A 72,089-nucleotide genomic window follows, 5' to 3' on the forward strand; every position below is an offset into this window, starting at 1 on the left:
TTGGTATACCAGATTTGCCACATTTTTAGTATCGCAAGGTTTTCTCAGCAGCACGTGCGACAATTCTTTGTTCATTTTTTCAAGGGGATCTCAAACCGCCTATCTTCTTTTGTATGTTGATGATATTGTGTTAACTGCCTCGACCAATGACCTACTACAGGATATCATTCGTATGCTATCACGGGAATTCTCGATGACCCATTTGGGTCCGCTATCTCATTTTTTGGGGATCAGGGTCACACAACAATCTGACGGGTTCTTCTTGGATCAATCGCAATATGTGAAGGACATTCTCTCTCGTGCATCTATGTCTTCTTGTAAACCATGTACCACCCCTGTTGACTTGTCTTCCAAGCTTAGTGCTTCGGATGGGTTACTATTTGCTAATCCTACTTTATATCGAAGTCTTGCAGGCGCTTTACAATATTTGACGTTTACTCGTCCCGACATTTCTTATGCGGTTCAGCAACTTTGCTTGTTTATGCACGAACCTCGTGATCCCCATTTTGCGTTCTTAAAACGCATCTTGCGGTATCTACAAGGCACTGTTGACTATGGTATTCGATTACGTAAATCTACCATCACTTCTTTGGTTGCTTACTCAGATGCTGATTGGGGAGGTTGTCCAGACTCCCGTCGTTCTACTAGTGGGTACTGTGTTTTCCTTGGGGATAATTTAATCTCTTGGTCCTCCAAGCGCCAACCTACAATATCACGTTCTAGTGCAGAGGCGGAATATAGGGGTGTTGCTAATGCGGTTGCGGAGGCGACTTGGTTACGCAACTTGTTGCTGGAATTACATCTCCCGCTCCGTCGGGCTACGGTGGTCTACTGCGACAACGTTTCAGCTGTTTACATGTCCGATAACCCGGTTCAACATCAACGAACGAAGCACATAGAAATTGACATTCACTTTGTTCGGGAAAAAGTTCATGTTGGGGATATTCGCGTTCTTCATGTCCCCTCTCCATTGCAATATGCGGATATTTTCACCAAGGGCTTGTCACGCCAATTGTTTCAGTTTTTTCGTTCCAGCTTGAACGTCTGTCCTACGCCCGTTCAAACTGCGGGGGAGTCTTAGCCGATATTATTAGAATATATTTAGAAGATATATTATTTGTATTATTGATATTTATCTTATGTAATTATAGGGTGATTATGTTTCCTCATTAGAGATAGGTATCATTGTATTCTCTCCCTATATAAAGGGATTATTGTTATCAATGAAAGGCAATCAATCTATTCTCCATAAACGCTTTTAAGTACTTCATACCCCATTTTCCATCTTTTATTTTGGGGGTGACATTTCATACTTATTCAACAAAATGCTTTATATTTGAATCTTAAACCACAAACGTAGTTGTATACTTTACCTAAATAATTGCTCGATTTGGTGTTCTATGCTTATATGCCTATGTATTTATCGCTTTTGGTTGGTGGAACTATAAAATCCTAGACTATTTGGCATCTCCTTATAGCAAGGTGTCGTTAACGTAATGCAATTAACGATAACTATAAAATCCTAGACTATTTGGCATCCCCTTATAGCTAGGTGTCGCTAATGTGTTTAGCGATATCTATTTATCCAAATTACCACTTTTATTTATCGTTTCGTATGCAAGTTTTGTGGCCATCTTTATTATATGCTAATATGATCAAACTTATGAATTGCTCACCGACCTTTGTGTTGACAAACTTTATTTTATGAAATGTTGCAGGTTTGCATCTTGGTTGATTTATGATTGTGAAGAAAACGACATCAAAGACCTTAAGATATTAGTAAAAATGAACAATATCAATTTGCCATATTTTGTGATATCTTGTTTATGGTTATTTTATGGATAATTGTTATGTGACATTTTCGATGTTGTGAAATGAAATGAGTTTATTAAATACTGTCACTTTAATTAGTGTCATGTGCTTATGGACAATCGTTACACCTCGGCATGTTCCGCCGCCTTTGGTCGGGGTGTGACATTCGAAGAAATCGAAGAGCCATATTTGAGATGTCGATAACGAAAGTAGCTAAGAAATTGAAAGTTCGTTTGGAAATGCCAGTTTTCCCAAGTAAGCCACTGTAACTGATTGAAGATGCCCATAACGAAAGTAGCCAATAATTTAAAAGTTCGTTTCGCACAGTCAATTTTCCCAAATAAGTCCTGCTACTAAACGCCCTTTATCGAATTTCCAATAATAATATGTTATTGATAATTAAATATTATTAATATTAATAATAATCATAAATAACATTAATAATAACAAAAGAAAAGAAAAGAAATAAAAAAAGGAAAGAAAACAATAATAAGACAACACTTGTGAGCTTTTCTAGAAAAACTCACTAACATAAATATAACATAATACAATATAACATAATATAATATAATATTATAATAATATTGTTATATTATATTATATTATATTATATTATATTATATTATATTATTGTTATATTATAATATAACTAATATTGTTATATTATATTATATTATATTATATTATACAATACGCTATACAAACGTACCTCCGAAAGTCTTGCGTCGTCGCCTAACCCCGACATCTGACTCTCAAGCGTACATCAGGTACCTAATAATAATAATATTTTAGTACTAATAATAATAGAAAACTAAATGCTTTAATACTAATAATTATATGTTTAGAATAAAAACAATAATAATATAATAATTAATATTTTAATAGTATTTTACTATAATTATTTTAATAATATTTTAATAATAATAATAAAAATATAATAATTTATACTTAAATATTATTATTTTAATAATAATAATACTATTTTAATAAATACAATAATAGTATTTTATTTTACTAACAATAATATTTTCATAACAATAATATCTTAATAATAATATTAATATTTTAATAGTAATAATATAATAAAAATTTTAGCGCTAACGGTAACAATACGGGAAATCTATTTTAAGTTTAAGAGGCCCGACGAACTAGGGTTACCGTCAAACGGTCGGTGCCTAGACAAATCTCTAAAGTAAACCATTCACCAAATCTCTGTCCTAACATCTACAACTATATCCTAACATGTAAAAAATAAAGATAAAACGAAACCTGGTTTAACTCCGACTGACCGTTAGCGCCGTCCGGCATCTCCTCGTCCGACTCCGGAAACATACATGGTTTAACTCCGACTGACCGTTACCCGTCCGGCATCTCCTCGTCCGACTCCGGAATCATATATGGTTGTTGGTGTTGGTTGAATGAAGAGGGTGAGGGTTAAGAAAAAAAAATAAAGGAAAAAAGAAAAAGAAATGGTGGAGAGGGAGGGGAGGGAGCCAGGCTCCAAAAATATACAAAAGACAATACGCCACGTATAGGTCTATACGCGGCGTATAGCCCGTATGATCCGACAACCCTATGACAAGCCAGGTTAGGACGTCAAATTGTACCATAAAACGCCGCGTATAGACCTATACGCGGTGCCTAAGGTGGTGGTGGGGCGGTGTCCCTAGCAGGGCCCTTTAAGAAATGGTCAGTGTAGTTCGGTCAAAAGGTGCAACTTTAAAAAATGGTCAATTTAGTTCGGTCAAAACACGCAGCTTTTAAAATGACAGCAACAATCAAATGAAACCATAACAAAAGCCAAATGTCAAAACCAGCAGATTCAAATCTCAAGATCAAGGGTCATATCTTTAGCCGAACCAACAAGAGCCGAACTCGTCCTTTTCATCGTTATCGATCACTTAAACCAACAAGAATTAGTAAACAGCTAATGCAAATATGTTTATACTTTGCAAAAATTTAAACTTAAACCAATAGTAACGACATGTTTGATTCGCCTTTTGGCCACGAGTTGATTACATCACCCATCCTGACCCGTTTATATAAAATGCCCAAGTCAACTTAACTTAAACCACATGGATCATGACTATCAAACACAATATTTCGAATCTGATTTTCTAGCATAATCCACAACGAACCTGCTTCACGACATTTTTGATACTCGTGACCCTAACATTCTGACGACGTTTTTCCAAGTCTCGGTTAATAAACTGTAAAGACCTATATTGGCCAAAAAAAAATTAAGAATCATATTCATAGGAGACATACATCCAAATCCAATTCAACCAATCAAACAACTATACAATCTCCTAATGACTCGTGCTGCGCTTCCCTCTTTCCCATTACTACAACCACACTCCTTCCATTAGAACACATATATAACACTCATACATCCCGTTTACTAATCCTCTTCACTAGAAATACTTTCCAGCATATTTACAGTTTCTTCCACCACCGGAATCCTATTCCATCCCGATGGGCTTCTCAACGACAGCATCTTTGACCGGTCAGCGTTGCCTCCTCGGAATCCCGTCATCTTTGATGACACCATAGGCATTGCAAGAACTGATGATGCATGCATCGTATCATCTCCCATACCCAACAACAGCGTGCAAGTACTCTGCAAACAAAAAGGTCAAACAAATAAAAAATTAAATTCCAATTCCGTCTTTTGATTCTATTCCGTCTGGAATTACCGAATTAGAATTTGCATAACCTTTGCCCTGATGACTGCAGCTGTGGCTTTTGCTGCCAATGCTCTTCCAAACGACTTCATATCCTTGATTTGCGAGTCTTCAATCAACCTTTAAAAAAACACTCAGTTAGCCAACCGTCTGTACTTGTAAAAGTCAACACCAGAGGATTTCATATTTACATTCTTTTTGTAGCCAAACTAACCTTTCTACTTCAATGTTGACTTTTAATGAGGGACTTTCCTTGGCCTCTCCTGCTGTGAATCAAAGAAACAAAACAAACAAGTTTCCAATGCTGAACTGAGAAGGGGCAGTTTGTAATTCTGACACGTTTTTACGTCTGTATAAATATATATATATATATACCTTTCGAGTCATCAGGTGCCAACAATGAAATTCCTATGAATACTGAAAGCATTCCCAAAATAAACATCACCGTCCTCAAGGCATCAAAGACCTGATATAGAAGATACATGCAATGTTGTATAATATATACAAAGACTCTCTCTCTCTCTCTCTCTCTCACACACACACACACACAGTACCTGGTATTCCTGGAAATATACAAATCCAGTACAAATAGAGAAAAACGTCCAAGCGATTTGAAACATGGGGACTATCAGTATAGCATCAAACTGTGATAATCCTTCATTCAACCTTGCCATCTGTGAAAAGATAAATCAATATTAACCAAATTTGAATATTAATTATGCATCCATTAAAACAAACCAGTAAATCTTGAAACTACTAATCATTACCCAAAATCCAGCAGTTAATAGGAACAATAAAAGAATTGAATACGTGAACCAGCTATCCAGGCGATATGAACTTGACATGGACAATCTTAAAAGATTTGAACTGAAAAAGAAAAATCGATTGTCAAAGTTGAAGTAACACGAATTAGAACATTCTAGAAGATTATATTATTAATCAACTACTCACAGTGACTTTGCAAACAGAACCGAACACGATCCAACGGCTCCTGAAACTACTGCAAATGAAAAGGGAAGCAGTAGTTTCCAGTAGGGTGCAAGTTCTTTTCCTGGAATAGCAAGCAGCGATTCTCCTCTCCTGATTATCAAGATTTATAAAAGCAATTTAACGAAAGTAAAACTAATATAATCAATTTATTGATAACAATGTTTAATGTCATATGCTTCTAAGTTCTAACCTGTATACATAGTGATGCATGACAACCACCACCACCAGAAGTAGACAATAAAACAGGAAAACAATGTGACTGTACTTCTCTGCCAATTGCTCCTGTGTGTAAACTGTAAAAATCCAAAAATAATTATTTCAAAAGAAGAAGATCATAATTTAAGATATAACCCAACTTTTTTTTTGGTATACCAGGTGATTGGTGATTTCCAAATGCAACTAGAAAGGTGTTTCCAAGGACGATAAAAGTTGTGGCAACTAATACTCTACATAATTATAAATATACAGATGTTAATTTTCAAATCATATAATTAGAAGAAAAAAGAATATGCTGCAAATTTAAGAACATACTTGACAGTTACTGTTTTGTTCAAGACAAAGTAAGAAAACACGATGTTTGACACAAATTGTACAGATCCCAATGCAGCAAGAAGTGACTGTTCAAACAGAAAATTTGTATTAAATTGGAGTAAATAAATAAATTGCATCCAATTTATTTTGTATTAAATTGAAGTCATTAAGTATATTCATACGGACCTGGGCAGCATATCCAAATGAAATAAAGTTAAGAGCGTTTCCAAAAGTGAAAAATAGAATACCTGTGAACATATCGAAATAAAAACATCGTGAAGCATAACTTAACAGTAACAAATAGAAATAATAATAATAATAAGAGTACGAGTGATTTTAGGGTTACCTATTCTCCAAGATTGGAAGCTTATAATAGGCCTCAATATTGTCTTTCCATCTATACCATCACCTAGCATTGCATGTCTGTCTCTCTAGAATAGTTTTACAACACCCGATAAAACTTATGATTAATAACAAATATGATAATGCGAGAGGGAATCTATGACAGAAATAGGCTAAATCTTTCACACTGAACAATATACAAATTGAATGATATAGAATGAATTTTACAGTTCTCCCGATTTTAGCAATCAACTTTAAATGAGGCGTAAAGCAGACATCAACCTACAGTTTGTTACCAACTTTAGCAACCATGTTTGATTTTGTTACTGATTGTAGCAAGGAACTACCATTATTATTGCTGATTTTTAAAAAATCGTTAAAATGGCGCCTTATTTGTCATTTTAGCGTATTTATGTATACAATATGTTTGCATTTTTGCAAACTTAACATATAAGCTTATTTTTTAATTTCTTTTTCACGTAAGCTTTTCTTTGCATATGTGCAATCTGATGTGGTGGATAGCATACACTTTACGCGTAACATCAGTTAAAGAATTGGCTTCTATTTTGCAGCTAGTTGAAGAAGGTTGCCAAAATGGGGGGAAAGTGTAATGTTTGTTTCTAATTCGTGCCGTTTGCCCTTACTGGAAACCTCATAATACAAGAAAGAAGCTTTAGGTACCTCATCATGACCCAGTTTAAGAAGATTAGTTCCAAAGTTAATGGCGATGCTGCCAAAAAGATTGATGAAAGCTCCAATCACCCACTCGCCCATAGATTAAAAATCACTATGTGACAATGGTGATTCTAGATTATGTAAGCAAGATGGTGCTTGAACAATAAACCAGTAGTTAAGAGACACTTTCTTCAAATCCCATTAGTAAGTCCACTTTGTGTTGATAGATTTGGGAATTAATTGCCTGCAATCTTTTATATCACATAGAATATATTAGGTTTCAACCAATTAAAGTCACATGCATCCAATGAGCACTAACAATTGCAGAACTAAACGACTAATTATCATAGAAAGCAAGCCCAAAAACCGTTCCGAAACCAAATAAACTGAAAAAACCAAACCCGAAAAACCAAACCCAAACAAATGTCAATGGTTTGGCTTTATGTTTTTGTAGAAACCAGACTTACGGTTGGGTTTTGGTTTTGTATGCAATAAAAAACGAACCGATGTGAATTTATAGATTATAAGTTTTTATTTTAAGTCACTTACAAGAATTTAATATATATGTAACTCAAATATTTTAGCTCAAATGTATAATAATCTATTACTTAATAATTAACAAAAAGATTTAGGCCCAAATTCATTAATTTGAGCAAAAACAATTTTTCTGCCCGAAATTTTCACGCTAAATAGATTTAGGCCCAAATTCATTATTTTGAGCAAAAACTATTTTTTCTGCCCAAAATTTTCACGCTCAAAGATTTAGGCCCAAATTCATTATTTTGAGCGACAACTATGTTTTCTGCCCGAAATTTTCACTCTAAAAAGATTTAGGCCCAAATTCATTATTTTGAGCAAAAACTATTTTTTCTGCCCAAAATTTTCACGCTCAAAGATTTAGGCCCAAATTCATTATTTTGAGCGACAACTATTTTTTCTGCCCAAAATTTTCACACTCAAAGATTTAGGCCCAAATTCATTATTTTGAGCAAAAACTATTTTTTCTGACCAAAATTTTCACGCTCAAATGGCAAAACCAAAAAAACTGAAACCAAACGGTTTTCAATAATTCAAAAACCGAAGTTTCAATTTTTGGTTCAGTTTCAGCCCAAAAACGGACCCAGACTGAACTGTGCGCACTTCTAACAGAAAGTTACAAATTATAACAGATAATAACAATATTAACTTCATTTTACACATCAGAATAATTGTACAACCAATTGAGGCATACACATTCAATGAGCACAAGTTAATTGCAGAATCAAACAATTAATCAAGTAACAACACTTTTACATCATAACGAAGAAACAGCATAATTAAGGCAAATAGCTAATCAACTGAACAGAAACAGTAATTAAACAAAATAGATGTTAGCAGCATTACTAGATCTCATATTTAATTATAACAATCTAACAGCTCTAGTGATCATATAACTAACAAAATTAAAAAAAATAAAAATAAAAAAGTAGGTAAACATAATAATAATAATAATAATAATAATAATAATCAGTTAATTGCAGAATCAATCAAGTGAAACAGCATAATTAGGGGAAATAGCTAATTAAAACAAAATATATAACAGCATTACTATTATTACTAGATCTCACATTTAATTACAACAAACTAACAGCTCTAGTGACTAGTAATAATAATTATACAATCAACAAAATAAAAAAAAAAGTAGGTAAACACAAACATAATAATAATAATAATAATAACCAGATCGGCTTGAAATCAGATGAAATTAGAGATCTGAGATGAAATAAAAGAAGAACTGGCACCTGGTGCTGACGTCAGGCAGAATGTTGGATGATCTAGGGTTTGGGAGAATGAAATCTGATTCAAATGTGTAGAGAGTAATGAAATGTAGGATCGGAATGCTAATAATATTAATATTATTGGGAGGTGAATTAAACAAGAAGTTGAAATGAGATTGAAATTGAAATGGACCAGGGGTCAGGGTCAGGGGGTGGTGTGGTCCTCGGAACACGGCGCCTTCGGTCGCGGTGGGTGGCGGGTGAATTGAATCAATGTATCCAACGCACCGGGCCGTCGGCGAAATGGATGATGATGCAACAACAATCTTGGCTTTCTTTCTTTCTTTGGCTTAAATTATTATTATCATTGTTATGAAGAAAGAAAAAAAAAACTAATGACTTGTTGAAGCTTTGACTGTTTTAATATTATTTTCTTATGTTGACTTTTTTTGTGTGTGTGTGTGTTTGAAAACACTTGTTTTCTAAGTTTCTAGTCATTAGGCATGTGATGTTACGTTAAGGTGGTTTGTTTTTAGAGATAAAATATCTGCAGTTTTTGAACTAAATCTGTAGAAGAAGAAGAAGAGGTAGGCCAAACCTCTTGTAATATGCAAAAAGAAGACTGTTTGTTTTTTAACGTATGTAAATTGCTAAATAAATTGGTAGTGGTGTATAAACTGTGGTAGTGGATGGTGATAGCGACAGTGGTGGCGGTGGTGGTGGTAGAAGGCAATGGTGGGTGGTGGACATTGGTGGAGGACAATGGTGGTGGGTGGCGGGGGATGGTGGTGAACTGTGGGTGGTGGTGGTGGTGGTGGACGGGGGGTGGGTGATGGATGGTGATGGCGGACGGTGGTGGTGGGTGGTGGATGGTGATGGTGGGCGGTGGTGGTGGGTGGTGGTGGATAGTGGGTGTTGGTAGGGTGTGATGTTTTAACCCTCTGCAGACCTTACAAGATCTTAAAAGTGTCTACATGTAGTCTACGCGACGCAGACAAAATAGCCTGCGCAAACCTTCTTAAAAAAAACAAACACCACCTAAATTTGACCAAACAAGTCCAATATTGGTTATGTTATCATGAATAAAGAATTAGAGGCTCTTCAAGTTTTTTATCTGATATAATAGCAGTACTTTGAAAAGGAAGAAATTATCATTTTAACTTAGTTTATACTCGTTAAGAGTTATTCTAAAAAAAAGTTGGCATTAGGCTGTGATGTCGGAGCCTCTTTTAACATATCATTTTTGATTTTTTGTAGATCTGAACAAGTCTAGGAGACATAAAGCAGAGCTCTATATAGTTACCAGGAACATAATAAGACTTATGTTCAATCGTGCAAATTTTAGCTCAATACACAGACAAATAGTTTAAGATTTAAATAAAAGTGATGCAAAATATAATAAATAGTAATTCAGTAAAAAACATATGAATGAACTAAAATAGTAATTTGGTCATACCATGAGTTGGTTAGGTGATATTTTTAATGAGGTAGTTTATCATTAAATTACTAAAAATGGTCCATTTCAAAAAATTAAAAAGAAAATACATAGAGCTATCAAACTAGATTAACGATTGGGACATACCACAGGCAATATAAATAAAGATCTTATATAATATAAGATGATTTATTAAAAAGTAAAATTTTCTTTTATAATATGTGTTTTTTGAGTTGCTTGTCTTTTACATAATCCAAAAATTAGATCATAATATAAGCCAAAAATATATATTTTACAACAAACCTGTCATATCAAATAACATATTTATAGTTATGAAAAACGTAACAAATTTTATGTAATAAGTTCAACGTTCTTTAAAAAAAAAGATAGTTCTTATACGAAAGCAATGTAGATACATGAAAGTAAAATTGATGTATGAAAGTAAAGTAGATGCATGAAAAGTTCTTTTTTTTTTAATGGTTGCTTTATATAACAAAAAACAAAACAATTACAGATACAAGAATGACAAAAAAAAATTGCCAGTCACAAATAATGAAGAGTTAATACACAAAAAAACAGACTCCATAAAAACTATATGTACGAATAAAAAAGTAAGATTTGTACATAACTATAAAGGTAATAATAATACATCAAATAGTTAGAAATTAAACTTAACTGAAATCATTATAAAAAAATAATTATTTTTATAATTTCCTATATTTATTTCAATATTTTTCACAGCATATTTTTCACTCTAGATTAATTATTATATATACAACAATTATCAAATTTGAATCGTAACAGAAATCTAATGTTCAACAAATAATAAAATATTACAACCTTTAATTGCTCTTTTTTTTAACTGATTTCTTGATTTTTTTTTTGTCACCTACGAATAAACAGTTGGTACATGCTCTTTTATCTATCTTTTGATCTTTATACTTTTCACTCGACTATCATTAATGCAATTACCAACTTACCTTTTTACTTACAACCAGTCATTAAATTTCATTAAAGTAGAAATAATCAACAATATTTTGCATATTTTTTAAGGATTTTGATCATTATTTAGAGTTTACATAAACTGCTGTAGTCTTGGCTATATTTCGAGAAGTGATCAACTCTAAATAAAGATCAAATCCTATATGTTTTCTATCTAAACCTGTATAGAAATGGATCATAAAAGTTCCATAATAAATAAATAAAAATCTTTGACTAATAATTACATTAAGCCAGTAGTTGAGCCATTTAGCTACATAAATATTCATGTATAATACTCCTATGTGGGTCTACATGAACCATGCTGGTATGTCGGTTGCACCCAACACCCATAGCACGGTCCGGTGGATGAATTGACACTTAACAACAAATGACACAGGCGAGTTCCAAAAATGTGCATGCACCATACAAGTATATGCAGCATCAGCCTGCACCGTTCGTGGTCCCGGTTTAAACCATATGACAAAAAAGGCTAACTAGGCTCGGTTTGGTTAGGTTAGGCTAGGTTGCATATGCAAAAAAATATTTAAAACTTGATCGCTTCTGGCGAGCATACAGTTAAAGGAGTTCCCTTAATATCTGATAAGTGTTGGTAGCGCAGAATGAAGCTCAGCCAACAATTGGAATATCCAAGCAAGAAGCTGATCTTTTGGTAGATCTATAAGTAATTCCGCCTGTGGTGCACAATCATTAGAGATTTGGAACAAAAACAAACAGTAGTGGTAAAATGGGCGCGTGGGTTGACCCGAAACATTTTTTTCCAAATTTTTACACAAGTAACTAGCGTGTTAACGAGTGCAAAAATTATATTAGTATAATAACTATCTAAATGTTAACAAGCTTTTATGAGGTTTAGTATGTTAACAATATACTTTGGAGATTTCAACAAATATCCATTTAAAGCAAACCTTCAATTTTTATAATGCTAATCGCAAGAAATGTAATGTAAATTCGCTTTTTATCGATATGTACAAAGAATCTTTTCAACCGGTTAATACAAAATATTTACCATTTTGAACCAAAGTATGCAATTTGTTTTTTTAAATGGTAAAAAGTATTGTTGAAGAGAGTATGCTGCAATAAATGTTTCAAATTGCATATTTTGGTAAAATATGGTAAATGAGCCGAGCCCAAGCTTGCCTAAGCTTGAGCTCAAGTGCTCCAACCCAGCCCGTTTCAAGCCTCTTTTACTATTTATTACTTATTTAGTTACTTTATTTACATACCTATATAAATATTTTTGTATTTGTCTATAAGTGCATTTTATATTATAACATATTATACTATTTAGTTACTTTTATCATAGTTATATAATAATAATGATGATGATGATGATAATAATAATAATAATAATAATAATAATAATAATAATAATAATTATTATTATTATTATTATTATTATATAATCATATTAATTGTATTACAAAACTATTATATTTTAAATAAGAGGCTCGTTTAAGCTCGTGAGCGTAATCAAGCTCAGTATATAGCTCGTTTTCTAAACGAGCTCCGATATGGGCTCGCGCTCGTTTAAGCTTGGCTCAATTCGAGCTTTTAACGAGCTGGTCTTGAGTAGCTCACAAGTAACTCAACACATTTACACCCCTAGCTTTCCCGTACCTTAATCTGTTCTCCTTCAAAAACAAGCATATTGCGGTGAATATCTGACAGCATGGCGTCTCGTATCATCTTGAAAACTTGCTGACTCATGTTTGTCGTCATTATGATGGTTTTGACCGTCACATAAATTCTGTTGATCCCTATATCAGCTGCCATTCTTTTCACGTATAACTTTTTGAGTAAAACTTCCATGGCATAAGGCTCTTTTCCATACTGTCGCCTTAAATCCACAGTAAATTCAACCAAACTAGTTGTGTCCTTTTCTGCAGCTTTTTCTGCACCGTTTATTATTTCTATGGGATTGTCCAGATAGTTTATGTACTCGGATGAGAGACGCGGGTTTAAATCCAACTCAAGCTGGCATAAAACATGCAGTTAAACGTCAACAACCGACTAAAACTTAAATATATTAAACTTTAAACCCCCTGTGAAAATATACAGTTAGCTGTTCATTTTTTGTAATTTGTAAATAATTTATAACTCAATATGAATACAAAAACCACCTTATAAAGATCTAAAGGTAAGTTGTTGTAAATCAAACGATTCAGGACATTGTAACTTTTAGCTTATAAAAATCTAAGTGTTAGGAGACCGTTGACCCGTTAAATGACCCATTTCAATTTTAGCTATTATTTAACGTTTTGACTCATTGTCAATTAAATTTAACCCAAACCCATTTCCGTATAACTAGGTGGAAAGTGCCACATCTATCGTCTCTTATAAGCCAATCAATATGTTATTAGTTACTAAAATAACATTATGCATAAGACATACCTTGACAGATTGGAAAGGAACTGGTCGGGTCCGATGTAAATCAACCTGGTTTATAACAACAGCAAGATTTTGCAATTAAGTTCACTGTAGCAAAGTTGCACATATAAATGAATAATAATAATAATAATAATAATAAGTAATACGGATAAGCTCTCAAAAAGCATTTCAAAGAACAAATCAATGCCAACATTGCCAACATCCCCGGTTTGTTGGACACCAAAAATATTACCAAAGCCCCTTATAGTCATGTCTCTTTCTGCAAGTTGCAACCCTTGACCAAGATCTCCGCATTCTTCAAGAGCTTCTAGCCTTTTCTGTAGTAGCATTGCAAATGATTTAGTTTTATGATTTATTAGACACTCTATGACTTCTAAGTGTTTTTTTCTTTAATTTGTGTGTAACAAAAGAGGACCCGTACCATTGCTGCTGGAGAAAGCAACTTCTTGTTGGGGTAAAATAAATGAGCATGTGCTTCCTTATTCGACCTTCCCACCCTTCCACGCAACTGCACAGCAAAAATCATTTAACCAAAAAACAATTAGAAATATATGTTCTGTCACATACATAATAAATGTTTTTTAAGCACAACTATAAAAACAATATTATTAGAAACCTGATACAGCTGCGCGAGCCCGAATTGATGAAAGTCTTGGATTATGATGGTGTTAGCATTTTGAATGTCGAGCCCGCTCTCTACTATATTTGTGCAAAGTAGAATTTTAATTTCACCATCCACAAATCTTGCCATGGTTGTTTCCAACCGTTTGGAATATAGCTGCACAAAAGATACACGTAGTGTAACATAAACAGATTTTTGATAAATGCGTAATAAACAAATAACAGCGCATAATAAATAAGGATTTACTTGTCCGTGAGCAAGGGCAATTTCAAGATCTGGGAAAGTTTTCTCAAGAAATGACATCACCTCTTCAAGACCTGTAGAAACAAAAAGTCAAGTAACAGGTTTGACTTTGAATATTCAATGTATAAGTATGAAGTGTCTTCATTTCCAATTGTCTGTAGCGTGTGTAATGGGTCAAAATAATTAATTATTTGCGGGTTCAAACGGCTTGTGTTGGCCCAAAACACTTGTTTGTCCATAAATGAGCATTCTATTATAGACAACTAAAGCACAAAATAATAATATAGAACCATAGTCCATATGATAACAATAATAATATAATTTCTTGAGCAAAACAATTTAAGAGGATGTATACATTAAGAACACATGTCACGCGTGGCAAATCTGCGTCTATAACTTGAAAGAGTGTACAAAACACTCATTTCACAAAAGTTGCCTTGAATACGTGGCAAAACATAGAAAACCTGGCCCCCACGGTCCAACTCATACTTGATTGCTGATATAACTTTTTCCTCACTATACTCTGAAATATAGGTCTTTACAGGAATTCTTTGAGGAGGTGGTGTTGAAATCAAACTGACAAAGAGTTACAACCAAAAAAAGTGTTGTTATTCCACACACAAATTTTGTGTTTAACTGTATCACACAGTATCAATATAAACATGTATTGAAACTTAACTACCAGCATGTATTACCTGCAGTCACGAAATCCAGTTAATGCTAAATAAAGGGTCCTTGGAATAGGTGTTGCAGAAAGACTTAAAACATCAACTGAAGTTTTTAGTGAAGCAATCATCTCCTTTTGTTTGACACCAAATCTCTATAAAGCAAAGAGAACATGTTATTTATATTTGATTTCACATTCGCAGATTTAATATCAAAAGATCAAACGATGATGATAAAAACCTGTTCTTCATCAACTATTAGAAGACCCAATCTGTCATACGTGACTCGGCTACCAAGAAGCGAGTGAGTTCCAATAATAATAGTTAACTAGCCATTTTCGATTAAATGAAAATACTCCTCTCTTTCTGATCTGGTCTGCAAGCTGTGAAATGTTAGGTTCATAACAATGTGTTAGTTGACTATAGTGACTAGATGTAACATTTAATTAATAAAAACTAAGACTATTATCACCTGAAATCTGCTCATAAGTCCAACCCTAATGTTAGGGTAGTTGGAAAATCTCTCTGAAATAACTTCAAAATGCTGTCGAGCCAAAACAATGGTAGGTGCTAACACTATAGCCTGTTTCCCAGATGAAACCACATAAAATAGGGCTCGTTGAGCAACTTCCGTCTTCCCAAATCCAACATCTCCACAAATCAATCGATCCATCGGAGTTTCTCTCTCTGTTAAATCCTTTTCAACGTCGATAAACGCCTGCATGAGCATCAAGATTTGAGGACATAATTTTGGAATAATCACTGAAATCTAGAACAAGGGAAAAGAATTATTGGAACATATAGTATATGTATCAAAAACAACTTTTGCACTTTTCATAAACGGATATCTACCAGCAAACGTTTCATACAACAATGCAACCGTCATATCCGGTGCCAAATCTCCTACAAATATAGATAAATATTTGTAGGAGATTTAAGGAGTGGGCTGGTAATTAAGGTAATACTAATAAACACTAAATATTATATGTTCCAATAGGATTTAGATGGAGAGAAACCTGTTTCTGATCAGGAGTGGGCTCGTAAGGAAATCGGGAAGCAAATTCAGCCATGACAGGATTCTTAGGGTATGTAGACCTTCTTAACCTTAACCTATTTAAATAAACCTCCATCAAATCAAATCAAATCAACAACCATCTTTTGAACTGCAACCTTTCCCATTAGTCTTCCACTTCTCCCAAACACTCGTGTCCTTCAATCTCCCCAATCCTCGAGGCGCTCCGCTCTCATTCGGACTGCAAATAATCATCCAAACACAAATGTAAATCCAACACTAACAGCTAGTGCTGAACAATCACCAAACCGAAACCAACCAAAAACCAATTAACTGAAATTCGGTCATCGGTTTTTTTGTACCCTCGGTTAACCGCACCGAACTGAGCCATTCATATTTTCATGTATTTCTAACTTTTATACCTCCATTTCATGTTTTATGCCTCTATTTCATGTATTTCTAAGCAAAAATTGTAGCCAAGTTTGGTTTTGGTTATTGACCTAATTTAACTGAACCGAACCGAACCGAACCGAAACATTCATATTTTCATATATTCCTAATGGTTTTATACCTCCATTTCATGTAATTCTAAGCAAACATTTTAGCCCAAGTTTTTGGTTATTAACCTAATTTAACAGGACCAGTTAAACAAAAACCGACTGGTTAATAAAACAGATTAACCGACGACTTCAGCTTGAGTTTAGGCTAATAACCGAACCGGACTGAAAATCGGTTATCAGTTCTTTTAGTACTGTTGGTTAACCGAAATCAACCGAACTGAGCCATTCATATTTTTATATATTTGTAACTTTTATACCTGCATTTCATGTTTTATACCTCCATTTCATGTATTTCTAAGCAAAAATTTTAGGAAAATTGGTTTTTATTGGTCCCAACTATTTCATTTTTGTCGGCGCTGGTCCCAACTTTCATTTTGGCCGGCAACGGTCCCAACTTTCACATACGTTTCTTCCACTAGTCCGCAACTAACGGAGTACTAACTCCGTTATGTCATTGCTGACGTGTCCATCCTACTTGTCAAAAAAACGTTACGTGGCAGCCACCGTGGCAACCATCTGAGTTGTCAAAGACCGGAGAATCAAAAACCCCTACCGGACTCCGACCTCCCACCCATCACCGCCATCAAACTCAAACCCACCTCCCCCACACCACCGTTCCACCGCCACTCCCGCCACCCCCACCACCGCATCGGCCACCGTCACGTTCACCATTTCCGGCCACCATCATGCTTGCGGAGTTTTGAATCTGCTCGAGCTGTCTCCTCCATATTCGTTATTCATCTCAGTTCATATCCAATCGCCTCGTCCCGTTTTTCCGGCGACCCACCCCCGTGTTCCGATTCAGGAACCCGATTCATATATGATAAATTGGGGGGTTTGACTCCAAAGGCACACCCAAATAAAAATCCCCAATTTATCTCAAGAACCCTGATTGAATCATCGAATCAATTACAATGTTTGACCGTCATCACCATCATCGTTCAACTTCCTCCGCCGCATCGGCGTTCAACTCCGGTGTCGCCGTCCTCCGCCGCATCGTCGTTCAAATCCGGTGTCGCCGCCCTCCAGTCCAAATGACTTCATTCGTCAGGGCTTTCTCTTCCGAAGAAACGAACGAGGTTACGATTAACGGTGAGAAGGTTGTAAATAAGCCTCCGATACGTACTGCGGATGAGTTGCGATCTTGGAGGATGGCTAGCGATCTCTTTCTCTGGTTGCTGAAAAAGAACCGTCGCCGAAGTTGGTGGAGGAGAGAATTGGGGATTTTGATTATGAATGTAAAATTGTTATATAAAAACTAATATCCACGTAGGTTGCCATGTCATGTTTTTAACAAGTAGGATGGACACGCCAACAATGACATAATGGAGTTAGTACTCCGTTAGTCGCGGACTGGTGGAAGAAACGTATATGAAAGTCGGGACCGTTGCCAGCCAAACTGAAAATTGGGACCAGCGCCGACAAAAATGAAATAGTTGGGACCAATAAAAACCAATTTTCCAAAATTTTATCCGAAGTTTGGTTTTGGTTATTGTCCTAATTTAACCGAACCGAACCGAACCACTCATATTTCATATATTTCTAACTCCATTTCATGTTTTATTATTTTATACCCCCATTTCATGTAGTTATACATCCATTTCATGCAATTCTAAGCAAAAATTTTAGCCCAAGTTTGGCTTTAGTTATTAAATATTAACCTAATTTAACCGAGCCGATTAGCCAAAAACCGATTGGCTAATAAAACAGATTAACCAACGACTTCAGCTTCAGTTCATCCTAATAACCTAACCGAACCGTGCGCACACCTGCTCTGCTAACTAATTCAAACATGAAGAAGTAAACATATAACATAACAATTAATTACGTACAGATTATATCGATAGAGATACTTCGATGCTTGCTTAACCGGGAGCTTAGCAACTCCATCAGCATAGTGAATGTACACATAATCAATAGGCGTAGCATCACCTTCAGGAACGGCCATAAACCGACCTATTCCAACTTTCTTATGAACTACATATTCGCCTTCTTCGAGACTAAACGGATCCACTCTATAACTAAAACTACTACTCCTCCTCCTCCTCCTACTACTATCAGCATTATTATCGAAACCACTCGCAGTGGCATTCGGTCTACTCGAACGAGCTTTTTTAAGCTCACGAAGTCCTCGTTGTTGCTGCTGTTTAACAAGCTGGACGTAGTTATTAATATCTTCATCGGTTAGGTTATAATTGGAGTCCGGATAGTGTCTACTGGAGGTCCGTTTAGTGAAGTGTTGTTTGAGAATTGTGTCGTTGAAAGTTGAAATGATATCGGTTTCGGATGATGATTCGAGAGTGTTTAAACGAGTGGAAGTGGTGGCGGTGGCGCGAAGTGGAGAGAAGGTGAATGTTGTTCGTGTTATGAAGAATGGAGTCCGTAATTGAAGAGGAAGGTGTGGTGGCGTGGTAGAGAAGATGAGAGTGGCAGCCATTGCCGGAGCAGACAACCGCTCTCTTTATTATTAAGGAAGATCGAAGGATAGGCGAGGTAATTTCACAATCAGTGGACATAGCATATTCAATATATTAAATGCCCCCTTTAACTCTCTGGCATCTAAACCCTGCGAAATTGATCAACAATCATTCTCAAGGCTGGCCATTGAAGGCAATTGACGGTTAGGGTTCTTTCGTCTCCCTCAGTTTACTTTGCTGAGTTAAGTCACCATCCATTATAATGATGGATCGATCATTATTTTTCCAATTGCTATACTATATAACCATCCCAATTCTTAGTCAATTAGGGCAAGAAACTCAGCGAATCTACTATTCTCCAATAAGTTTCAGGTTAGTGATTCGTATGAAATCGTCAATTTTGTTCACATGTTCTGTTCAATTCAACTCTAATTTTATCTAATAATAATGATTGACACACCGTAATTTTGTGAGTATCGATCTTAAACAGGTGGTGCGTGAGTTCATGAAGGTCGACTCCTCCAAACACAATCCAGGTATGTCTGTCTTGTTCAATCTCAATTGAATTGTAAGCAGATTCCTAATTTGTTCATGGTTCTCAATTGAACTTTACAGTTTTACCAATCCGGAGGAAGATGACGGATTTACTTTTTGGTTATAAGGTAACTATTGAGTTTTATGCAATGATGATTAATTGCTTTTCCGTTACTTTATGTTACTATTCTTCTCATTCTTGATCGGGTTTATTGTTGATGTGCATGGAGTTGTTGGACTTGTATTTGGGAAAGAAGATTTAAATTCCAATGAAGATGGATGGGTATGTTTCTTTTATCGTTATATTTTTTTAACGGTTCATGATTTATTTGAATGCATGTGTTGTCAAGCAAATAGCTTTTGTCATCACAGGTTTATTTTGTCACAAACAAGTGGTAATCAACCTTTTTTCGGCATTGCTAGGAGAAAGAAAGGACCGCAATGCCAGATTTATGAGATTTCAAGACACTAAACCATAAAATCCTTGGATCAGGTAACATTTTTATCATAAATTTTGATTTGCAAACCATCATTGTAATATAATTATTAGATGTGGAGGTTCATATAAAATATACATGTTATTAGATTGTATGTTTGTGTTCCTGTTTGTGTTATGGTTCGGTTTTAAACCGTGAAATTGTTTTTAAAGGATTTGGTTTAAATACATGTTATCCTCGCTTGCTTTAACACATACTCGAAGAGTATATAGGATAACAATTTCCAAGACTTATATATATATAAATTACACCATAACAGCTAAAATTCAAGTTTATGTTATTTGCAGAATGTCAAGTGATAGCAGAAAACATAATCCGTGCGCTTCTCAACTACCATGTAACGACCAACGAATGGATCCACACCCACTCATCTACCATCCCGTGATGATATCTTCTCTACAACTAATATAAACAACCAATCGTCATCCTCACATAGCCCATACAACCGAAACACACCTACACTTACAAACCAACTGGCTAGCCCCACGAAAACTTCCCCACAACGCCAACAGCCAGTCCGGCCCACAGAGGGTGGCACACAATCCAGTTCCAACATGTCAGATGCAAATAATACAACAAACAACGGTTTGTGCTCGGCCAACCCACACACCACCACCCAACTACCCTTACAAACGAACCAAATTTCACCCGTAGAACGGTGACTCCCGGGACGCCCCCGAAAGCATGGTCAGTCCTCTCCTACTGTGATGTCGTTGCCACAAAGGCGTCGTCAGGGTCGGCCACTAAAGTTTGATGAACAAACCCTACAAAATACTAGTAACACTATCAGCATCCTACACACATCGGTTCAGCACCCCAATCAACACTCCAACTTCGGCACTGACTCCGCACCAAATCTAGATGGTTGGCATTCAACAAAACACCACAATGTATGATAAATTGTCATCTCGTTTACCAAGTTTTATTAAGATCGCCTTTTGCAGGATCTGTTGTAGTTTCATCGGAGCCCCTTCCAAATGTCACTGCTAACGCGTCAGCCACACCAGCTAATGGACCATATTCCAGTACCAGCATCTCATCAACCAACAATACAGCAACTCAATTGTCACCCTCTCACGTACCAAACAACCGTACTCCACCGCTGGTTACAGTCCAGACGTCGGGCCGCCGGCTTCGTCGCACTAACAACCAAATGACAGAAAATGTTAGTCACCTCGCTGTCACCGTTACACCATCGCCACGCCGCCGCCGACCAGGCCGTCAACCAAGGTATAATGACGTAACCATGGAAACTCCTTCTAACCCAACAAGAATGTTACGCCCATCGTTTCAACAACACAACCAATCCACCGACCTACCCACTGGGTCCGCATCAAATCAAGAAGGTTAGTAATAAGTAAAATCCAACAATGTATGGTAACTTATCATTTCATATTTCGATCCCATTTTCATAACATCTCCTTTTATAGGTTATTATTATTATTATGCTGAAGGTTTTGTGGCTTCATCAGGCGACCTCCCAAACGTGACTACTATCACGCCCCTCACGCATCCATCCGAAATTAATGACCCATACGATTTTGTCTACAATGGTGCACCCACGTCACACCGTCAGCTAAGGGAACGCTCACCTTGCCCACATTGCCATGCAAAACGCTTTCAATTTGAGTGCCCTTCTTTTTGTTGTATGATTGGTAAAACCATGTTGGTGGTTCCAGATATTCAAAGTTATTGTATTGTTATTTGATTTATGCCAAACGGTGTATTTGTGATGTAATGATATGAAATAAATATAATTATTGTCGCTTTAATAGCGTTACGAGCTTATGAGTGATCTGTACGTTACACCCGGGCGTATTCCGCTTAAAGCTGGGGTGTTACACCACGTCAGTGGCGAACACCACAACAGGCCGGCGCGAGCGACGGCGCGATGGGACTTCTGTGAGCCGGGGTGAGCCTGGTCGCGGCTGGTGAATGTGGTTTTTATTTTTTTCCTTTTTTTCTAATACATATAAATTCGATTAGGGTGGTTGGTGGTTGTGGTAAAGAATGCTGAAAAGAGAAGAGAAGAATGGAAGAAAAGAAGGAAGGTGAAGAAGGAAAAAGGAAGGGTGGTTGGTGGATTTTTTTTTCTTTTTTTTCTTATTTTATGTTTTTTATAATAAAGATAAAAAATTATATAAATTAAAAAACCCAAACAATACAAATTTTTATGAAAAAAATAGTAAATTAGGAAAAAAAACCCAAAAAATACAAATTTGTATATATTAAAAGATAACTTAAAACAAGAATATATATTATAAGGATAATTTCTATTGTTTAGGGTTTTTTTTATTTATATAAATTTTATCTTTATTATAAAATTATTTTTTAATATATACTCTTGTTTTAAATTAAAAAAATCATAAAATTCGCTAAAGTCACCATTCGCCTGGATCACAACAGGCTCAGGCGTCTTCAACGGTGGCTTTAGCGAGTGTCCAGTCAGCACACAGTCAGCACTGCATGACAAAATATTATTAGATGAATTCGGAACCCAACTTCAACAATAACAAACAAGTCTTAAAAAATTTGAACGATTGATAATGGGAAAATTCCCAAAATAGCCTTTTTTAGAGAGAAGTCCCAAAATATCCCTTTTTTCCTGACAATTTTAAAAAACTTGAACTTGGGAGACATATTGGGGAAAGATAAATATTATGAGTGAGCAGGCCAAAGATTTAAAGAAATGTAAGGAGCAGACCAAATATGGGATAATTTTGAAGGTAAAGTTCAAATTATTTTAAAATATTGAAGAAAAAGTTCAAATTTTTTCTAAACTTTTCTTCTCAAAATACAGTACAGTCTTTAAAGACTGTTTTATTATGTTTCCTACATGGCCCGTACATATTTTCAAATTCTAGGAAAAAGAGCTTTTTAAAATTCGTCTTGGGAGACGCATTTCAGAGGCATTTGTTCTTAGGAAACGAGAAAAATCTTGACTTTTGTTGTGCCATTCAGGCTGCATCAAATCTTTTAGCATGCACCGGGCCTTTATTCTACATGGGAAGTTGGGGGCGTTTCCCAATAGAAAGAAAACGTCTTTATAACATAATATCAAATAGCAAGGTAAATATGTTATTGGATTCTAGAATCTATTTACTTGTAGTTTGACTTAAAAAAGTTGGTTTTTATGCGTAGAGAAATGGAGTTTTCTTCATAAGTAAGATGTGCACTTTGGAAAATAACATGATATGATTCTGGCACCGGGTATCCCATGTATGACATCACCTTGATTGGTCTTACCCAAGCTGTTGAGAAGGTAATTCCTTCATTCTTACATTATGTGCTGAGATTCTTGGCATGGGTGACACTGACTACTATGCGGTTTATCAACAACTGCAAACACACATCATGCACATATGGTATGTTTCCTCCTAATTCTGTTGGCATCGCCTGGCTATCTTATTCTCTTTTTTGGTAGCTGGTATGTTTCTTCATGTCGTAACTCATAATAGTATGTATAAACACAAGCATAGTGAAACTAAAATGGTTATGTTTGTTTGCAGTGGTGATTGTTGTGCAGATAGGTGTTTTTAAATGGTGATTATGCTGTTGGTTAAACTTCTGCGGAAGTGTAAGCTTGATTAGATCGTGCTCGTGATCAGAACAATAGATTTGGTTATTACTATTTTCTTGGCCCGGTATACTTTGTTGTGTGGTTCACCCTGCAATGAGTCAAGAAAACCAATAAAGCTTTCACAAGTGATAGTGGAAGGCCGACTGACTGGCTCAGTTTGTTTCTTTAAGTGATCCTTATAAACAAAACAAACTCTTTGTCATGTCTCTTCCTTCACCTTTTATGAACCAACGCTGCTGATTAGGGGTGTTCATGGTTCGGTTCGAAACCGTCCAAACCGGCCATCGGTTCGGTTTTATGGTTCGGTCGGTCGGTTTCAAAAATTACAAACCATAGCGAACGGTCTGGTTTATGGTTTGTATATAAAACCAACCGTATAAAACCAGGCCGTATAATTTGATTAGTTTTACATTTCTGTATATTTTATATTATATGCAATATTTGTATTTAATACAAAATTTTAATGTGTATAATATATGCATATTAACTAAATACTAATTTAATTTTATTGCGTAACTTTAGTTTATTTTCATATACAGTTTAAAAGGTGAGTTTGGATTACACTTGAAGTTTGGAATTTGGATAGCATTTAAGCAGCAGCCCATACCTTTACTTTTATGCATTTGGCTACTTATGTTGTTTTGTTTTCCTGTTTTTCGGACATCTTGTGTAGTTGTGTTTAAACGTGATTGCGGACGAATGGTATTTAACTATGCTAAAATATTTGCAAATTATTCACACCCCAACAAGCCCAAACCATAAAACCAAACCGTTATTAACGGTTTGGTTCGGTTCGGTTTAAATGTTCAACGGTTTGGTTTTGGTTTAAAAGAATCAAAAATCGTTACTAACACTTTGGTTCACAGTTTAACCCAAAAATCGTGAAAACTGGACCGTGAATACCCCTACCGTTGATGATGACTATTAACTTACATGTTAGATAATAAAATATGATCTGACACAGATTTATAATAAAGATATTTAATTCTTTTCTAATAAACAGTCAACTTAAAACTAGCTCCCAAGGGTTAATACTTTGTCTTCCTAGATGGCCATATTTGTCTTCGTTTAACTTAAACCAATTAAGTAAACAAACACCAATGTATGCAAAAATAATTTCTTGTTTATGTGCATTTAAAAAAAAAAATGAGGTGTTCCTGATGCGCCAAACAAACACAAGTATACATAAACTCAATACCAGACCAAACTTTAATCTTAGTGACTAACAAACAAAAAAGACAAAAAAAAGGGTAGAAGTAAAAAAGAAATAATAATAATAATAATAATAATAATAATAATGATAATAAGAAAGATCCGTTAGCTTTCTTTCATTCTAATTTGCATCGAAGCAAAAACATTCATTTAGCTAGACTTTACGCGTTGTTAAGAAATTATTTTTGACTTGGCGGTTATCAAACGTTTTGATTTGCAGTTTAGACCTAGACCTACCTAAGAAAAGATCTACCATAAAACTCGGTTGTGTCAAAAAGGCATTTGGTTCAATGGCAATGGTAAATTGTCATCAATCAAGTGATAACGGTTCAAATCTCATTGTAGATTTGTAGTTCTGAGAGAAGTCCATTGAGGGAGCTTAAACAAACGCAGGAACTCGAGAACCATTACTTTTACATACAAAAAACTAATAAAAAAAACTCATGTAAAAAGCGTTTAATAAAAAACCTTTAATTTGAAAAAAACAATTTACTTTTTAACTATTTTTTATAAAGTTTTTTTTTATTAAAATGGTTTCAGATTTGTTTATATAAAAAAAAAACAAAATTGATTGTGTAAAAATAATTTTTTTATACATAAAAATGAGTATTCTATAACTTTTTTTTAACATATAAAACACTTCTGTTTCCTTAATTTACATCATGTAAAAAAGGTTACACTGAAATTGGGGCTGTAAGTCGCCATGTTAGTAAGGCTCCAACCTAAGTGAGTTGGCCGATATAAAAGCGTATGCAAATAATGGCTCTTATTACTTTCAACAAAAAGTAATAAAACTAACAACTTTAATATCGGACATAATAACTTTAATCTTAGTGACTAATAAACAGAAAAGACAAAAAAGACAAAAAGAAAAAGAAATAATAAAATAATCATAATCATAAGAAGAAGAAGAAAGGCCCATTAGCTTTCTTTCATTCTAAACCAATAGCACATAATCTAAGAAAAACCCATTCTATTGACATCAACTCATCAAGTAGTTTGATTCAACTTTGCGCCAAAAAACATTCATTCAGCTGGACTTTACGCATTGTTAAGAAATTATTTTTGGCTTGGCGGTTATCGAACATTTTGATTTGCAGTTTAGACCTAGACCTACCTAAGAAAAGATCTACCATGAAAATTGGGTTGTGCCAAAAAGGCATTTGGTTCAATGGCATTGGTGAATTGTCATCAATCAAGTAATGACGGTTCAAATCTCATTGTAGATTTGTAGTTCTGAGAGAGGTTCATTCATGGATCTTAAAAAACCATTACTTTTTCATGTAAAAAACTAATAAAAAAACTCATGTAGAAGCGCTTAATAAAAAAAACATTTATTTTTGTAAAAATAAATTACTTTTTAACTATTGTTTATAAAGTTTTTTTTTATTAAAACGGTTTCAGATGTGTTTATATAAAAAAAAACAAAATTGATTATGTAAAAATAATTTTTTTATACGTAAAAATGAGTATTCTGTAACTTTTTTTACATATAAAACACTTGTGTTTCCCTAATTTACATCCAGTAAAAAAAAGTTAAATTGAAATTGGGGTTGTAGGCCGGCATATTAAAAACGCTCCAATCTAAGTGTGTTGCCTGATGTAAAAGCGTATGCAAACAATGGCTCTTATTACTTTCAACAACAAAAAAAAATTTCCACAATGCATTGTTGCTACTTTCGAAGAATTTACAACCAAAAAATCATAGTGCTCAGACTGTGGCACACTACAATCTATCTGCTTACTTCAGCATACCCAAATCCTATATATGTCAAATATTGGCGTTCCAATATCATGCGAGGCAAATCCTTGTGAGGTCTATATTCTTACAACTCCTAATGGCCTCGTACATTTATGTTTTCGAAATAATGGAAACTTAGTCAACTGGAACCCTAACAAGCGCACATACAATTCTACCTACCACAACCACTATAGCCATTTTCAACCACACGATCTGACACTATTGGATTGCACTTACAATATTCAAATGAGTATACCCTACTACATGTAACATGTACCAAGGAGAAACAAAATTATACAAGTACTCATTAAAACCAGGGCCCCTGGATAGTTGGAACCCTAAACGAATATCAACTAGGAACAAAGGACCATGGATGGGAGAGCAGAACGTTAACAGATGATGGTTGGGTAAAGTTAGTTATTATTATATATTAATTAGTTATATTTAGGTAATAAATGAATGAACATTGGTACTTCAAGCATTATCATGTGTTTTCAGGACATTGGAAGTTATGGAGCTTAAACGAGCTAATTCAGAGCCATCCAGATGAAGATTAAGCAAGCCTCGAGATGATGGAAGCATGGGGAAACATGTATTGAGGGTTAAGAAGGATTCGGGAAAGGATTGGATGAGAAACTTGAAGCCGAAGTAAAAACTGAACAAGATGGGTTACCAGGAAAGTGTCTTTTAGTAAAAAACGGGCATATCTTGGCCTAGAAAATGAGTTACGAGACCCATAATATATCAATTTCATGTTTCTCGATGAGACGAATCTGAATATGAAGTCAGTTGCATATTCACAATACGCAAAGATGCTGAACATGCATCTTCGCGATACGCGAAGATGCTTAAAGTCGGCAAAAGTTAGGGTTTTTACTATATAAATGATTTTTCGACCCTATTTCGGATATTACGACTTCCAGAGGTAAAAAAGGAGTTCTAGGGCGATTTTCCATCATTCCAAAGCTTCCGGTTTGTCCTAAGATCTTATGTTCATCAAGATAAGTACTTTAACGATTATGTCGATGTCCGGCTAATCGTGTGTGTTTGTTCTAGGCTAAGGTTTTGTGTGAAGTACTGTTTTGATCAGATTCTAATGCTTAATGGTTATAGCTTGATTGAATTTATATGATTTGTCTTGCTTAATTAGTTATTTGGTTGATTAAAGGTTGTGTTTGTGATTATTGATTTGTGTAACGTTTGTTTGGTTGTTCATCAACATTTAGGGTTAGGCTCTTGTGTCCTTGAACTATAATCATCAAACCTTATCATTGAGTTAATTATCCTAGACATAGAATTGGTAATTGTGGTGTCAGGGTTCATTTGTGTCAACAATTCGGTTAGAGTATCGTTTGTCATCATAAATCAAACCATAAGACTAGCAATTATTATAAAACCAAAGACTAAAGAATCTGTGATTGACGTATGAAACACATAACCCGAACCTAGAATGAATACTTTTTAATTAATATTGTTTACAATCTTTTCAAGTAATTGTTTAGTTTTAATTAATTAATATTTATCTAAAAACTGCTTGACATCGTCTGTCCGCTTAGGCTAATTCGCTTAGGTTAAATAATTAGTTATAAATTAAATAAACTTGCACTTTCCTTGAGTCCCTGAGGAGACGATCTTACTTACCCGTACTAGTTTATAGGTATTTAAGTCTTAAAATTAATTGTTTGAGTAGACTGCGACAGCCTATGTCAACAGAGTTATGTGTTTTATTGTCAAACCTACATATTAACGGCGACATGTTCTGTTGTTTGCTTTTGATACTCACACCAAGACTATAGCAACCCCATAAAGATTTTATTTTCATACAAACTTTTAATTTGTAGCTTTATCATACCCTTTATTTAGTTCATGAAAACTTAGACTTTGTAACTCTATTGTCTTTTTTATGAATTTTATCATAGTAAACTGGAATTTGTAGCTTTATCATCCACTTTATTTTAACCATTCGAAATTCGATTTATAACTTTATATCAACTTTATCAATAGTTTGCATTTGACAACTTGTGAGTGGTCAAACAATCTGTCATACTACTTTTATCGGAATAATATAGTGGGAACTTGTACGATCTATTTTATGATTTTATCGTATGGGATTGGAATTCGTAGATTTATCATACGTGTTATTTTAACCACCCGAAATTGTAATTTGTAACTTAATAATCCAATTTATTGCTAGTTAGGGTTAAACAACTTGTGGCTGCCAAAGCCTTAGCATAGTATTTTTTTTATCTGAATAATATAGTTGGTTACATGGATTTTGATCCCGTACAGTGCCAAAATTATTTATACAATATTTTTTTGGACAACCCTAACATCTTTAGTTTAATTTCAACACCTCTAACCGAATGTGGAACCACTACATTCTTGACGATTTTTTGTCTCTAACACAGTGATAATAGGGTATAACTATGCCAATTGTTTGGGTACACTTTATGGCCACTGTCAACAGTGAAAAAAAAATTATATTATCCTTTTTTATTAAAACGTAAGTGTATTTTCCTTTTATCATTTTTTGTTTAATCTAAATTTACATTAACAACTTATCTAACGTTACAGAGACAAAAAATCGCTGCTATGATCCCCTAACAATTAGTACACTTACACAATAAAAAAAATCCTCTAGAAATTGTTTGTGTTGTACATGTTCATGTTAAAAGTTTTACATACGAGGACTTTCCAAAGAATGAACAATATCTAATGATTTACGACGGTTTAAAAATTGTTATCGTTCAACAAACGAAACTCATTCCATTCATCTATGACATGCTAAAGGGGTTTAACTTATATCCGTCGCTTTATTCTATTAGGGAACTCACCCATGAAAGAAGGAACCTCAAACTAATTGTTGGTACATAGACATAAATGAAATTTAAATCATGCTATCACAAATGCATACTACGTAAACACGCATACATCTAACAAATAAAATGTTGTGCTTCTTATATAGATGTTGTAGGGAAAATAATAGCCGGGGAATTTGTAAAACATCAATGCAAGTTTGAATTGTTCCTGCAAGATGTCACGTAAGTTCTTACTTAGACACAAAAAATAGCATCATATAGTGTCATTACTAAACCTTCATTGTTTTGTAAAAAAAAAATAAAACAATGCATGTGTACAACGGTCACATGATACATATGGTTTTGTATGTCAACAAACATATTAACCGGTTCAACACATTTTTGGCAATGCTACACAAAAACGAGTCATACCATTACACCTCCGCTTGGGTGTATTTCACAATGCAAAAGCAGTTCTTTATGATAACATGTTATTATTACCTGTACTATACATTTTTTTGCAGTTATGAATGATTAACGTCTTATTAATATTACATCTTTTGCTATTTGTAGATTTTGGTTTCTTTTCATATACACAAATCATGTACATATATAATGAAGCCGTCAACTTCATACAGGCTAAATCATATACAGTTGATGTGTAGGCATGGAATCAACGTACTAGACATACACTTATAAGCGCAATACAAAATACAATGGCTATTTTTCAGTGGAAGGAATAGTATGTTTAAAACCAAGAATGGGTTAGCTAATGATACATAACTAAATTAAATCTAACATTGGTTGCGAAACCCGATCCAACATAACCGTTTTAAAAGGTCATACAGTTATGCCTTGAGACATGCTTATTCTTTTGTTTTTAATACAAAAGGTTTTTAGACAACCCAAATTTTAACCAAGTAAGCCCATATAAAAGACTGTTTAAACCTAACAAAATACTCCTTCTACTTAAGGTCCAAAAACAATTTCGTCTTCGGCCCAAAAGTTTTTTGCTTTCTCGGAGCCGGCCCTGGAGTTACTATTCATCATTTCATTAAATTATTGTGAGTGTATAAAAACGAGAAATATAAAATATAATAAATAATTATTTGTGAGTAAGATAAAGATAAAAATGGTGAATTAGTTGTTAGATATATTAAATGAGTATTAAATTTTGAATTTTAGTTAAATTATAGGGTAAAAAATGATGGATAAAATTTGAATGCTTGTATAACATTTTCTACATATCTATCGGATAATTTTATATGGTTTGCATGATGTGTGAAAAAGTTTTTACGAGCTCGCATCGACTGCCATACATAATAAGTATACGACCTAAAAGCCTTGAAGTTTTGCGACAATCATGTGCCATGCAGCTTCTTATATTTTGAACTATTAGTTTAATCTTGCGGAACCTTCTTATAGCAGTAAGTCATTTTGAGGATGTTTGGGATTACTGATACTAGTAACTTATCCCAAAATCGAATAAGACCAGCTTATTCCAAACAATTTATTTCACAAACAATAAGCTTATAAACAACTTTGATAAGCGATCGCAGACACCCTTTTTAGATTGTCATTTGCAAAAAAGCCATCGAAATACCCAACAACGGACGAGTACAATTCACTCATTTCACACATGTACAACTTTGGTTGAGTTTCAAACACAAGATTCTGCCATACATGATCATCCTGCAACCTCCAATGAGCTATATATACATCTCTATCTCTAAAAATGACCAACGCGAACAATACACAATTTGAAAGGCGGTTTTTTTACTGGTTTGTAAACAAGAAATATAATACAAAAACTACCATAAAATGCTAGCAGGAACCATTATGCCATATGTACCCCTAGATTCATTAACATGGCAATTGTTTGACATTAGTTGAGAATCTTCATCTTCTTTTGTCATTGGCTTGTCTTCTTTGTTGACATTTTTTGGAATTTCATCTTCCCTCCTGTTTTCCCCCTTTTCTATCACTTTTACAAATTCTTTTAGTGCGTTTCGCATCCAGTCGTACCGACATAATGCAAATGCTTCTTTGATCACCACCTGTGACATGACTCCGATGTAAATCCTTTCATCCAATCATTAAAGAATACAGACATTGTTGAACAAACCCTAAGGACTTACGCCGAATTCTCACATAAGTTTCTTGACTTCATTTATACAAGATTAAATCACTTAATTTGTATAAATTCAAAGAAAAAGTCCTCAAAACTTTATTCTTTTTAACAAGGGTTAATGTCATTAAAAAACCAATATGCTATCTTGTTTTTTTCACAAAAAAAGTCATTTAACCTATTGATCAACTTGTAAAATTACATGAAAAAGTCACTAAACTAATGTTTTTAGTATAAACTGGTCTATAACGCACACGCTTGTGAATCTTTATTTTAAATAATGATTTTTGAAGTCTTAAACTGGCCAAAATTTGTGATAAAAGGTCACACGTTTTAAAGTTAACCAATATAAGACCTAACATATCATTATTTATATAAAATTCAAAAGTACATGCATTTCAGACAAGTTTAGGGACTTTAATATAGGGAAAAAAAACTATTTGGTGGCCTTTTCGTGTACTTTTTACAAGTCGAGGGACTTTAATATGTTAAAATTAGGTTGAGTTACTTTTTCACGAAAAATAAGAAAAATATTGTTTTTTTATGGTATTAACCCTTTTAACAAATATGCTCTTTTAGAGAAGATTCATTTTGCAACAATTTATGTGCAAATTTAGAGAAGGTTATTCAGCATTTTCCCCTCAAGGATAACTTCATATGTAACACCTTAAGGTTTATTATAAGTTGTTCACGCTTTGCATCGATATAGGACCGGGTTGTTGCATCACACTTACCCATTTTCTGTTGCGGTTATTTTTTTCTGGCCATGTTTCAAGCTCTTCGGTCACTTGTAATGCAAACATGTATCCCTTGCATCCCCCTTCTTGACTACAAGCTTCTTGTTTACTCTTACTTCTAAACTCCCACACTCCAAGACTATCTCCCTGCATGCCAAAAAAGCATCTTATGTGAACTGAATAATTAGATTAAATTATTAAATAATATATATTATTAGCAAGAACTATAATGTAGCATAAACAACCTACTTGAAGAATTCCTCTTACTCCAGCTTCCTCTAAAGCTTCACGACACGCGGCTTCTTCAACAGTCTCATCACTCTCCCACCCACCCTGAGTATTATTAAAAAGCGGGATTATTTATTACACCGTGTATACATTGTTTTTAATAAAAAGTAGTCACATTGAAAAATAATCAGAAAAATAAGTACCTTTGGGAATACCATGTCATCACGGTTCGGTGAAGAGACCATCAGTACTTCTATTCTGTTCTCGTCTTTCGTCTTGTCCTGTCTGTATGGAATACACCTGTTGTATAGATGCCACATTAAAATATAGAACATAAGTTAACATACACAAGCTATAATAACATATGCACATATAGCCAATTAAAATTTCTATTTTGCTTGTCTAAGTTAACAATTTCAAAATAAAATAAAATAATTAAAAAAAATGCCTGGTTTGTCCTATGCTAGAGAATTTACTTCTTTGTGCTGTAGTTATCTACATAAGTCAATAATTAACTATTGTTAATTCTTCTTGCCTCAATAATAGAAGTGGGCACTTCTATTACGGCCCGCGTTGTCATTCTAAAGATTATTGTAGAAAATTAGTGGTCCAAATTTCTTGGATAAGGTAGTTTAAACTGTTTTCTTTATGGTTTTTAGCAATGAAAAGATATAATACAATCAAAGATGACAAATTTTCACATAAATTGTTTAAATTGATCTATCTCCTGTTATTAACACAACTAACTAAAAGTTGTTATTTTCTTTAATACCAGATGCTCGGGCTCAAAGTTAAATGAGCCGGCTCAGCATGCTTATCTTAACAAGATGAAATTCTGAGCTCAAGTTCGGCTCGTAAAAAGCTGGAGCCAGCTCGTTATTTCTATCTTCTTTTTTATTCTATACTTCTTGATACATATAAAAAAGCAAAAAGTAATATTTATAACATACACATAATGCATAATGCAGACTTTATAAACTTCAGAATTATGATTTATATATAGTAAAACTTAGGTTATAACTCTAGGTTATTTTTTTGTGCATATTAAAACTTGGGCTTTAATCTAAACGAGCCAAATGAATGAGTCACGTGCCAGCTTACGAGTGAGCTTACCTTGGGCTCGTTTAATTTCGAGCGAGCATTGAGCCCGAGCTTTTTAGATAACCCTACTTATATATATAATAAAGAATGAACTTCAATCAACTTAGTCAACGTCTGCAATGCACTAACTTTAATGATAACTGCAGCATTTCTAAGAAGGCATTCCCTTAACAAGTTGCAATAATTAAACAAACAAGGCTTATAAGATCTCATTTTTTCCATGCTATTAGTGGCCAGCATTATAAAATTAACTAAGCTTTCTTGTCTGTTTGTCTAAGTTAACAATTATTACTGAATTTAAATACTTCCCGTGTTTTGTCCCGTTCTAGAGCAAAAACTCTTTTTGGCTACAGTTGGTCATGACCCACGATTTCCTTGTAGAAATCCTAATGAGCACTTGTAGAATATTAGTGCATGTTTGCCATTGCGTTTTGAAATTGATAATAATTTGTCTATTTGATTACTGACAGATCAAATAGCCCGTTTTTGAAATTCAGTTCAGGAAAACATGAAACAAAACTGATTCTTATTATCTGATTATTAATAGTTCATTTCATATGTAACCACTATCCCATATTGCATAATCACTTTCATTTCTATATGCTTAATATCCCCTAAAAGACGTAACGACACACAATCCAGCATACGGGCCATATAGGACATGTGACAGATAGCCAGATAGGAAAATAACCATATGGGTCGTATGAGGGGCAAATCATACGGCCCACATGATGTGACCCCGTATGGTGTGGCAGGCACGTTGGTGTATAATATTGCGGATTGTGTTTCTATAGCAGGACCCCCTTATTCTTTACCAGACATCAGTACAACAAATACAGTCCAAAACAATGAGAAGGCTTAACATGACTTAAAGTACAAATGTGATTAAAGCTATCAATAATTGTGGGGCATGAACACAAAACTGCAACGTGCTCAATCTCTGACCTTTAATATTAACAGTACGGATATTTAGTTATTTGCTACACAACAATTAGGGCCGTAAACGAACCGAACCGAATCGGACGAGACATTGTTTGTGTTCGTCCGTTAAGCTTTTGTCGGACAAAAGAACAGTTCATGAACACTTTACTGAACAAAATTTCATGTTTGTGTTTGTTCGTTAAGGAATTGAGTTTGTTCGTTTTCGCTTGTGTCCGTTCTTAATTTTGTAAAGGGACGCTTACAAACACAACGAGCGTAACCGGACTTAAACGGACATAAACAAGCACAAAGGAACGTATATTCATCATTTGAGAATAATAATCACTAAATCAACACAAAAATCCGGAAGCACACCACATAATATCCAAAAAAAGCTTAACACAGTAATCATAAACATAATTATTTTTAAATAGTAATAGTTAAAAAAAACAAACAAATAAATATATAGGCAAAATTAGCAATAGTAAAATTCTAATTCTACCAAACGAACATATACATCGTAACCGAAGAGATGCAAACAAACGCAACAATGCGAACATAAACGAACACATTACTGGACATTCACGAACACAATTAAACATACACACCTCGAACGAAACTCTTTGTTCGTATATTTAACGGACGACGTAACAACAATTATTTTAATTTCTAAATAAAACAGTAATGCAATTTAAAGACAATATAAGCAAACAGTCAATGCTAAAACTGAGCGAATTAAAACATATATATCCCAAACAAATCGAGTTGAATTCAATTATGCAATTAGGTCAGAGAAATGAATACCCTGAAACAAGTCGAAGACTATTATCGTAACGTTGAAGATGACGACCGGTTCTGGCTACAATTGATGACGACATGATAATAAATAATAATTTGTAAAATCAATCCATGGCGGTTAATTGAGAATCAGAATGAATAACTGAAAGGCAAATGGTGCAATTTGCGAATTAGAGCGAAGGCAAAATTAGGGATGATAAAGATGATGAAATTCTTAACGGGTTTTACGGGGAACCGTTTATTATTTTTGGAAGTGAACTCCCTCCCTCCATTCTTATTATTATTATTATTATTATTATTATTATTATTTATTATGTGAGCATTTTGATGATGATGGTTTGTCCATATCACACTCCCTAAGTTTTTATTTCCCACTTAGCTTGAGAGAGTTTTATGACGCAGTATGTCAACCGTGTATGTATGATAATTTTGACGTTTCATGTCATCAAGTGTTATTATAGGAAAACCTTCATACCTTACTTTCATGACATTTGAGCCTGATGCCAATTGTTGATATAACACAAATAATCATGCGTTTACTTGAGTCAACCCCTACCAAAGGATATATATATGCATGCGCATAGTGGTGGACCCAGAAAAAATTTTAAAATGGTAGAAAGTGGGTTAATTACAAAATTTTATTAGAGTCGATCGGAATTTTAACATGTATATGTTTTTAAAAAAATCACAGGGGTCGGCTGACACCTCCACCTTCGATGAGGTGTAGGTCCACCATTGCATACACACTTGCTAGACATGCATTTATTACATGACATAATATTATTATTATTGTATTTTAATTAGTGTAATATATGTTACATGTTGTCAACTTGTTTAATTGTTAGGGCCAAGGAGGTGTTTGGGATTCCTTATTTTTATCTTTTTATGACTTATTCATAAATCATAAGTTACAACTTTATGACTTATGAAACTTTACCACTCACATATTAAGCAATCATAAACACCTTTTTAATTTTTCAATAAGTTATAAGTTATAAGAAGACAAAAATAAGAAATCCTAAACACTCCTTACTTCTGAATTAATTACATCTTTTAAAGCACATGAAGTTGTTTTGACCTATTTTTTTAAGTAAAACTTTGATTTGTCATTAAAATAAAAAAACGATTGCATTATTTTTCCTCAAAACCAGGGGTTTATGTCTTTTTATGCAACTTAGAAGAGTTTTGATGCAAGACAATTTCCTTTACCCAATATATTTAATCTATTTGATACGAAATAGTAATATTTTTTTTTGGTTTTCTATACTGCAGTTACATATAAGTAAGTGGTATCATGTACCGTATCGTACGTATCAACACCAAACCGAGCATTTTCGATATTAGTATTGGTGACAAAATTTTAAGAAAAAAGGATCGGGAAATTTGGAATCGGTATCGGTATGGTTTCATAGCTATCATTTTCGATATTAGTATTGATAACACTTTGTCTTTCTAAAGGGTAGGAGTTCAAATCCCGTATGTAACAAAAAATAATAATAATAAAAGCGTCATTAAAAAAACTGTGTTTATTGTGGTAATGTTTGCATAGCTATCATTTCTTCAACATCTCATTAATGTGAGTAGCACAGTGAGGAGTGTGTCATCAAACACCATGATTTATCAGGTCGTATGCACTTAAAAATATGACCGTCAAATAATATAAAAAAAAACAGTATGCTATAATGACCAAACAGACTAGCATATTTTTAATTTTGCATGGCCTTAATCCTTTTAAATTTTTTTCTTTCATACTTTGTCTCTACACCATCTATAATTGGTCCAAACCTTGATTATTAGACTATAATTTAAGTTGTTTAGATCAGAAGTAACCCTAAAATATTAATTAAAAAATGTGTAACAAGTTAAAATGATGTATTTCCCGGTCATAAATAGTGTCTATTAAACACACCAAGGCCAATTCATACTCAACAACCCATTCCACACACCTTCACATTCATGATTCATGTACCAAGAACCCAACAAGAGGTTGAAACATGCACTTGTCTTCTTCCATTGTTGTTAGCATAGCCAGACATTCAAAGAATCTTTATCTTCATGACTAAAATCATTCAAATAATATTGGTTATTTAAGCTCTATTTATGATTTATATATGTTAAACTTTAGTGTTTAGTTTATCCGTCTTTATCATTTTCATATGCATACCGCATACGTGTCTCAATACTTGTTTATAAGACATCTACCTGAATACTAATAAACAAAAAATAATATGAAGATGTATCCTAATCATATTCAATTCTAACTTTAATTTCTATCATATTTTCTAATCTCCACTCTTCTTAATCCATGTTATTTATGGGCCATTGATCCAATTAGTATAACCCATTAGTTGTAGCCCGTATAAAAAAAGTATTTAATGTAATTTAAATCACACTAACTTTTATTATCTCATCACATCTAATTTTACTATTAAATATATAAAGTTTGACATGTTTTTTTAAAAAGCATATAAACCGTTGAATATCTATAATAAAGTTTATCAAATATTGAATTATTTAATCAGTTAAGTAATGATTTATGAATTATTATTCGTATAATAATTAGTGAGCTATGTTTATAATAGATATTTAATTATATATGTACTTCAAATTATGTTGAATAAATACAATATTTATAATCTTACAATCTGTAAAACACTATTTAACTTGCATTTGTATTGATCATATAAAACATCTTTAATATGTTTATGTGATCACCAATATTCAATTTTATGCCACCTTAAAACAATATTTCAATCATAGGAAAATGTAAAATTTAAATATGTAGCATTTGAAGTGTGTGTGTGATAATATTAAAATTAATCTATATATTCAAAAGAAAATCCCTAAATTACATATGATTAAATACCTAAATTTCTTTGACAAATCTCGTGTTCAAAAGCTAGTTTCTAGAATAAAACCCCGTATAGGGCTATACGGGACGTATATGGTCCCATATACCCCTCCGTATAGTCCTATACACGGCGTATAGGGACCCTTATAGCCCCTCGTATAGACCTATACGGGGTGCATAGAGAGTATCTGGGTATCTCTAGTAGAACCCTTTTTGATATTGTCTTTTTCCTAATGTTTTATTTAAAAAAAATAAATGAGTACCATATATTTCTATCAGATAATTTCATCACTAACAAACAAACATACCTAGTAGTATATCGCTAAAAAAGTAGGGGGGGTTTTGACTTTTGAGAGGGTAAGAGACCCCCCCCCCCCCCCTCCGCTATTAGACATTCACAATTCGTCAATCAAATTTAGAAAGTGGTGTTTTTATAATATAGGAAGTGGTTTAGGGTATTGTTGGTGAAAAATAGAGAAAATTCAATAATTTTTCTGTATATTTAAAATGTTCCTGTAGCGCCCTTGTCAATAATTATTATTTAATTAAGAATGAGAGAAATGAGTTGTATTTTAGTATAATTTTATATTTAAAGATAAGAGAAGGCGAGGACGAAAATAATTTCTTTACTAAAACGTCAATTCATTGCATTTAAACCGAAAACGATTGAAAATATCTTATTTGCTACCGTATTTTTATAATAACAAAATATGTAAAATTAAAACTTCGTATTAATTTGACTAAAACAATGTCCACATCAACCCATAAGTCATAACGCACACAACCAGGTTCATGAGATGCTGGTAGGTCAATTATGTTCATATATCGACAAGGTATTTTGGGTGAAGAATAGAGAAATTACAGTGCTGTAGCGTCATTGTCATTAATTATTATTTAATTTAGAATGAGAGAAAATGTGTTTTATTTTAGTGCAATTTTGGATTTGAAGATAAGTGAAGGCGCTGATGAAAATAATTTCTTTACTAAAACGTCAATTCATTGCGTTTAAACCGAAAACGATTGAAAATATCTGATTTGATATTGTATGTTTTTTTTATAATAACAAAATATGTAAAGTTAAAAGTTCGTATTAATTTGACTAAAACAGTGTCCACATCAACCCATAAGTTACAGTGCTGTAGCGTCATTGTCATTAATTATTATGTTCATATATCGACAAGGTATTTTGGGTGAAGAATAGAGAAATTACAGTGCTGTAGCGTCATTGTCATTAATTATTATTTAATTTAGAATGAGAGAAAATGTGTTTTATTTTAGTGCAATTTTGGATTTGAAGATAAGTGAAGGCGCTGATGAAAATAATTTCTTTACTAAAACGTCAATTCATTGCGTTTAAACCGAAAACGATTGAAAATATCTGATTTGATATTGTATGTTTTTTTTATAATAACAAAATATGTAAAGTTAAAAGTTCGTATTAATTTGACTAAAACAATGTCCACATCAACCCATAAGTTACAGTGCTGTAGCGTCATTGTCATTAATTATTATGTTCATATATCGACAAGGTATTTTGGGTGAAGAATAGAGAAATTACAGTGCTGTAGCGTCATTGTCATTAATTATTATTTAATTTAGAATGAGAGAAAATGTGTTTTATTTTAGTGCAATTTTGGATTTGAAGATAAGTGAAGGCGCTGATGGAAATAATTTCTTTACTAAAACGTCAATTCATTGCGTTTAAACCGAAAACGATTGAAAATATCTGATTTGATATTGTATGTTTTTTTTATAATAACAAAATATGTAAAGTTAAAAGTTCGTATTAATTTGACTAAAACAATGTCCACATCAACCCATAAGTTACAGTGCTGTAGCGTCATTGTCATTAATTATTATGTTCATATATCGACAAGGTATTTTGGGTGAAGAATAGAGAAATTACAGTGCTGTAGCGTCATTGTCATTAATTATTATTTAATTTAGAATGAGAGAAAATGTGTTTTATTTTAGTGCAATTTTGGATTTGAAGATAAGTGAAGGCGCTGATGAAAATAATTTCTTTACTAAAACGTCAATTCATTCCGTTTAAACCGAAAACGATTGAAAATATCTGATTTGATATTGTATGTTTTTTTTATAATAACAAAATATGTAAAGTTAAAAGTTCGTATTAATTTGACTAAAACAATGTCCACATCAACCCATAAGTCATAACACACAACCAAGTTCATGAGATGTTGGTAGGTCATTATGTTCATATATCGACAAGGTGTTGTGGGTGAAGAATAGAGAAGATATAATAATTTTTCTATATATTTAAAATGTTTCTGTAGCGTCCTTGTCAATAATTATTATTTAATTTAGAATGAGAGAAAATGTGATGTATTTTAGTGTAATTTTGGATTTAAAGATAAGAAAAAACAAAAATAATTTTTTTTTACTAAAACATCAATTCATTGTGTTTAAACCGAAAACGATTGAAAATATATGATTTGATACCGTATGTTTTTATATAATAACAAAATATGTTAACATAACATGTAAAATTAAAACTTCGTATTAGTTTGACTATAACAATGTCCACATCAATCCATAAGTTATAACACACACAACCAAGTTCATGAGATGTTGGGAGGTCAATTATGTTCATATATCGACAAGTGTTTGATGCTTTACTACAATATAATATCGTATGTTTTAAACATCATTTTTTTTATAAATACTTCGTGTCACCAATACATGGTTTATGGTTGGGGAAAGAAACCCTTGTAGACGTGGACAAAATAAACTTTTACACTATTTTATATTATAAATTAGCATATGCCGTGCCCTATAATCTATTTATCTATACAAATGTCTATTAAACTTTTAATCGTAATTTTTTTAAGTTGGTTTTCGTATTTTGCTAGCCATAAAAAAATATAACGTTTTTCCTGTTTGTTTAAAATGTCACCAAATTAAAGGCTAAAACCAATTAAATCCCGATTAAAGTTTAAGCCTAACCAAATTAAAGTCCAAACCTCATAAATCTATTGTTCGTTTTCTCTTATGCTTGGACATTTGAACTAGGTCGGACATCAAAATTCAACAAAACAAAGCTGCTTGGTCATTGGTGCATCGCTTCGAGCTAAATTTTATCAAGACTCGTAGAGTCGTATCCCCCTTCCAATCAAAAACCTAAAAAGCAGATTGAGATTCGAAAAAAAAAACTTAGCGCCGTTAGTTTTTTTTTTAATGGATGACCATTGAGAGCCAACTTTTTTAAATTTGAGACCACTTGTGGGAATAAACTAAGTTGAAATTATTATCGGTCAATAACAAATAGTTGTGATTATTAAAATCCAATTTGTCTCCACCCAAATCATTATAGCTAGCAGTTTAGTTTAGAATTTTTTTATAAAACTAATCGAACCAAATTGTAAAGACCCCGTATTTTGGATATGAATTTAAATTCTATGTAGAAGGGAATCAATGAATTATACTTTGGGCACATGAGATGAGATTCCATTCCAAATGAATCAAAATCGATAAAACTAATTAAAAGAAGCCGTCTTTATTTCTTTTTATATTTAATAGAATAGTCAATATGAAAATATGATTATAAAAACTATAATATTATTATTAATTCATTTTTTAAATTAACCAATTTAAAAAGTTGCAAAACACTTACCTATATTTTGAAAATACCTTTTTTACATGATATGTTTTGCTTTCACCAGTTGAACACATTATTAACTTTTGATTATAAAAATATGATTGTTGTTGTAAAGCAATATAGAGAGAATGAGAGAACGGGGGAAAGATTTCTAAGAGAAGATTATTGAATAATTTTGCTATTGTTTTTTTTTTTATTATTTACATTCAAACCTGTTAATTGTGAAAACTGATTTGTCTCACATAAATGTATTATTCATCAATTATACTTATTATTAAATTTTGGGTACAACACCATGAAGTGTCCATGAAGATGTGGGTCTTTATGCACAAATACTACATCTTTTGTCTGACTCATAAGTCATAACTAACCGATGGTAGCTGCCACATACGTCTTTTAACATATAGCATGTCAAATAACTTCAAGTGTCACTTAGTAAAGTTTTCTTATTTACCGAAGTAGTGAAAACAAATACCCAACACGTGTAAATAAAAGAACAAATAAACGTGTGTGCTGCAACACGCGAGGTACAAAAAACTAGTCCACCAGTATTATCTAAATTAACAACCTTTTATATGAATAAGTTAAAACTATTCACATTAAATTATTCAACTTTAGAGTGAGCACAAGCTACACAACTCAAAACAATTGATGTTATTCACATTCCTACAAACTACATGTAATCAAACAATTGATGTTGAATGATTATTTTACATATGAATTCACATTTTACACACAAGACACTTTAGACCAACTGCCGCCGCCACAATCACAGCCTGAAAGTTGATCATGCAGCCACAGAGTAACAGAGATGCAACAAATATTGCAGACAATAGTAATTAGTAAGACTATACATGCTATACATGCTACATCAAGAACCACCATGTTCCTGAGTGGTTATCAGCATTTGTTCCTCTGTTGTCATGCCAATGATCTCGTTTGCGCGCTTCAAACCGACACAGTAATACCTTCCAATTGAATCCTACATTCAATTATTCATAAAACCATTAGCTTTTTAATTTTGAGTAAACTGCGATTTTCGTCCCTGTGGTTTGTCCAAATATGCGGTTTTAGTCCAATAGTTTCAAATTTGCGATTTTTCGTCCCTGTGGTTTCATTTCACTTGCAATTAAATCCGGATTCACTAATCCGGTTAAGTCTGGTCGCTAAACTCATCAGCGTGTCCTTCACGTGAGGAGCGGTTTTGTCCTTTTTCTCCCCAAATAAACCCCAGTCGTAATTCGCAAGCCCCCTCACGTGAGGGGCTGGGGTGTATATTGGGAAAAAAAAGGACAAAAATGCCCCTCACGTGAAGGACACACTGATGAGTTTAGCGACCAGACTTAACCGGATTAGTGAATTCGGGTTTAATTGCAAGCGAAATGAAACCACAAAGACGAAAATCACAAATTTGAAACTATTGGACTAAAACCGCATATTTGGACAAACCACAGGGACGAAAACCGCAGTTCACTCTTTAATTTTTAATAACTAATGCATAATATATGATTACAAAAATTAAATAATTCCAATAATAAACAAAATAATTTCAATAATAAGCAAATGCATCTCACGTTAGCAACAATGCCCATCTTTTCTAACTTGTGGACTGCATCATGCACATCAAAGTTGCAGCTTGCATCAAACTCCTCTTTAATTAGTTCCTCACATTGTAAATCAAGATCCTATGATAATATCACAACTCAATAATCACTATATGTTATAGAGGGATGAGAAGTGTATGAAGTAATCTGATTGTAAATAATAAAACGTTAAAAATGGTTGAAGGGGCAAAAAAGAATCTTTACTTTTTCTTTTTTATTTTTTTGCTTAAATCTAGTTAGCCTTATATACTAAATTATATATATATATATATATATATATTTCTAAATATAACATCTCTCGAGAATTTTATTATCTTTAATACGAGTATAATATTGATGTAAACAGTGTCTAAACTAATTGCAACAGTGCCGTCTAACGTATATAACAGTTCGTCCAAGTTGTCAAGATTTGATGCATGAACGGATTATGCGAATATAACGGCGCATATAAAGCCACTTGTAATTTAACAATGCCTATACCCTAGCAAACAAGATTTACGATAAAGAACAACAAGCGTATTAACTAATATTCATGTATACCTCTAAAGTAGCTTTGCCTTGTTCCATCAATATAAAGAAAGACAATATCACCTCTTTCACCTGCAAATGATCAAGACAATATCACCCCTTTGTGATGCTAAAAAAACATGAAAGTTAAAAAAAAAAAAAAAAAAAAGGTGTAAAACACTTGCTTCTTGTTGAATGACATCATCACACAAATGAAGAAGAGTGCCTTTTCCACTATCCAGTTGTTTGTCATACATGGACTGAGTAATTAAGTTTTGATAAGCAACCATATTTGCCTGAAACCTACAAACAATCATATCAGTATTATTAACTTTAGCAGCATAATTAACATTAACAGGATGAATATTAACTGCATAATACGAACATCGAAACTCACGTGAAGTATATTTTAGCACAGTAACCGATAACCGTAGAGAGAACAGCAAACATGACCCAAAAGTCAGCTTGAGGTGTCTCAACTGAACCTATAACAGCCACCTAAAAAAAGCATGGTATGCTATTATGTTAATCAATTGTTGCATTTTAACAAGGATATGCGTTATGGTGACTCGTATCACATGACTTATAAGAACTAACCAACCCAACTACAGCAGAAACAAGAAACTTCACCCAATCCATAGGGGTCAAACTTGGATTTTTCTTCTCTGGCTGTCAATAAGAAATACAAATTTTAAGTTATATAAAACTATAAACTTGTAAAATAATATTGCCACAAATAATAATAATAATAATAATAATAATAAAAATACTCACTAGGACTAATTCCATATCTGCCATTGGGATGTTTTTGAAATGCTTGACGTGGATTCCCCGTTCTTTATCTCCCTTATTGGTGCTCGCTCGCCTGCATATTTAATTATCAAAGCGTTACGGTTTTCATTTCATATTTGTAAATATACAAACTCTTGTTGCCATTAAATTTGTATCCAATAATAAATAAGTCGTACCTGTACACGACAATTATCCTATCAAATGTTGGTTCTTGGATTGTAATCTTACTCGCCAAATTCCTTAAACTGGTGGTAAAGGTCAAACACAAGGTAACTTTAAAAAACTAAAAATAAGAAAAATATATAAAATGATAACATTCAAGAATGATAATAGATTTAGCTCACAATGCACAACCTGATCTCCAAGTTCTCAATCCGGACCCTTTCAACACATAAATCATCGGGACATTCTTCGTTAGTAATTTCATCATCTTTCTTTGGGTCATTCTTAATCGCACACTCGATTCTTTAGAAAATAGCTTTCCTAGCCTGCAAGCATTATGAGCATTTAAATATTAATGAAATCTGAATGTAAAAAGATATTTAACTTAGAAAAATATGGGTAAGAACTTGCCTTGTTATTCTCATAATCGACGCCCATAGACGTGAAATAATCATGTCCAACTTTTCCATTATAAAGTAATCGGTAGTTTTATCGATTCCAATGCCTCGTCGAAAGATTACATACTACAAATCATTCTATAGAACCATTCAGCCAGAAGTTCGTTTATTTAATAACCGAACAAACATGAACACATTTCTCGCTCATTCATTTATGTTCTTGAACGTTCGTTTACGTTTGTTCATTTAAATGTGCTTATATTTATTCACTTATGTTCATTTATGTTCGTTTGTTTACGCTCGTTAATATATATTCATATTTTTAAGACTCGTTACAATTTAGTCTGGTTCTAATGACCTTTTAACCCTCACATTTACTTTTAACTGGTTTTAGCTTCGTTATGTTCGTAAATCTATGTTCAGTTACGTTCATGAACCGTTCGTTTATATTGTTAGCAAACGAACATAAACAAACACACGCACATTCATTTTCTTAACGAACAAACACAAACAAGAAAGCCCTGCTTGTGTAACTGTCCGTATTCTATCATTTGGTTAAAGTTAAACAAATGACCACGATTTATAGCAATACCTTATCAGCAAAGTCGGGAAGATTATCATGAGGATGCTCTTCAAAGTAATGTTTCAAAAGATTCTTATCAATCTACAATAACCATTAGCAGACATAAAGACAATAATTATAATTTATAACACCTGATACAGTAAGCTATATATCACTGCAACAAACCTTTGATTCATCAACTTTGATAGGAAGATTTAAAAGATACTGGCCCGACTGCGCAATATCTATTTCCTCATTGGAACATATCTTAAAATTGCTTTTCTCCATCACCTGTAACCACAAAAACTGTACTTTAAAAAATAAACATTTTGTATATTAACTTATTGTTTTATTATAGTTGGCCATGTTACCCTAAACATATATGTGAGGAAATTTTGTTCAAGAACATCAATTTCTTGTTCTGATAGGTTTTGCTGGTCCAGTTTCTGGGCCCCGTGGACCGGATCGAAGAGTGAATACAGTTGCTACAAGTACGAAAACCATATAAATTAAAAGTTTAAAGCCAACATTTTTTAAAAATTTAAAAATTCTTGGTTTATAGCATGAACTAATAATTTAATACCATGAGATCTTCAAACTGAAGAAGATACCATGATCGAATCGTGTACTCAACTCTCTTGCAGAGCTTCAAGAATTCTGTTCGGTCAGATTTACGTTCTGCAATGATAAATTTATTTAAAAGCTTGAAAATTTATATTAAAAAGGTAGAATAAGAGTTATATAACACATTATTTTGTTGCTTCTACTTTTCTAAGCAACTACTTACATTGTTCTAATGATAATATTACTCATAAGCACTTAGAATTATCACTCAAAATGGATTACTCGCCAATTTAATTTTTGAAACACTTAATTCAACAACTAGTTGTTAATATAAGTTGCGGTGACGCAAGGTGGAAGCTATGAGTGCGGACTGCGGGCGTTTCAGGCTGCTCGTGAGCTACTCAAGATTGGATCTCGGATTGATAAAAAGCTACTTGTTAACATTTTTTTTTCAAAACATATAGGAATAATTAAATATGTATATTAATTAATAAATAGATAATAAACGAGCCATGCCCGAGCACAAAAAAACCACACACTAGCCGAGCCTAAGTTTAAGAAAAAGAATTCGATGCGAGCTAAGCTCAAGCTCTTGTAAGTCAAAACCAGTTGAGCTCGGGCTTAAAAAAAAGAACTTGAAATGAGCCAAGCTCAAGCTTGAAAAAACCACTCACGAGGCGAGCTCGAGCTTTAGAAAAAGAGCTCGAAAGGAGCCGAATTCGAGTTCTCGTAAGTCAAAACCATCCGAGTTCAAGCTTGAAAATCGACTCGCAAACCAAGCTCGAGCTTTAGAAAAAGCACTCGAAACAAGCAATGTTTTCATAACCGGATCGGACAGGCAACCAGTTCACCGGTTGAACCGGCCGAACAACTTTGGTAAAAAAATGACTGGTAGGCTGAAAAAAAAGATTTTTCAAAAAAAATATTTTTTTTCATAGTAAGCTGGTTCAACTGATCCGGTTTTCCGGTCGGACCGGCCAGTTCTCTGGGAGCCGAGTGAACTACACATAACTGGACCGGTCGGTGGACCAAATCCCGGTCGGACCGGTCCGGTCTCAACAACACTGGAAACCAGCAGAGCTCGAGCTCTCATAGGTCAAAACCAGTTGAGCTTGTGCTTGAAACAATGAGTCGTGGAGGTTTAGAAAAAGAGCTCCAAAAGAGAAACTCTATATATAACAGATTTTATATCAATGAATAAAAAGTTACATAAACAGAGCATTCTAAATTTAGAAGGTTTGCCAAATTTTCAATATTATTGAATTAAAACCATAAATAAATAAACAAACAAAAACTTTCAAAAAAGTCAACATAAAACCATATTAATATTAATCAGCTATCTATAATTAATCAATCAGTGCTCAATAATCTAATCTCATTGATAGTTCGTTTTACCGACGAGACTGGTGAGATGCATGATGAGCCTAGGCTTTAAAATCGGGATAACGGCTTCACGCTCCAATCGAATCACTTCCTTCTTACTACTCATGTTCGTTTGCTGTAAATATATAATTAAACCAACCCTAGATAGATAGATAGATCTCTTGAAGCAAATTGTTGTAGTTGTTTCAGTCGTGAAGCTTAAGCTGCTGCCGACAATCAGAGATTAATTGATTGATTCCAAACAAAACGGACAAGGAAAGAAAGAATAATAATAATAATAATAATAATAATAATATAGTTACAAAAACGGAACTAAACTAACGACCAAGTATTAACTGTCAACCGACTTTTTTTAACGGCTTAGTTAATAACAAAAAACGAGCCGAGCTGCTCGCGAGCTATTCGAGATCGGCTCGTTAAAAAGCTCGATCGAGCCCGAGTCTAAACGAGTGTGTTATTTATATAATTTTTAAAATATATATTTAATATTACTAATTAATATATATAATATTATGAAAAAACAAATAAGTAATATATATCTTTTTGTATATAAATTATAATAGAAAAAAATATATAAAAATAATTATAATTATATAAAAAATAATTAATAATAGTAAACGAGTCAACTCCGAGCGCAGCTTGAGCTTTGAAAATAGAGCTCGAAACGAATCGAACTGGAGCTCTGTGTAAGTTAAACGAGCCGAGCCTCGAGCCTAGTCGATCTCGGGCTCGGGTCGGCTCGGCTTGTTCGCACCCCTAAATAATAGTATTAAATAAACTAAAAAAAAAGTTCGGCAGTTCGGCTTTTGGTTCGGGTGGTTTAATATGTTAAACTATTTTAGTATAAAAAATCTTTTGTTTTAAGATATTATGGTTTAAGATTTATATTTTGTAACGCGTCTAGTTCTTCCTTGGTGTTGAATGTCTAAATCTATCCAGAATTTCTATTGAATGCGCTCACGTTCCCATCAGATGAGGGTCATTTTAGTCTTTTTCAAACATTTGAGAGCATTCCTAACAGGTCCTTCATATTATTGTGAGCGGGTTCTCATGAGTGGAAAAATTATAGCTTCAATTGTACTCATAGAACTATACCGGTATTAAGAAAACAGAATGAGCTTTTCTTTGCTCGTGCTCGGCCCGTATACAAATTGAACTTGTATAAAAAAGAGTTGTATATGGTGTACAAAATTTTGTAAGGTGATGTATCATGTTTAACAAAATAGTCTACATGACATTCATGATGAAGAAAACATCTAAATAGTCTCATATATGTAACGAGTGTACTAGCATGAATCAATTATCATTATCATTGATGTCATGATTCATGAGTACGTGATACGTACGCAAATAGCTAATCCATGCAATAGCACAACCTCCACGTTCACTTTAGCATTATATTTACTTTCAGTTTATTATATTTACTTCCACTTTGTTCTCTCTATTTCTTCGAAATCTAACCTTGTCACACTTGTGTGTTTATAGAATAATATAATTACCATTCAAGTACAATATTGAATTGTATGTTACATATTGCACAAACCACGAAATAAATTGTATATTAACTAAAGATAATATATTTTAGATAATAATACAAAGATACTTGATGATAAGAATATAGAATAGTCCATGACTAGAAACCATTAAATAATTAAGAAAAAATATATATACATCTAAACTAGAAGAACATCATCATCCATATAAATAAACCCCAGTTGAGTGCATGATTGATTAAGACATTGCAAGCATGAACAACTTAACTCGCTACAATAAAATATTATAAGCAAATAAACAGTTTAAATAAGCATATGTCGGATTATCCAAACCCGAACAATCTTAAATCATTTTCGGGCTAAAGGTTTAGTTACCAAATGGTAGCGAGCCATTCTCGTGGACTAGGTCCTCATCCATTTCACTCTCAAAGAAAGCCTGATGAAGAGCCTTCACGCATTTTTCTGACTCATTGTCCTTCACTATCAACGATATGTTCACCTACACAACAATAAAGGAGAGGCAAGTTGTCAAAATGGGCACACGTATAACTATATACGGTCGGGTTGGGAGGTTTGACACTTTGATACTTTTCATGATTTTTTATAAAAGATTAGCATTTAAATTTTTTTTAAAGAAAGAAAAAAAAAAACCGGTGCCACTTAGTCAAACTAAAGGCGGGCAAAAGAACATGTTAACTAAACCGACCCGAAAATCAAACAGAAACCGAAGCGGTTTGAAACCAATTACGTAGAAACCAGCTTGAAACCGATAGAAACCGTACGTTCGGAACCAATTTGTTATTTTCTCCACCGAAACCGGTTCCAAACCGATAAAAAAACCTAACCAAAACCAATCGTAATCTGATCAAGAACCCGGTTTCAACCCGAACCAAACCCAATCATAAACCAATTTTAACTTTTATCAACCATATCGAACCAGTTTCAACCCAACCAGGTTTTGAATTTTAATCCGGTTTATGCACCTCTAAGTCAAACCGTCAACGTAGGGTTTCTACACTCCTACTTTCTACTTATCCAAAACCAATCCTTGTCGTCGTCCTGTTTAACTACCACTGTAAAAAAACCTTAGCAGAAAAGCAAAACCATTAATTCCTGTAGAAAACTTGCTTCCCATGTGAACCAGCAGCAACCCACTTGTTAATATCCCACACACACCTTCAGATCTATTTCAATTCCACCTTTACCCACTAACCTAATTTCATCATCAATCATCATATCATATCATACTCATTCACCAGATTCAAACACCACAATTTATTAAACTAATCACACCTTCAATGGGCGCATCAGAATCCGTACAAATCACCGAGGAAGACGACGATGAAGAAACCCAACACCTTCACCATCACCAAACCCATAACAATAATAATATTAATAATGATAATAATAATAATATGATGATGAAGAAAGTAATAGAACAAGAGCCAGAGTTGTTACCCTGCCACGCGTCAGCCTCGCCGTTATCCCCACAGCCGTCGGCGTTCGGGACGCCGCGGATGCCGCCGTCGATAAAGGTGTGGGACCCATGTAATGTTTTGTCGCCACCGGTGCAGTTTACACGTGGGTTGTGTGATGACGTGGAGGTGTATTTGGTGTGTGAAGGTGAGTGTGATATCGGGTTGAGGTTGGATTTGGTGGGTGGGCGGTGCCCAGAGGCCGGGTTGACTGCGAATGGGATGCGGCAAGCGAGGGCGTTGGCGGTGTTCTTGAAGTCACAGGGGGTTCGGTTTAATGCGGTGTATTGTTCGCCTTTGGATCGGGCAAGATCCACTGCGGGGATTGTTTGTCAGGTACATGGTCACTGCGTGTCGGGTTTGGATAAGTTGGAAGATTCTTTAGGATCATGGTTTGAATAATTGAATTGTATGGTTATTATCAGTGTTGTGGTAAATCGTTAGGCGCTAGTCGGGTGGTAGGGTAGAGACTAGCGATTAATCAGGATTAATAGGGAGTCTAGTTTGGGTAAGTTGAAAGATTCTTTAGGATCATGGTTTGAATTGTATGCTTATTTTTAATGTTGTAGAAATCGCTAGGCGTTAGTCGGGCAGTAGGGTAGGGACTGACGATTATCAGGATTAATAGGGATTAGTCGGGATTAATCGGATTGTAATTTATATGTAAATTTTTAAATATCGATATATCATTTTAGGATCAAATACAAATCATTCTTAACATGAAAACAGTGAGAAGCAATCTCACTAATTTGCTGTTATTATCAGGTTTGTTTTTGTAAGTGTTTGCTGTTAATTTTTGTTCGTATTTGCTGATTTCCGATTATGAGACGTTATAAATATTTGTTGATTTACATTTTGTTGTTATTATTAGGTTTTTTTATGCTGTTATAAGTATTTGTTGTTATTATTTTATTGCTAATTTTGATTCTTTTGTTGTTATTAATAGGGTTTTTTCTTTGTTATTATAAAACTATAAAACATTGCTTATGTAGATTGGTATTGCAGTTGATATTGTATCCTACGTTTCCATTTTTGATAGATATTGTTTCCTACGTTCTCATTTTAAGATTATTCTGTACATGTACCTTCCCCTAGATATATATTCCAAATTTTATGTATAAATTTTCAATTTTGATCGTTATTGGACAAATGAGGATTAATCGGCGACAAGTCGGTGGGGTAGCGACTAGCATCGTGTTATGTTGTTTTTAGCATCGTGTTGTTCTTGGGCAAGATTCGGGTTGGACGGAATAACATGTTTACCTGAAGCGAATTGTACCTATTAAGAAAATTTGACTCGGTTCTTGGTATCTGGGTGAACTAGAACTACAATGCTGGCAATTGGGTACGTGTTTATGACACGAGAATACCGGTTAATAAAAAAAGTGCAGTATGCGATTTTTTTTATTTTCTTAAATAATTGAAATTAGTAGGCTAGACCGCTGGACTTCATCATTTTCTCTTATTGGTACATGAAACTTAAAACTGTCTTATAGTCATGACATATAAATTAGTTAAACGAGTCGTATTCATGCTTGATACTTGTGTTAAGCGTGTCGTTTCTAACCTGTTAACCCGTTTAGACACCAATTGCCAGCCCTAGGGTGACGTTGGGTCGGTCAGGGTAGAAAGCGAAATATGAAACATGTTAGGATAAAAGAGTTTGTGTTTGTCAAGGTGCGCGGTAACCGTGTGTTGTGTTTGGATGTACTACCAGCTGCTATGTTAGTTAATAGTTTGAAACTTGAAAGATTCTTTAGACTCATAGTTTGAAATTGAATTGTATTTTTACTATTTTTCTTATGTTATGTTGTTTTTAGCATTGTGTACTTGATCAGGATTCGGGTTAGACCGAATAACCTAGATACCTCGGAGGACTGTTCACAAGTCGAGCCAGGGTGGGTTCGAGCTCCAGCTCGTAATTAAACGAGGCAGCTCAGCTAGGCTCCTAGGCTCGAGCTCGATTTTGAAGTTAAATGAGCCTAAGATCGAGCTGAGACATGACCCGAGCTAAGCTTGGGTCAAGTTTGGCTCGGTTACAAAAATGAGCCAACTCAGCTCAGGTTGTTTCAAATCAAGTATTTTTAGCTAGTATTATTCGAGCGAGCCACGTGCCCGAGCTTTTTGAACAGCCCTTGACCTGAAACCGCATATTGGTCTTTACTTTCCCACAACAATAATTTAAAATTCGTGCTTTTGCGTTGCAGGAGATGGATTTTTCAGAACAGCTGATACAATCATCAGATGCACTTCAAGAAATGAGTCATGGATTATGGGAAGGCTGCTTGCGGTCCGACATATACACACCCGAAACATTAATCTTAACCGAAAAACTCCAACCCGACTTCTGTCCACCTTCCGGTGAATCACTCCGCCAGGTGTCATTCTGAATGCTTGAGTTGCTAAACAACACACTCATCTCGTTCCCACATAAGCTCCAACCCGGTTTCTCACCCACAATCGATTCACACCCATCATGGGACATACTCCAAAAGCCCAGACCAATATTCGCCCGACGAAAATCAGGCAAAAGCCGGTTACAAATGGTGACGACAACTTTAGACCATGAAGCAGATGACGAGATGTCTCCACGGGACCCACCGAGTCACATGGTTAATGGCAGAACCACCAGCAGCAGCCATGGCTCGGTTACATCTTGCGTCGGTGTGTTTAGTCACTTGGTACCGATAAGGTGTTTGCTGACAGGGGTTCTCGGGTGTAGTCCGGTGATGGTGAACAAGATGTGCATAGAAGATTCTTCGGTGACGGTGCTCCAGCATTCTTGGAAAACAGGTTGGCAGATTAAGAGATTAAATGATACATCCCACCTTAGGTGAAGAAACACTAAGTGACCCCGGCAGATTACGGATAATCTTAGGGTCAGGTAGATGTTTCCCACGAGGGTTAAGTCCGGCAAAGATGGTTATTCTTCTGATGACCTGTAAAACAGACACCGTGAGCTCGTCACTGAGAAGGGGGGGTACCTCCTTGTGACCACCCTCCGGCGTGAGAATCAGACTAGATTGCTCTGAATATAAGTGTATGTTAAGAGAAATAGCTAGATAAGATAGTATCAGATGATATATGAGAGTATATGATGATGATACCGTTCCAAGGTGTTGGAGTATTTATAGCCGAAGGTAGGTTTCCAAGCAGGTACAGCCAGCTGTATAATATTCCTTTTCTACCAACTGTGGGCTACGCACGTGCCATGCTGGTGGTTGGTGGGTAGGCAGCGGCTGATAGTGACATGGCCGGCTGTGTACTATTCCTTTTCCACCAACTGCATGCTATGTAAGTGCCACGATGAGGGTTGGTGAGTAGGCAGCGGCTGATAGTGACATTTTGTACTAGAGCGTGCTCCTCGTCGTACTGTTGTCAGTGAGCTGTCACTGCTTTGGTCAGATCTTGTCCATACCTTGGCAGGTATAGTACAAGAGATCCTCCAGAAGCGTACGGACTGGCTCATTTGGGCGGGAGTATTCTCGCCTTGCTCATTCCTTCTTCAGGTGACATTACTGAATTATTGAGAGTTAGTGCCTTGTGCGTGTAGCCTTACTATTAGTGCGGGTAGCCTTCCCTGATGGCTTGTATCCGCAGCTGCGGGAACAGGCGGGGTACTTCACCATTGGGAGGCTTTTCCTGCGGGAACAGCTGGTCGTACTGCGCGTAAGGTCTTCATCTCTCTGAGCATGGTGGGTTCTGCGGAACCAGTTGGTCTTTGCGCAGACGTCCCTCTTCAAGGTGAGTCTTGCGGGTCCAACTGGGCTCTGCTGGGACCTACCTCTTCAAGTCCCCCAGTCCAATGTTCTTCTCATGAATTGTTAATAAGTGAGGTGAACTTTTGGACTTAAGCAAGGGGTTTTGAAAAGGGTTTTTGATTTTAAGGTTCTCCGTGGGGATTATTCCCGCGGGTTTCCTAATGTCACGTGCAGAAATTCCTGACTTTTCTGCTTGATCTTTGGGTATGATGCGGGTAGGTATGTAACCTCCTTGCAAGTCAGGAGCGTTGAGTTTCACTTGTGTAGATTCTCCACGAGGTTTTGGTAGTTTTAGACATAGTGATCAATTATGTTAAACAACCAATTCCATCTTGGAGCTTCAAACAATCTAGTTCTCAACGTTCCCGCTATGCGGGGATGTTATTTCCCTTTCCACAAGCATGGCCCAGAAGATCCTTCTTGGTTTTAATTCCCTGCAAGTGCTAAGTATGTGAAGGGTTTCGCCTTGACACTGTACCCGCACTCGTCTTATAGTTACTTGACTTCCAAGGTATTATTGGCTTCAATTCCCTGAAGGTGCTAAGTATGTGAAGGGTTTCGCCTTGACACTGTACCCGCACTTGTCTTACGGTTTCTTGGTTACCAAGGTATTCTTGGCTTCAATTCCCTGCAGGTGCTAGGTATGTTAAGGGTTTCGCCTTGACACTGTACCCGCACTTGTCTTACGGTTTCTTGGTTACCAAGGTAAGGGGGTATAGTCTCTCTTATTTTTGAATCTTTGAATCTTTTTGACTTGCTTTATAAACGTTATATGACTTGCTCATGCATATTATAGTTTAATTTGGCACTTATTTTGCCTCATAAACAATATATGATTCGCTCATGCATACTTTAGTTTAACTTAGCAATTTTCCAAGTGTTTTGAATAAGTTAACCTTTCGACGCGTGGTTGTCAATAGGTTAGTTCAGTTTCCTCTATCATGATTGTGCGGGTAGCACCGTCACTTTCATTTAGTGGGATGACCAAACTTCACCTATAACTGACCTGCGTGAAGGTTTTCCTCATCATTTTAGAAATTTTCTAAGTGTTTTGAGTAAGTTAACCTTTCGACGCGCGGTTGTCAATAGGTTAATGTTCACTTTCCTCTATCATGATTGTGCGTGTAGGACCGTCACTTTCATTTAGTGGGATGACCAAACTTCACCTATAACTGACCTGCGTGAAGGTTTTCCTCATATTTTCCTTAGAAATTTTTGCCGTTTTTTGTGTTTATGCGGGTTTTTTCGCCTTCCACACGCAACGACTTACTTCCCCACTTATTTATGCGGTGAATACCGGCATATCAGTGTTTTGAATAAGTATAAAGGTAAGGCTATCAACACAATGTGATAAAGGAGAATCATTTCCATTAGAAGTGGCTCTAGGCCTTTTCTTTATAAGTTTGGAATTGATCTACATGTAACATTTGCGTAATTGAGCTCCATTCCATGTTCTTGGGATGGGGGTGCCATCGAGCCTTTCGAGCCGGTATGCGCCCTTTTCCAAAACTTCTTTGATAATGTATGGCCTTTCCCAGACCGGGGCCAGCTTTCCTGGGCGTTCTTGGTTCGAAGCCTCGTTGTTACGCAGTATGTAGTCTCCGACATTGAAGTTGCAGAGTTTTACCCGCGTGTTGTAGTACTTTTGCATTTGTCGCTTGTAGTTTTCTTCACGCGTTGCGGCTAAGTCTCTGCGTTCCTCGGTTAGCATAAGGTCTAACCGTCTTTCCGCATCATTGTCTTCTGGCTGAATCAAGACCCTTGGTGAGGGCAAACCAATTTCGACTGGGACCATGGCTTCAGTGCCATAAGTGAGGCTGAACGGGGTTTTTCCCGTACTGGCCTTTTTCAGTGTTCTGTTTGCCCAAAGGACGTGTGGAACTTCGTCTACCCAGCCGGATCTGTGTTCCAGGAGTCTTTTCTTTATGCCTTCGACGATGCTTTTATTTGCTCTTTCCACCTCACCGTTACCCTGCGGGTGCGCCACTGAGGTAAAGGTGTGGGTGATTTGAAGTTCTTCCAGCCACTTTTGTAGCTTTTTGTCAGCAAAGTTGGTGCCGTTATTGCTCACCAAATTCTGTGGAAGTCCAAAACGACAAATAATAAATTCCCAAATAAATTTTTTGATATGTTTTGCGGTTGTTTGGGCTAAGGGTTTTGCTTCTATCCACTTGGTGAAGTAGTCGATGGCTACCACTAGAAACTGAACGTTCCCTGCTGCTGTGGGAAATGGGCCTGTCACATCGATGGCCCACTTCTGAAATGGCCATGAAGAGGTGACTGGAACAAGTTCATTCTTCGGGCGATGCGTGTTGGGTGCGTAGAGTTGGCAAGACCTACACTTTCTGATGTATGCCAGCGCATCCGTATGCATCTTCGGCCAAAAGTATCCCGCGTTGTTTAGCTTAGCTACAACAGCGCGTGGACCTGCGTGTACTCCACAGATGCCTTCGTGCACTTCCCTTAGGAGGTAGCCAGCATCTTGGTTGTCCACGCATCTTAGGAGTGGGCCAAGAAAATTACGTCTGTAAAGGATGTCATCGATGAGTTGATAGTTCAGTGCTTTACAGCGTATTTTTCTTGCCTGTGTTTTTTACTCTGGTAGTATACCCGCCGCAAGGTAATTTATTATTGGTGTCATCCACGTTTCTGTGCCGGTTTGGATGACACAGATTTCCTTGTGCGAGACTGATGGTGCTCCAAGGAGTTCAATGCGGATTTCCTTTCCCAAGTGGGTGAAGGCTAATGATGCAAGCTTGTTTAACGCATCCGCAGATTTGTTTTCGCTACGCTTGACGTGTATGACCTTACAATCGTTAAAATCGCGCATAAGGGTTTTTGCTTGTGCGAGGTACAGGGCCATTGTGTCGTTCACGGCCGTGTACGGCCCGTTTATTTGGTTGGCTACTAACATGGAATCCACGTGGGCTTCCAAGTTTTTCACTCCCATCTTACGCGCAATTCTCAGCCCGGCCAAGAATGCTTCATACTCCGCTTCGTTATTTGTACTTGGAAAATCCAGTCGAATAGCGTAAGTGTATTCTTGGCCTGCTGGGTTGGTTAGTTTCAACCCTGCGCCTGAGCCCTCGTTGCTGGCTGCTCCATCAGTGTAGAGTCGCCAGACATCATCGATGTCCTGTGCTGGAGAGGGTTGAGCCTCCTCCTGGCACTCTTTCTCCCGCGAAGCGGGGACTTCTGCAATAAAGTCGGCCAAGACCTGGCCTTTTATGGCTGGCCCCGGCTTGTACTTTATCGCGTATTCTCCCAATTCTATTGCCCATTTGGCTAGGCGTCCCGACAATTCGGGTTTTCCTAGAACGTTTGCAAGTTTGAAGTTGGTTAGAATGGTGATTGGGTGACCTTGGAAATATCGTCTTAGCCTGCGTGAAGCCTGTACAAGTGCTAAGACTAATTTTTCCAGGGTAGAGTACCGGGTTTCTACGTCTGTTAGGACACGGCTAACATAGTAGATTGGCATCTGGATGCCTTTTCGCTCTACTAGCAGGACTGCCCCGGTTGCTCTATCTGTGGCGGAAAGGTATAGGATTAATTCCTCCCCCGCTTCTGGTGCTGTGAGCGTTGGGAGCTCGATCAAGCGTGACCGAATTTCCTGAAAAGCTGCTTCCGCTTCTGGTGTCCAGCGGAAGTGCGTTTTCTTTAAACAGTTTCTCAATGTTGACACGAATGGGAACGACCTATCCGCATTGTTTGCCAAAAAGCGGTTAAGTGCGACTAGGCGTCCATTCAGTGTCTGAGCTTGCTTGATGGTAGTAGGTGATTCCATTTTGATAATGGTTTCGACCTTTTCAGGGTTCGCTCTGAAGCCATCTTTAGTAACAATGACTCCTAAGAACTTCCCTTCTTCCATCCCAAAGGAACACTTGCTCGGGTTGAGCTTCATGTTTATCTTTCTGAGCGTGTTGAAAGTTTCTTCGATGTCTTTCAACATCGTTTCTGGGTCAGTGCTTTTGATGACCAAGTCATCCATGTAGACTTCCAAGTTCCTCCCAATTTGGGCATGAAACTCTTTGTCCATCAGGCGTTGGTATGTGGACCCGGCATTCTTAAGTCCGAATGGCATCGTTTGATAACAAAATGTGCCATCGGGCGTCCGAAATGCGGTTTTGTCCTGATCGTCAACGACCATGTGGATTTGATGGTACCCCTTATACGCATCAAGGAAGCATTAAAGGCGAAACGGTGCTAACGAATCTATCTTAAGATCAATTTCGGGTAACGGGTAACAATCTTTGGGGCATGCTTTGTTTAAGTCTTTGAAATCTATGCACATGCGCCATTGTTTGTTAGACTTCGGTACCATGACGAGATTTGCAACCCATGTTTGATATCTGCTAACGCGTACGATGCCCGCGTCAAGGAGTTCCTTGACTTGGGTTCTACACGCGTTAGCTTGTTCCGCCCCCATTACTCTGCGCTTTTGTATGACTGGCGTGAAAGCCGGGTCACACTTGAGCTTATGCTCTGCCTTACTTCGAGGTACACCAGTCATGTCAGCTGGTGTCCACGCGAAGACGTCAGTGTTTTTCTGTAGTAAGCGTTTGAGTAAGGTGCGCGTAGGATCGGTGACTGTTGGGCCAATGGTAACAGCCTGGTCAGGGTATTTGCCATTGAAGGCCCATTCTTCTGGCTCGGTGATGGTTGGTTTAGCCATCTTTGGTTTGGGTTTTGATGAGACAGATGCGATGCATACCTGGGGAATACCGGTGATCATCGCTACACCCTTAGCTGTTGGCCATCCCATCATGCCGTGGACTGAAGATACCACGGCATTGAATCTTGTCATCCCGTCTCTCCCGAAGAGAATGTCGTATGTGTGGTGTGGCTTCCTCATTACGACAAAGTCCACGTCTTCTGTGCGGGAGTGTTTCCCGTCTGTGAGAATGACGGGGAAAGATAGGATACCCAGGGGGGTGTTTGTGCTGCCGTCGAACCCTTCCATCGAGGCGTAGACCGTTTCCAGGCGTTCCTTGTCTTCGTCGTCTAGCTTGTCGAAGAACTGCCTGTACATAACCGTTGACGAGGCGCCGTTGTCAGCAAGAGTGCGGGAAGTGATGTAGTGCCCCAGCTGGCTTTTGATGACGATAGGGCCTTCTTTGCTGGGTCCTCCTGGCACTCGCGGGAAGCGCACCTCAGCTTCCTTCCACGCGCATGGTTCTGTCGTTCGTCGTTTTCTTCCTCTGACGTTACTATGAACCATGTGGATGCTGATGTCAACGGGCTTTTGTCCGTTGCTTTTGTATCGGTTATCATTCTTCCCTCCATTCTTGATTGATGCCACAAGGTGTGTAAGTTTTCCATCCTTGACGAATGTTTCAACAATATCCCTCAAGGATATACACTCCTCAGTGGTGTGACCCTTTGTCCCGTGGAAGTCACAGGATTTGCTCTGATCCGCGTTATGTCGCTGCCGGACCATTGGAGCTTTTGGCCATGGGAGTTTTTCGGTGGCAAATATCTCCGTGACGCTTTTGGTGAGTGGCGTCCACCGGGGGTTTCGGCTTGATGGGTGCGTGTTATCCCTTCCGCCTACTAGAGGGCGAGAGCCGGATGAGGTGTCAAAGTTTACCCTTGACTGCCAAATACCTAGCTTCCTCTTTTTGTTTTGCCGGGCGGTCCGGACGTTGTTTTCTCTAGTCCTCTGCGTGTAGAGGTTTGTACTCTGGGGAAGATCCCTACCCGGTTGCTTCTCCATTTCTGCAAAGCGCTTGGCCGCCGTCATGATGGCATCCCATGTGGATGGCATGCCGTCTTTACCCGTCAACGTGCGGATAAGCTCTGGGTATTCGGCGCCCTGGATGAAAGCGGCGCGAACAAGATCTTCTCTTATGGTGCCCAGACTCAGCTTTTTTGAGTTGAAGCGAGTGATGAAGTCTAGTAAAGATTCATCCTCTTCTCTAACGCAGTTGAGGATCGTCCACTGCTCTTCAGTATATTTCCTCTGTTGGCTGAAGTGCTGGCTGAACTTGTGTTGGAAGTCCGCCCAATCATAGATGTGGTGGACCGGTAAACGATCAAACCACGCCCTTGCCGCTCCAACCAGCGTCATCTGGAACATATAACACCACGTGGGTTCCGTCCAGTTGCTGACGGTTGCCCCCGCTATGAATCTGTTCAAGTGATCATCTGGGTCGGATATACCATCATAAGTGCCGATGTTGGACATCTGTTTGGCACTCTTCGGGGCGATTGCTTCCGCAATGTCCCTTGCAAACTTGGACGTTCCCGCATTTGCAACAGTTGGTCTAAAGGTTTTGGAGAAGTCACGTGGGTTTCCCCCCGCGTTCCTTGGTTTGAAGGTTTCTCCAAAATTCCTTTTTGGTTGGAAGTTCGTTTCCTTGCGCTTCCCTTTCGCCTTATGACGAGGGTTTGCGTCACTGTCGGACTCCTCCCAATCATCATCCAAGTACTCGCACTCATTGCTCATGTTGAGCTGTTGTCGAGTGCTTCCGAATTCGTCAGCCTGTTGGAGTGAACGTAAGCGTTCATCCAACTCAGCTTGGAATTCCTTCTGACGTGCTTCCGCCCACGCTTTAACTTGATCAAGTGTTTGGCGGGGGAGCCTCGTCTGTTGTCTCTCCAACTGGGTATCGGTGAATCCCAGTGAAGGAATGTTTACTGCACTTGCCCCGGCTTGGGTAACCGGGGTAGTGTTCGTAAAAATTGTGTACTCGCCGGTGTTCCCCCCAGTAGCTGGGGTTGTGGTTACCGGGGTTTCTTGGTCACTCGCTGGCTTTGGCACCGGAGTAACCTTAACCATCTTTCAGAGGTTTTGAAAAAACTGAGAAAATTAGTTCTAGCTTTTATGCACGGATGGCGCCAATGAAGAAACACTAAGTGACCCCGGCAGATTACGGATAATCTTAGGGTCAGGTAGATGTTTCCCACGAGGGTTAAGTCCGGCAAAGATGGTTATTCTTCTGATGACCTGCAAAACAGACACCGTGAGCTCGTCACTGAGAAGGGGGGGGTACCTCCTTGTGACCACCCTCCGGCGTGAGAATCAGACTAGATTGCTCTGAATATAAGTGTATATTAAGAGAAATAGCTAGATAAGATAGTATCAGATGATATATGAGAGTATATGATGATGATACCGTTCCAAGGTGTTGGAGTATTTATAGCCGAAGGTAGGTTTCCAAGCAGGTACAGTCAGCTGTATAATATTCCTTTTCTACCAACTGTGGGCTACGCACGTGCCATGCTGGTGGTTGGTGGGTAGGCAGCGGCTGATAGTGACGTGGCCGGCTGTGTACTATTCCTTTTCCACCAACTGCAGGCTATGTACGTGCCACGATGAGGGTTGGTGAGTAGGCAGCGGCTGATAGTGACATTTTGTACTAGAGCGTGCTCCTCGTCAAACTGTTGTCAGTGAGCTGTCACTGCTTTGGTCAGATCTTGTCCATACCTTGGCAGGTATAGTACAAGAGATCCTCGAGAAGCGTACGGACTGGCTCATTTGGGCGGGAGTATTCCCGCCTTGCTCATTCCTTCTTTAGGTGACATTACTGAATTATTGAGAGTTAGTGCCTTGTGCGTGTAGCCTTACTATTAGTGCGGGTAGCCTTCCCTGATGGCTTGTATCCGCAACTGCGGGAACAGGCGGGGTACTTCACCATTGGGAGGCTTTTCCTGCGGGAACAGCTGGTCGTACTGCGCGTAAGGTCTTTATCTCTCTGAGCATGGTGGGTCCTGCGGAACCAGTTGGTCTTTGCGCAGACGTCCCTCTTCAAGGTGAGTCTTGCGGGTCCAACTGTGCTCTGCTGGGACCTACCTCTTCATTAGGCTTATGTAGTAGGTTATTATTCTTTTAATTGTCACATGATATGAAGCATGTATTTATAATGATGTTGTTATGTTTGTGTTAGTTGTATACTTAAAAACATTTAATTTGAAAGATACTGTTAAAAGGATTGTTTTGTACTATTAACTGTTTTGTACCTTTGTAGTTTTGTGCATCCATAAATTGTGATCTGTGTAATGCATGGTTCTTTGAAGTTTGAAGTAGGGGCGCAAACGAGCTGCGCCAAGCCGAGCTGAGCTCGACCAGGCTCGAGCTCGGCTCGTTTAACTTACACAGAGCTCAAGCTCGGCTCGTTTCGAGCTCTGTTTTCAAAGCTCGAGCTCGGCTCGTGAGTAGATTTTCAAGATCGAGCTTGGCTCGTGAGTAGATTTAAAGTTCGAGCTCGGGCTCGGCTCGCTTACTATTTATCAATTATATATATTTCTATTATAACTTTATTTATAAATCAATATATATTATTTAGTTATTTTTATTTATTTTATAACATTTTATATATTAATTAATAATTATTAAATATATATTTAAAAAAATTATATAAATGGCAAGCTCGTTTAGGCTCGGGCTCGTTTAGAGCTCGGGCTCGGGCTCGATTAAGCTCGGCTCGGTCGAGCTTTTTAACATGCAAACGACCATACTCGCGAGCAGCTGGGCTCGTTTGCACCCCTAGTTTGAAGTCAATATTGCGGTCAATCTGGCGAGTCGAGCTTTTTAACATGCAAACGACCATACTCGCGAGCAGCTGGGCTCGTTTGCACCCCTAGTTTGAAGTCAATATTGCGGTCAATCTGTCAAGTTAACGTGTTCAACTGATAAACTCAACACACAATCTGTATTTTTAATTTTTATTTGTAGTAAAGACATTAACCCATTTATCTAAACGAGCCAGTTGAATTGGAGGGAAATAAGTTTTAGTTAGGTTATAAGCATGCTGGTGTGTGTGAAAAGAGTTGTGACAAACAAGTCGCAAGCGGGCTGATGTTATAAAGTATTTTGTTTAATGCTAACCTTAATTGAACGGGTAAACGTGACGTTTTTGTTAGACCAATTAGGCAAGGCAAACAAAATTATTTTTGCATCTGGTTATTGTCGTTTTTCGGGCCATGTTATATATTGTTAAGCTTTAGAAAATACAATGCATTCTTCTCTGGTACTGGAATGTCATGTATATTACATTATTTTATGTAAAATACGTAAATGTATAATATACACAGTACGTATAGGTATTTAAAAGCTTAGTTAGCCAACCATATATCAAAACAATGCTAATACTCATTCAACCATTAATTTGTTTTCGTTTGTGTTAATACCCAAAAAAAATTGTCAAAACATTATAAAATGCATGCCAAATTTATAAAGTTGTAAAGTAATACCAATATCTCTGTAATTTATCAGATATATATTAAGTCACGGATAATTTATCACTTCACAATTTTGCAACAACTTAACTGCTATAATTGGAAGAAACAAAACATTTTGATACTACAACTTTTTTAACTTTTGAATGGACTAAATAGAACTGTTTGGATACTTTGTGATTTATTCTTATATTACCCTTATAGGAATATTGTTAATGTTATATCAAATTGTAAAGTTAAATACTTTGTATCTATCCATAAATAAGGTTGTTCACGAGCTGAGTCGAACCGATTGAGGGCTTGCTCGTTGCTTGGCTCATTTCAAATCGAGCCGATCCGAGCGGCTCAAAATCGAACCGAGTATTTTTCGAGCATTTTTCGAGCGGTATCGAGCATTTTCGGAGCATTACTTTTTTTTTCTTTTTTCCCTTTAATTTCTTTTATAAGAAACAACTTTGAAGTTGAATATGATGTGCAGAAAAATAAATTAATAGTTTTTAGAAAAAACTAGTAGTAGCTTGTATTTTTTTTTTTGATAAAATTAAAGTTTAAGGTTGGATATAATGTAATTAAACAAATAATTATTAAAAAATAATTATTTATATAAATATATATACACAAATATATAACTTATTTCTATAATTATCTTTAACATTGAACTACTGAAAACTAAATATATTTAATTTTATATTTAAAGTACTAGAAAATATTCAATAATTAAAAGATATTATATTTAATATTCAATTTTTTAATATTCAAGATAATTATTAAAACAAAATATATATATATGAGTAATAAATATATATAAAATGAATTAAAAATATTCAAGCCGAACCGAGCGGATCTTTGCTTGTTGGTTGGCTCGTTTACAAACTGAACCGAGCGGATCGGCTCGAAAAAACAAGCGAGCGTTTTCCGAACAAATTCTGATTAAGCGATGAGCGAGATCGAACGACAAACGGTTTGGACAGCCTATCCATAAATATGGTGATATGTTATAACTTATTATAGTGTTAATATGGTGATATGTTATAACTTATTATAGTGTCACATGTGACAGTCAATGCATATATGAATTGGCCTTCTACATGCATCTAATTCATAACTTGAAATACTTTGAATTTCTTCAAATTGATGTGCATTTATCACATGGCTTCCTGTCATTTTCATGTATATGTGAATTAGACCAACCATGTGCGTTTAAGACTTTAAGTTGTGTATTAAAATGATATTTAATTACTTAGATGATACAAATGATTTTAAATTCACATGATGCAAAAGATTTTGCATTTCCTAAAACTCTTGAAACTTGAATTTTGTTTTTGACGGTTTGAACATGTAATGCAATGAATAATCATGCTGAATTTGTAAGAGATTGTAGATGTGAACGAGAAAGGGTGAGAACTTGGAATTGAGTTTGGGATTCATTAATTCGAATTGAATAAAGACCCGATTCGAATAAACTAAAACTTGAAATCGAATTCATTATACAATACAGTTCAATTAAATCATTGGTCTTCAAGTCCGGTTCAAATAATGAACACTCCTACACTGGCTCCACCTCTCCTAATAAACTATTAGTCTTATTATTACTACTAGTAGGAAACCCGCACGATGTTGCGGTGGCGTCAATTTCCAAAGCTCTAGCCGTTTCTGTTAGGTTATCACAAATCTAAAACAAACAGATATTCACGATTGAACTTGAAGCAAAAGAAAACAGTGTTTTTCCATAACATGGGTTTCAACAAAAACATAGATATAGAATACATAAAAAAAATAGCAGATTGATGAGAATTCAATCATTAATGGGGGGTTTCTAAGGAAAATGATGGACACCCAGTTGACATGAGTTAATCTTGTTTGTTCTTGAGCTGTTTTTTTTCTTGTACTCAACCTCTAGTTATGACGATCCTGATGATGTGAGACTCGAGTTCGTTTATTAAAGTAGATCTATATCAGACAAAATCTCGAATTCAAGCTTGTTTAAGCTTGGTGATATTAAAAAAAACTACAAAGCAAAAAAGAAACTAATTATTGTATGCTGAAAGTAGAAAAAACAAAGAAAAGGAGAAATATATCATTTGATTTTACAAGCAAACCTCCATAATGCAAATTAAACTAATTAACTACATACTTCTACAACCAGGAACATCAATCTAACTCAACCTAATTTCAATTATACCACATTCAACGTTTCTTAATCTAAGAACCATGTTTTGGACAACTCTTCCAAACAATTGGTCCTCGTAGGTTTCACAGTCGTACTGATTGTATTGTCTGGAGCATCATCAAAATGCATCCTAACTGCTTCCAAGAATAACGTGAAGTCGAATACTGCAGGACCCATTTTATCATTATTGGCTGAAAACAGATTTTTGTCATTGCCGTGTTTATCACCATTTAATGTTGCAAATCAAGAATTAATCTTTTGTTAGGATTGAGATTACTCTCTATATCCTCATTATCTTCCATAATTGTTCGAATTAATGTTGGTAGTTACAGTTAATAAGAATATTGTGGAGCAGAACACTCATAGGAAATGGATTGTACGTTAGGGAACCATTCTAAAACTATTCAACGGTAAGTTCGTTTATCTAATATCGAACGCACATGAACACTTGAGTCGTTAGGTCATTTATGTTACTAAATGTTCCTTCCTTTAAATTCGTTAAATGTCCGTTCATTAACTTTCATTCGTTTACATTCATTTATAATTGCATGTTGTTGCAAATTTCAAGGCCGAGAGGAGTGTACCTTATATTCCAACAAAACAATCTACTTTTTGTAAAAAAAAAATGACCATAAAAATCAATTCTCCCCAAAAATCAGCTAACACGAAAAAAAGTCAAAGTTATTGATATAATGATTCTCATATTCGACAATGTGATTTTAAGTAACCAGCAGTCACAAACCGTGTGTTATTACTTTGGTTTAGTTTTTTCAGTTCGGTTCACTTAATTTGGTTGTGCGCACACCCCTAAATTGAGGTTACGATTAAGGTCAACATTCCTCAAAATTCAAAGGGACTACGTGATTGTAACTTGAAAAACTTTAAAAAGTGGAAGTTCACAAAAATTTAGGTTAAGATTTGTATTTAATTTATAAGAGTTTCATATTTATGGCCTTCTTTTTTTTAAATACAAAAATTTCAATTTCTTGCATTTCAAAGTAAAAAAAATATATATATATATATACATCTTTACTTAAGCCACTTATGGGTTCTGGTTATGATTTGTATTTTTTAAGTATAAAAATTGTATGTTTATGGCCTTCCTTTTTTAAATACAAAAAATATCAAAATTTATTTTATTTCAAAGTAAAAAAGAGAAACTTACTTGATGCTTCAAATAAGAATATTAAATGGAAGCTCCAATCTTTTATGCAAACTTAAAAAGGTAAAAGTTGGATGTTAATAACGAAAAAAAATGTTTAATAAATGATAGATGTAGCTCTATGCTTCAAATTGGAATATGCTTAAAGGGAATACTTGATTGCAACTTGAAGAAATTTAAAATAGATTTTTTTGTACTTAAATTCTCGATGAATAGAACTTTAATTTGAAAAAACTATTAAAACATTGTGAACCATACCAAGCAAACTGATCTTCGCAGCAGATGGAGCTGGCAACAATTGATGAAAAGTTCTTGCTCAAGCACACTAAATTCAGATAAAAATATTTTCTGCACGACAGCGAAATAAAAAGATCATGAAGAGCAACTCAATTTTATTTATTTTATTCTTTTATTTAAACACATCATCATGGTGTTAACATCTTTTCAACTAATATGGTGCAAAATAAGTTGACTATCATTATAGTGATGAGAGCAAGTATACCGTTAGGCCCCGTATGCAATTTGTCTTTTGATTTAATGCTTATTTGATCAACCACAACATCAGTCTTAGTTACATTCTCTTTGTCCATATCATCAGTTATAATACACAATGCATCCAAGAATCACCAAGGAACCTCGTTGAAGATTGACTGCAACACTTCAACAACCAAAAACAATTGCATAGATATAGATATATAGAAACATTCATGGACACACACAAATACATATATACACATACCATGGAAAGGTTGTTCATGCGAGTAAAGAGATAATACCTAATCGATTTAATCCAATTTGAGTCCTACAGCACTGCAACAACTGAGAAAGGAAAAAAAACATAAGACTAACAAAACGCCACGTTCGCATTAAAATTGTCGAATCTGTTGGCACATATCCTTTTATCATGCATAGACATGTAAATGTTACATTATTATCTGATTTAGAGCATAAATAATGATTAACCCAAAACGGGCTACTTGAAAAGGTTTAAACTATAGAAACTTCAAAATAGCACCCGAATATAACTATTTTAGTCTCAATTTTGAAAACATATTTAAATTTACAAGTTACAATGATCAATTTTTGTGTTAACAAAGCCTGTTGGTAATCCACATAAATAATATTAATTCAATTTGTAAATTCTCATTGATTTAATATATTGATTCAAATTGAACAAAGATTAGGTCACGATATTCAAATTACCGCAAATTAGCTACGTAGAAGTACAAACAAATATGCAGATAGAATGTTGAAAAAAAATAAAAAATAGCAAAAGAAGAAGCATAATTGAATAAAAATCAAGATCAAATTATGATTAGCATGTTTTATAAAAATCAAGATGAATTATAAGCGAACATCATACCTGATCAATTTGATCCCACCATCTGAACTTAGCTTGAATTTTGCTACAAAAAGCATTATATAAAAAGCGTTGGGTGGAATATTCCGGCTCCGATGAATGCTCTTTTGGCTTTCTAGAACATAATCGACAGTGGTATGCTCCATGGTTTTCACATCTAAATCCTCGATATTCATGTCCCTGGTCAAAACCAAAAGTATATTGAAAGCGAGTGTAGATTGTCACCGATCCAGCGGTGTCGGTGCAGTCATCTTCGTACTTAACAACGGCACAATTGGGTTTACGAATCAATCATGAATTTGTTAGGAAATCCAGATGAATGCAAATAGAGAATACACATGAATTTTGACGGAGAAAATAACAAACCTTGATGTGTATTCAAGATCGCCTACAATCCAAGACTTGCAAGGAATTAATGATGTAGATTGAAGGAAGCCATTTGAAGATACTGTGACTTCATTTATTTTGAGGAGAGAAACCGACGTAGCCTTTGAAAAACCATATAAAAAACTGCAAAGTTGAAGGGTACAGTTTCTTTACTTTACTTTGTTTGGTATTTTAAATTGAAAGTTAAGTGATTAAACGGGGAAATAATTGCAATTTTGACCCTTAATTGAGTTGTACGTTAACGCAGCCATGACTTGTATCTTATAATCCGAATCTCAATATTTAATAAAATTTATATCTAAACATAGATAAAAATAAGCACATCGCAATGGTATGCTCGAAATTTATAAATACTTAATATATTCATATATATATATAAGGAAAAGATAAAAAATAGAAATATGAGGAATATGTAGGTAAACTTAAGGGGGGTGAAAGAATAATTATTATTTAAATTTACAAAAGCTAACTATAGTTAAGGGGTAAATTTTGAAAATGTAATTCAACAATTGAATGTGTCGTGAAAGGGTGTTGTTTAAAAGACCATAATACCCATATAATCAACTTAAGACATGCAATGTGAGTAGTACATTGAGCAACAAGTTTGATACCTCTTAAAAATTAAGAGATCACTAACTGGTGCTTTATATATAGTAGAGATTATATTATTCAATGTTTAAAATTAGATGGTCGGTGCCACAAACGGGTTTTTAGAAAAAAAAAGGTTTGAATTACTTTTGTTTAAAATATGTTTTCTACACATGTTTATTTTACGAATCTATTATGTTGGTTTAGTTTTGGCACCATAATAAAGACAGTCGATCTCGGCCGACTTCGTATCGACTAGCCTTCGTAACGCCAAGTTCTTACTGGCTTTTGTGTTTTTTTTTTGTTTTAAATATGTTCACTTAACAAACTTATCTTTCGGGTTTAGTTTGGTACCATAACGAACCTAACCGTTGCCAAACAAACTCGAGCCAACTAGCCGCCGCAACATTTGGGTTTTACCGAATTCTGTTTTAAATACGTTTATTTTCGAATTTATTTTTTGGGTTTAGTTTCGGTACTGAACCGAACCTAACTGAGACACCAACCAAGTTTTACTCAATGTTGTAAAAGGTCTACAAGGACAAGTACTCCCAGAGTTACAAGGTATAGTGCCGAGATGAGTTTCTTTAACTCCGCTTAATTACTAAGAATTAATCAAAAGTGGTCAGTCTCAGTCAAAATCACATGTAGTCGGTTAACTTGGACTGATTTTGACTTATAAAATAAAACACAATTCGTATTTCTGTAATATTAAAGAGTGAATATCATTTTTTTAATTACTTATTAGCAATTTATAGAATAACTTAGTATTCAAAAATGAATTCCTCTTTTTATATTGATATTCATCTATTTTGTTATAAATACCTGTAAATTTATGATATTTAGCACATTTAAAATATTCAAAAGTTAGTTTTCTTTATATTTACCGAGTACACCAACTTCCTAGTCGACAGTCTAGGATCCGCCTAGCGAATTCTACAACCGTGGTTTTACTAGGTCATAATTGTCACGTAGTAACGCGGTGGGTTTCACCTAGTTATTATTATTTTTTTTTGAACGGCCGACAAAAAATAGAACGCCTAGGTACTTCGTACGGGTGATCCAATGGCTAAAGGCCACCGCCAGCTGGCCCAACCCAGCTGTACGGAGCCCTTAACTGCCTCCAAGTTATCTCTAGTTCCTACCCATCCGCCCGAATATCCACTGATGGTAAAACCCGAATGCCCTTGTTATCGAATTAAAAATTACAAAGATCTCAGTCTTCCCTCGTAAAACCCACCCATATCCGGTCAAAATTTTGTAAATGAGAATTAAATTTGGGACTGGATTGAGAAACCTAATTATTATTGATGTGGTTCTTGTTATTATTATTAAAGTAATTAATTTTTTCAACCCAAGCAAGTTGGAAGAATATATAACAATATATGCCATTGGCATAAACGTCGACTCGGTCCAAGGCACGCCATTGGCTGATATTTAGGGCTACACTACACCAATTTGTTGCCTCGGTAAATATAAAAGTGTAAAACCACACCTTCCCCTTGATATTCTCGTAACGGAAAAACAACTCCGAGAGAGAATTAGGTCACCGCCGCATCAAATCCCACACTCTCCGATCAAAACCATGGCGGTTTCCGACACCTCTCGTCAATCACTCATCCCTAATTTCATCTACACCTCTTCCATTTCCCCTAGCTACCATCTCACCGGCCACAAATCGAGCCTGACGTCATTTCCGTCCACGTCACCGGTTCATCAGCAGGATAAGTTCACGGTTCAGGCTCCGAGTGAGCCGCTAGGGAAGATCGAGATGTACTCGCCTCGGTTCTATGCTGCGTGTACGGTTGGAGGTATTTTGAGCTGTGGACTTACTCATATGGCCGTTACGCCGCTTGATCTAGTGAAATGTAACATGCAGGTAACGGTTTTTGGTTTATTTGACTTCGGATCTGGTTGATTTGGGCTGTTTGTTGTGGTGCGTTTGCTAGGGTTAGGGTTAATGTGGTTTTGGATCTGGTAGGTTGTTACGATTGGGTTAGATCTGTGTTATGTGACTTGTGTACGTAGTTTGGATCTATATACAACTTTGAGTTATCCTGAATAAGCGGTGTAAACGAGCTTAGACTAACGGTAGCTTGATTAGGTCGAGCTCGACTCGTTTTGACTCGCGAGAGCTCGAGCTTGGATCGTCTTGACTCACGAGAGCGAGAACTCGGCTTGTATTGACTCGCGAGAGCTTGAGCTCGGCTTGTTTTGGCTCACGTAAGCTTGAGCTTTTGGCTCACGTAAGCTCGAGCTCGGGTCGTTTTGACTCAGGAGAGCTCAAGCTTGGATCGCTTTGACTTGCGAGAGCTCGAGCTCGCCTCGTTTTGACTCGCGTGAGCTCGAGCTTGCCTCGTTTTTGACCCGCGAGAGCTCGACCTTGGCTTCATTTTGATTTATGAGAGCTCAAGCTTGGATCATTTTGACTCACGAGAGCTTGAGCTTGGATCGTCTTTACTTGCAAGAGCTTGAGCTCGAGCTCGGCTCGTTTTGACTCGCGTGAGCTCGAGCTTGGTGGATCGTCTTGACTTGCTAGAGCTCAAGGTCGCCTTGTTTTGACTCACGAGAACTTGAGTTTGGCTTGTTTTGATACACGAGAGCTCGAGTTTGACTTGTTTTGATACACTACACCAATTTGTTGCCTCGGTAAATATAAAAGTG

At 35.6% G+C, this 72,089-nt stretch overlaps 3 protein-coding genes and 3 pseudogenes across 6 annotated transcripts; 1 reads left to right on the forward strand and 5 right to left on the reverse strand.

Annotated features, from left to right (window-relative positions):
- Positions 1-4,155: 4,155 nt before the first annotated feature.
- On the reverse strand, positions 4,156-7,204 carry LOC143628729 (putative magnesium transporter NIPA8). The gene is made up of 13 exons (XM_077098232.1): positions 7,041-7,204; positions 6,364-6,448; positions 6,204-6,265; positions 6,018-6,103; positions 5,859-5,932; positions 5,677-5,779; positions 5,448-5,576; positions 5,264-5,363; positions 5,051-5,170; positions 4,872-4,962; positions 4,711-4,762; positions 4,529-4,616; positions 4,156-4,432 (listed from the first exon to the last, which is right to left on the reverse strand). The coding sequence occupies exons 1-13, from the start codon at positions 7,131-7,133 to the stop codon at positions 4,214-4,216; spliced, it is 1,302 nt and encodes a 433-aa protein (XP_076954347.1). The 5' UTR covers positions 7,134-7,204; the 3' UTR covers positions 4,156-4,213.
- A 4,593-nt stretch (positions 7,205-11,797) lies between these two features.
- Positions 11,798-19,155, reverse strand: LOC143628663 (ATP-dependent DNA helicase At3g02060, chloroplastic-like; annotated as a pseudogene). The gene is made up of 13 exons (XR_013152795.1): positions 18,551-19,155; positions 16,163-16,399; positions 15,619-15,864; positions 15,388-15,522; positions 15,177-15,301; positions 14,918-15,057; positions 14,485-14,555; positions 14,233-14,394; positions 14,038-14,124; positions 13,763-13,933; positions 13,620-13,664; positions 12,846-13,202; positions 11,798-11,899 (listed from the first exon to the last, which is right to left on the reverse strand). The product of XR_013152795.1 is annotated as an ATP-dependent DNA helicase At3g02060, chloroplastic-like (transcript).
- A 12,153-nt stretch (positions 19,156-31,308) lies between these two features.
- On the reverse strand, positions 31,309-35,532 carry LOC143628664 (nudix hydrolase 13, mitochondrial-like). The gene is made up of 5 exons (XM_077098192.1): positions 35,417-35,532; positions 32,794-32,890; positions 32,612-32,695; positions 32,360-32,509; positions 31,309-31,554 (listed from the first exon to the last, which is right to left on the reverse strand). Exons 1-5 carry the CDS (start codon positions 35,488-35,490, stop codon positions 31,309-31,311), a joined length of 651 nt encoding a protein of 216 aa, XP_076954307.1. The 5' UTR covers positions 35,491-35,532.
- A 7,219-nt stretch (positions 35,533-42,751) lies between these two features.
- Positions 42,752-44,078, reverse strand: LOC143628665 (uncharacterized). The gene is made up of 3 exons (XM_077098193.1): positions 44,025-44,078; positions 43,455-43,565; positions 42,752-42,862 (listed from the first exon to the last, which is right to left on the reverse strand). Exons 1-3 carry the CDS (start codon positions 44,049-44,051, stop codon positions 42,752-42,754), a joined length of 249 nt encoding a protein of 82 aa, XP_076954308.1. The 5' UTR covers positions 44,052-44,078.
- Positions 44,079-44,080: 2 nt separating this feature from the next.
- LOC143628666 (uncharacterized) lies at positions 44,081-47,958 on the reverse strand (annotated as a pseudogene). Its single transcript, XR_013152796.1, has 13 exons — positions 47,865-47,958; positions 46,489-46,583; positions 46,277-46,390; positions 46,092-46,196; positions 45,936-46,007; positions 45,357-45,469; positions 45,138-45,271; positions 44,960-45,028; positions 44,766-44,856; positions 44,589-44,660; positions 44,389-44,489; positions 44,173-44,294; positions 44,081-44,121 (listed from the first exon to the last, which is right to left on the reverse strand). The product of XR_013152796.1 is annotated as an uncharacterized LOC143628666 (transcript).
- A 2,685-nt stretch (positions 47,959-50,643) lies between these two features.
- On the forward strand, positions 50,644-53,657 carry LOC143628730 (uncharacterized; annotated as a pseudogene). The gene is made up of 2 exons (XR_013152811.1): positions 50,644-51,156; positions 53,028-53,657. The product of XR_013152811.1 is annotated as an uncharacterized LOC143628730 (transcript).
- Positions 53,658-72,089: the final 18,432 nt, after the last annotated feature.

Source organism: Bidens hawaiensis, unplaced genomic scaffold (assembly GCF_021521415.1).
Source record: "Bidens hawaiensis isolate Kalapana, Puna unplaced genomic scaffold, B.hawaiensis_p1.1 tig00005061_1, whole genome shotgun sequence".
In the NCBI taxonomy this organism is placed as follows: Eukaryota; Viridiplantae; Streptophyta; class Magnoliopsida; order Asterales; family Asteraceae; genus Bidens; species Bidens hawaiensis.

Excerpts from the sequence above, each read along its gene's own strand:
- LOC143628664 (XM_077098192.1), bottom strand. The coding sequence starts at position 35,490 with ATGTCGTCATCAATTGTAGCCAGAACCGGTCGTCATCTTCAACGTTAC. Across the intron at positions 32,696-32,793 it reads ATGACATGGTATTCCCAAAG|GGTGGGTGGGAGAGTGATGA; the intron begins GTACTTATTTTT and ends AATAATACTCAG. Across the intron at positions 31,555-32,359 it reads ATAACCGCAACAGAAAATGG|GTGGTGATCAAAGAAGCATT; the intron begins GTAAGTGTGATG and ends GTCATGTCACAG.
- LOC143628665 (XM_077098193.1), bottom strand. The coding sequence starts at position 44,051 with ATGGAACAAGGCAAAGCTACTTTAGAG. Across the intron at positions 43,566-44,024 it reads AAGGCAAAGCTACTTTAGAG|GATCTTGATTTACAATGTGA; the intron begins GTATACATGAAT and ends ATATTATCATAG. Across the intron at positions 42,863-43,454 it reads AGATGGGCATTGTTGCTAAC|GATTCAATTGGAAGGTATTA; the intron begins GTGAGATGCATT and ends AATTGAATGTAG.
- LOC143628729 (XM_077098232.1), bottom strand. The coding sequence starts at position 7,133 with ATGGGCGAGTGGGTGATTGGAGCTTTCATCAATCTTTTTGGCAGCATC. Across the intron at positions 5,933-6,017 it reads AACAAAACAGTAACTGTCAA|AGTATTAGTTGCCACAACTT; the intron begins GTATGTTCTTAA and ends ATAATTATGTAG. Across the intron at positions 5,577-5,676 it reads ATGCATCACTATGTATACAG|GAGAGGAGAATCGCTGCTTG; the intron begins GTTAGAACTTAG and ends CTTGATAATCAG.